Source organism: Mytilus trossulus, chromosome 8, assembly GCF_036588685.1.
Source record: "Mytilus trossulus isolate FHL-02 chromosome 8, PNRI_Mtr1.1.1.hap1, whole genome shotgun sequence".
NCBI classification, from domain to species: domain Eukaryota; kingdom Metazoa; phylum Mollusca; class Bivalvia; order Mytilida; family Mytilidae; genus Mytilus; species Mytilus trossulus.
The window spans coordinates 28,361,297-28,433,385 of NC_086380.1; the positions used below are offsets into that span (position 1 = coordinate 28,361,297).

The following is a 72,089-nucleotide window of genomic DNA, read 5'->3' on the forward strand; positions in this document are numbered from 1 at the left end:
TAACATTTATATGTGGTTGAAAATAATATGCAATTACTGTGTACAATTAAAACATAAGGTAAAATGCTGTTATATATTTCCTTTTTTTTTATTTTAATGAGTCAAGAACAGCTACTAAGAACGACTTCATTTTTATATACTCCAATTTTTGCACTTGAGAGAAGTTTTGTATTGTTATAGAGGAAACGATTTGAATATGAAACTTCTAAAATAGAAGAAAAATCGACAAATAACAGTCAGCAACGCCTTTTAACACACATTGGCGATAGACAGTTACAAATCATACCGATACAAACTTACCACTGACAGAAACTGATCATCGCCTTCCTTTGTCCATGTTATATTAGGTTTTGGGATGCCTGTGGCTATGCATTCGTATTGAAAATCGGTACCATTAACTAAGAACCCTAGATTCAAATTTCTATCATACTTATACTTTGTGATTTCTGGAGATGCTACAATAGTCACATAAAAATAGATTGCATTAAAACATATTTTTATATAAATGGTCTTTCTCGCCTATTATTTGTTTACTATCAATGTTGAGGTCCACGACGTTTGATACAGAGTGAATATTTGATCATTTGGAATTGGGCCACGCTTTCTTGTTATGACAAACACCTTAACAATGTTGCAATAACGCCGTTAAGTGTGATATCAGACAGTTGCATGATGTTAGATTTAAAATGAATCATATATAAGTATGTTCACGACAAAAGTCAGTGAAACAACATGTCTGTAAGAAATATTTTAAAAGTTATATACACAATTATAGTGGATTGACTTGACATATCAACGATATAAGGATGAGGCTTAGACGCGGGGAAATGCGAGGCTCTGTCGAGCTTTTTCCCCGTTTCAGGCTGAATCTTTGAAATGTTTTGTCTATACACTATTATTGTCTTTATACTGCAATCTTAAAAAAAAAAAAACATTTTCAATTGTTGTTCATTGTGTTAATGTTATCTTTATGATTTACATATTGGGAAAATCTCCCTTTAAAAAGGCCTGACATATGGCGAAGAAATATACAACACAATGACATATACATGTGTGCATTACCTCTTGAAACCAATCGATGGTGAACGAAACAAAACTTTTAACAAGTGAAATATGTTTTTCCAACAAATTGCAAAGGAAATAAGATTCGTTCCAAGCATAGTTGTATACATTGCAATGGAAACAAGGACAGGTTGAAGAGGTCGTCATGAATATTTAAATACAGTTCAAGCTCTACTATTTGAATATTTAAAGGGAAAAAGATATCATTTCAGTGACTGCCTATGACATAGAAATATACAGTCAACGCTTTTTAACTGCTCAAATAACACGAGTGCAGTGTAAGATATTAAGATCGTAATCTTTATGAAATGGATTCATCCTGGGAAATGTATAATGTTCCACTCTTGAACTCCAAATCCACGGTTCAGAAACGTGTAGCAAAGTGTATTTGTAAGCTTAGAATGAGTCACACTTTAAATATTGAATTTTCTAATTCACAGTCCAAGAATAAAAATTATTCACCTGTATACCATTTGAATTCTGTTCAGAAGGACAGTAGATGTGATACTTATAAAGATGTATGACTCATGATCATAAATGCATCAATTCCTTTTTATTGTTTATTGCTCTTTCTTCCTTCAATACATTATTTTTGTTATTTGGAACGAATTTAACTTTCATTTTTAGATATAATCTTATAATGTCACAAAGTCATTGCAAATATTTTTGAAGTGAGGAAGTGTCACTTTGCATGTTTTTATTAAGATTTCGATCCATCTTGTTCACATGCAAGACATTAATTTCTATTCTATGAAAGATTTCTTTGCTAAATGGAGTCAATTTTGTTAGGGCTTTGGCGTTTAATATCTGTTGTAAGGCCGCTATCGAAATATCAAAAACGTTCCCAGTATTAAAGGATAAAAAACATAGCCACAAAGAATCGTAGTAAGAAATTATTACCCAATCCTCATCGATTCATGTTCTATCTATACATTATCTTGGATCATCTCAACTAGATTAATTTTCTCGCATGAGTCGGCACGACGAAAATGAGAAAAACAATCAAGTTGAGAAGACCCAGTATAATCTGTTTACTGCTATTTACCTATGAAGACGTTTTTAATGTTATTGACAACGGCACGTGTGCTTATAGTTGCTAGCGATGATTTCTCATATCACTATACTGTGCTGAGAATGGAAATTATTAGTCATTAAGATCAAAAGAATTTTTTTGTAAAATAGCTATAAATGTTATTTCATTAGGTAATTAGTTTTGTACGATCATGATTTGCATCAAAATCATTGGCATCCCTTAAGCTATGTGTTCTTTGCACTTACATAGATTTTATCTGCAAAGTATTTTATTTTCATTTTACGTACTTGTATACTTTATATGTACAGGTTCTGTTGTCCATGTTGTAGGATCAGAAGTCTTCTCTCTCACTATACACATATATTCACCTTCCCATTGCAAGTAATTGGATGTTATCCAAACAGTAATATCTGATAGTCTCTCATCATGCAAACTATTATATTCATATTCAGGATGTCCTTCTGCAAAATCTAAAAAAGCAAAGTTAGTATTATAAAACCACAGACTTACACAAAATATAGAATCACAAAACAAACGTCATTCAGTGACAACATCTCTCTGTCTTGACATACGTTATCATTGATGTGGTCATAATTCATTTGTAATTTTAAATTAACTGTTTACAAACTTTGAATTTTCGAAATACTAAAGCTTTTCCACTCAGGAATAGATTACCTTAGGTTTATTTGGCAAAACTGTTAGTAGTTTTTGGTCCTCAATGCTCTTCTACGTCGTGGCTTTTTTTTACTTTTATTCATTCGAGCGTCACTGATGAGTCTTTTGTAGACGAAACTCGCGTTTGTCGCAAATAAAACAATTCCACCATGGTATCTATGATAAGTTCATTTAAACTGATATATACTCGATTCACATCAACATATTCAGTATCAGCGTTAAATACGAAATAACCCTTATTGAACTGGTGATGTAAACGTGCTTTGTTGTGATTAGTTGGTACTAAAAGTATATAATTATATAAGAATTCAGCTTTCGGTGGAAAATGTATAGTTGTCATACAGTACATGATCTATTAGGCATGAAGCTGGAATATATTGAAGCATTGCTAGATATATAGCATAAAGGACTGTTAGATACAGTCACAGAAATAAAGTACGTCTAAACGAGTGACAACTGTACGACAGATCCATCCAAATGATAACAATTGACGACAAAGCAAACAAAGCCTGTTTAGAATCGAAACTTCTTCCTATTTATTCATATATGAAGCAATCAACACACAATGTTAGCTCATTTACCAAAATGTGTGTGCTGAATAGCAACACAAAGTCGTTTTTGTCTCTGACTGTTCATGACGTCTTTATCATGTTTATAATAAATCCATTGGAAGTTGAATGTTCGCTAATTGATATTTAGTCTTAGATATTTAATTTCAGATCGGATTTATGTGCTTTGCTTTTAAAGAAGCTTTCAGTAACTGCAAGGTATTTCAGTACTTGCAACTGTTATGGTTAATATTTTAATTATAAATCAGCGGTCATTGACAAGTCATTGACCAGTCAAATTCGCGTCAAACTCACATCACCAACCCGTCAGACTAATTGTAAAAAAAAGTGACTGATCGGACGGATCGGACTGATTGTCCTTTCTAGTGAACGGAACTTTATCACGTCACAAATTGACTCATACAAATTACGGGACCGTAGTTTCGTTTCATTTCATTAAAACGGCACCATTAAAATACGAATGTTTCAAGTGCAGAAGCTGGATAGCTTATTATTTATCATTCAGCAAAGACTTTAATAGTAGAAAAGACGAGAAATGTGCAAATACAACTAACTCTAAATATTACAAGTATTAATAAAGAATTGTGATTGTTGTTTATATTCATGTTTTATTTTCAAACCCGAAGAGTGCTGGAATGTTTTTTTTTTCGCGACTGTTATTTTTTTTTCCCTGAAATAAAATGAACAATTTTAGCACATTTCGGTGTATCATTTTCAATACAAAAAAGATATATGTAAGTTTGAAACTTGAAAACAATGCAATCAAAACATTGAATATATATTACCTCATAATTCATCAAATTTTGTGGCAAATAATCCATCAAAAATAATTATATCCTATGTTTGTTCTGTGTAATGAAATCATACATGTAATTAAATGAAAAAATAGCACTCTTATTCAACACAAAGAAGAGATAACATATCTCAGTCCCTTAATTATTTAAATTTAATAAAAAGTAACTAATACAAAACAAAAATATAACTGAATGCTAAAACAGTGCAGTATTTTTTTTATAAAAAGAAATATTGGTATTTTTAGACGACGAAACCATCCAAATAGAAAATGAAAAAAAATAGTTGGTAATCCTTATATTATTCATATGTTGTAAAGATTACTTATTTCAAGGCATTGATAATGGCTACTTATAAATGACGTTGCATCATTTCTGTTATAAAAAAAATAATTTAAGAAATGCGAACAAAAACAAATTCTGACGTACAATAAGTACTCAATTAGTACTCAAATCAAATGGTGGTTCATATTTCTATCAAATTTCATTCTTATTCAAAATTAACAACAACAAAAATATCTTTATATTAATAAAATGTTATCTAAAACACAAACTTATCTTGAGATCTTTTAAATAACTAATTGTCAACAAAAGTGCATTATTTTAATGAAAAAAGGCATATTTAAATACTGATCACAATTGTCCTACCTTTCTTGTGATATATCAATACTTGTAAAAAAACATCTTGGTGTATAGACGATATTAAACTCCAAATGACTGTTCATGATTTGTATTCAAATTAAGATATCAATGCATTCTTATTCTACACAAACACAAATTTAAGTATTTTTATTCTCATATCACTCACTTCCTAAACAGACGTACTTATCTCAATATACAAAAAGTACATGATACGAATTTCAGTTCATGATTTCCAATAAAATTAGGAAATCGCTACATTCTTATTGAACACAAACAAAAGTTTAAGTATATATATCCATATTTTATTCAGATCTTATACAATTTTTTTTATCTAAAGGTATATTCAATGACTGATTGCAAATGATGTTGCATTATTTCAAATATAATGCAGGAAATATTTACTGTTTAAGCAATGCGAACAAAATTTTAGCATTTATCCTGAAATTCTGCATATTATATATTAATAACATTGCTCAATTTCGGATAAAAAAAAGATATATTTGCATATTTGAACGATACGAACACAATTTAAGTAGCTTTTTTTTTCTGTTATTCATCATAATTTATAAGAAACAACGTATTCTGATGTACAAAAAGTAAAAAAAATGAATGGAGAATCATGATTTTCATTTAAATAAAGACATAATTGCACTCTGCATCAACCCAACCAAATCTTAATTTTTATCATCTTGTGATAATAAAATGCATACTTTCTAAATAGGGTACACGTTTCAAATGATAACATTTTATCTCTGTTTGGTGATAAAAACATGACAACTAGATTACAAAGAGTTTTGATTATATACATATTCATCCAAGCCTCCCATATAACTAATTAACTGATCGATTTCAAAGCGTTGTGACGGCTACTCCCACATAAAAGACGGGCAAATGATACCAGAGGAACAGTCAAACTCATAAATCGAAAAAAAACTGACAACACCATGACTTAAAATGAAAAAGACAAACTAAAGACTGAGCAACACGAACTCCACCAAAACCTGGGGGTGATCTCCGGAGCTCCTGAAGGGTAAGCAGATCCTGCTCCACATGTGGCAACACGTCACATAAGCGTTGAGGTATCTGATGGAATCTATGTGTCATTGAGAAGTAAAACATGCGTCACCGATCACTCACCGAGCAGTCAAGTTCCGATCAAACAGTAACGTATACGTTTGCAAGTACTGTAGTAATTTATGGCTTTTGGATTAGCTGTCAGTGACTGATCATACTCTCAGATATGTACTTAGTGTCTTTTAAAATGATAGGGGTGAGGTAAGAATATAAAACATGCCACCTCATTTGAATTTTGGTGGATAGTTGTCCCAATGGTAATCGAACCATATCGCCTTATTGTCATATTCAAAATAGATTGAACTATATGTTTCCATTATTTTCTAAACCATATTTGAAGAAAAAGAGTGTATTTATTTTTAAACTTGTTAATTTAGTAGATAGCTATTATTTGTATTTCATATTCTTCAATCCAACCAATATCTAACTGAAAACAGTCATGCAATTTTGTAATATAAGTATCAAAGTAATATGTCTTACAATAAAGAGAGTTGTCTTCTGGCGAATTCTTCGATAAAAGTAGCTGAAAATAGTCAATGTTTAGTATTTATAAAACTCATGAAATTTAAAGTTATATTTAGTGATGCATAAATTAGATAAAATCAGAGAATCGAGATTTACTTTTCACATATATCATTATTAAATCTGGAAAATAATTTGGAATGACAAAGACAATAAGTGTCACAATTGAAGCAGTATCTATCCATTAGGAGCACTTGAGATCAACCTCGTATTTTTTTCTGTTTTCTTTATTTTTATGTAGTGATTTGTATTCTCATGATACTGTTGTTTGTCTGTCAGTTGATTTTTTATCAATGGATTATCACTTTGTTTTCAAATTCAGTTTGCTTTTTTTTTGGCCTTTCGTTTCTACTGTTCATTTTTCAGTTAGAGGATTGACTTTCCAAGATTTATCTGATACGTTTACGTTAGTGCTGTGTAACATTATATATAAAACTCATAGAAAAATACTAGGCTTATAACTTGAAGACGTACATTTCGTTAACGTATTACGACTCATCAGTGCGCTTTAAACAAAGCCATCGATAAGCCGAATCTGATATTGACTCAAGATGATATAAATTAGTGATTTAACTTCTAAACTTCTAAAATAGAAGAAAAATCGACAAATAACAGTCAGCAACGCCTTTTAACACACATTGGCGATAGACAGTTACAAATCATACCGATACAAACTTACCACTGACAGAAACTGATCATCGCCTTCCTTTGTCCATGTTATATTAGGTTTTGGGATGCCTGTGGCTATGCATTCGTATTGAAAATCGGTACCATTAACTAAGAACCCTAGATTCAAATTTCTATCATACTTATACTTTGTGATTTCTGGAGATGCTACAATAGTCACATAAAAATAGATTGCATTAAAACATATTTTTATATAAATGGTCTTTCTCGCCTATTATTTGTTTACTATCAATGTTGAGGTCCACGACGTTTGATACAGAGTGAATATTTGATCATTTGGAATTGGGCCACGCTTTCTTGTTATGACAAACACCTTAACAATGTTGCAATAACGCCGTTAAGTGTGATATCAGACAGTTGCATGATGTTAGATTTAAAATGAATCATATATAAGTATGTTCACGACAAAAGTCAGTGAAACAACATGTCTGTAAGAAATATTTTAAAAGTTATATACACAATTATAGTGGATTGACTTGACATATCAACGATATAAGGATGAGGCTTAGACGCGGGGAAATGCGAGGCTCTGTCGAGCTTTTTCCCCGTTTCAGGCTGAATCTTTGAAATGTTTTGTCTATACACTATTATTGTCTTTATACTGCAATCTTAAAAAAAAAAAAACATTTTCAATTGTTGTTCATTGTGTTAATGTTATCTTTATGATTTACATATTGGGAAAATCTCCCTTTAAAAAGGCCTGACATATGGCGAAGAAATATACAACACAATGACATATACATGTGTGCATTACCTCTTGAAACCAATCGATGGTGAACGAAACAAAACTTTTAACAAGTGAAATATGTTTTTCCAACAAATTGCAAAGGAAATAAGATTCGTTCCAAGCATAGTTGTATACATTGCAATGGAAACAAGGACAGGTTGAAGAGGTCGTCATGAATATTTAAATACAGTTCAAGCTCTACTATTTGAATATTTAAAGGGAAAAAGATATCATTTCAGTGACTGCCTATGACATAGAAATATACAGTCAACGCTTTTTAACTGCTCAAATAACACGAGTGCAGTGTAAGATATTAAGATCGTAATCTTTATGAAATGGATTCATCCTGGGAAATGTATAATGTTCCACTCTTGAACTCCAAATCCACGGTTCAGAAACGTGTAGCAAAGTGTATTTGTAAGCTTAGAATGAGTCACACTTTAAATATTGAATTTTCTAATTCACAGTCCAAGAATAAAAATTATTCACCTGTATACCATTTGAATTCTGTTCAGAAGGACAGTAGATGTGATACTTATAAAGATGTATGACTCATGATCATAAATGCATCAATTCCTTTTTATTGTTTATTGCTCTTTCTTCCTTCAATACATTATTTTTGTTATTTGGAACGAATTTAACTTTCATTTTTAGATATAATCTTATAATGTCACAAAGTCATTGCAAATATTTTTGAAGTGAGGAAGTGTCACTTTGCATGTTTTTATTAAGATTTCGATCCATCTTGTTCACATACAAGACATTAATTTCTATTCTATGAAAGATTTCTTTGCTAAATGGAGTCAATTTTGTTAGGGCTTTGGCGTTTAATATCTGTTGTAAGGCCGCTATCGAAATATCAAAAACGTTCCCAGTATTAAAGGATAAAAAACATAGCCACAAAGAATCGTAGTAAGAAATTATTACCCAATCCTCATCGATTCATGTTCTATCTATACATTATCTTGGATCATCTCAACTAGATTAATTTTCTCGCATGAGTCGGCACGACGAAAATGAGAAAAACAATCAAGTTGAGAAGACCCAGTATAATCTGTTTACTGCTATTTACCTATGAAGACGTTTTTAATGTTATTGACAACGGCACGTGTGCTTATAGTTGCTAGCGATGATTTCTCATATCACTATACTGTGCTGAGAATGGAAATTATTAGTCATTAAGATCAAAAGAATTTTTTTGTAAAATAGCTATAAATGTTATTTCATTAGGTAATTAGTTTTGTACGATCATGATTTGCATCAAAATCATTGGCATCCCTTAAGCTATGTGTTCTTTGCACTTACATAGATTTTATCTGCAAAGTATTTTATTTTCATTTTACGTACTTGTATACTTTATATGTACAGGTTCTGTTGTCCATGTTGTAGGATCAGAAGTCTTCTCTCTCACTATACACATATATTCACCTTCCCATTGCAAGTAATTGGATGTTATCCAAACAGTAATATCTGATAGTCTCTCATCATGCAAACTATTATATTCATATTCAGGATGTCCTTCTGCAAAATCTAAAAAAGCAAAGTTAGTATTATAAAACCACAGACTTACACAAAATATAGAATCACAAAACAAACGTCATTCAGTGACAACATCTCTCTGTCTTGACATACGTTATCATTGATGTGGTCATAATTCATTTGTAATTTTAAATTAACTGTTTACAAACTTTGAATTTTCGAAATACTAAAGCTTTTCCACTCAGGAATAGATTACCTTAGGTTTATTTGGCAAAACTGTTAGTAGTTTTTGGTCCTCAATGCTCTTCTACGTCGTGGCTTTTTTTTACTTTTATTCATTCGAGCGTCACTGATGAGTCTTTTGTAGACGAAACTCGCGTTTGTCGCAAATAAAACAATTCCACCATGGTATCTATGATAAGTTCATTTAAACTGATATATACTCGATTCACATCAACATATTCAGTATCAGCGTTAAATACGAAATAACCCTTATTGAACTGGTGATGTAAACGTGCTTTGTTGTGATTAGTTGGTACTAAAAGTATATAATTATATAAGAATTCAGCTTTCGGTGGAAAATGTATAGTTGTCATACAGTACATGATCTATTAGGCATGAAGCTGGAATATATTGAAGCATTGCTAGATATATAGCATAAAGGACTGTTAGATACAGTCACAGAAATAAAGTACGTCTAAACGAGTGACAACTGTACGACAGATCCATCCAAATGATAACAATTGACGACAAAGCAAACAAAGCCTGTTTAGAATCGAAACTTCTTCCTATTTATTCATATATGAAGCAATCAACACACAATGTTAGCTCATTTGCCAAAATGTGTGTGCTGAATAGCAACACAAAGTCGTTTTTGTCTCTGACTGTTCATGACGTCTTTATCATGTTTATAATAAATCCATTGGAAGTTGAATGTTCGCTAATTGATATTTAGTCTTAGATATTTAATTTCAGATCGGATTTATGTGCTTTGCTTTTAAAGAAGCTTTCAGTAACTGCAAGGTATTTCAGTACTTGCAACTGTTATGGTTAATATTTTAATTATAAATCAGCGGTCATTGACAAGTCATTGACCAGTCAAATTCGCGTCAAACTCACATCACCAACCCGTCAGACTAATTGTAAAAAAAAGTGACTGATCGGACGGATCGGACTGATTGTCCTTTCTAGTGAACGGAACTTTATCACGTCACAAATTGACTCATACAAATTACGGGACCGTAGTTTCGTTTCATTTCATTAAAACGGCACCATTAAAATACGAATGTTTCAAGTGCAGAAGCTGGATAGCTTATTATTTATCATTCAGCAAAGACTTTAATAGTAGAAAAGACGAGAAATGTGCAAATACAACTAACTCTAAATATTACAAGTATTAATAAAGAATTGTGATTGTTGTTTATATTCATGTTTTATTTTCAAACCCGAAGAGTGCTGGAATGTTTTTTTTTTCGCGACTGTTATTTTTTTTTCCCTGAAATAAAATGAACAATTTTAGCACATTTCGGTGTATCATTTTCAATACAAAAAAGATATATGTAAGTTTGAAACTTGAAAACAATGCAATCAAAACATTGAATATATATTACCTCATAATTCATCAAATTTTGTGGCAAATAATCCATCAAAAATAATTATATCCTATGTTTGTTCTGTGTAATGAAATCATACATGTAATTAAATGAAAAAATAGCACTCTTATTCAACACAAAGAAGAGATAACATATCTCAGTCCCTTAATTATTTAAATTTAATAAAAAGTAACTAATACAAAACAAAAATATAACTGAATGCTAAAACAGTGCAGTATTTTTTTTATAAAAAGAAATATTGGTATTTTTAGACGACGAAACCATCCAAATAGAAAATGAAAAAAAATAGTTGGTAATCCTTATATTATTCATATGTTGTAAAGATTACTTATTTCAAGGCATTGATAATGGCTACTTATAAATGACGTTGCATCATTTCTGTTATAAAAAAAATAATTTAAGAAATGCGAACAAAAACAAATTCTGACGTACAATAAGTACTCAATTAGTACTCAAATCAAATGGTGGTTCATATTTCTATCAAATTTCATTCTTATTCAAAATTAACAACAACAAAAATATCTTTATATTAATAAAATGTTATCTAAAACACAAACTTATCTTGAGATCTTTTAAATAACTAATTGTCAACAAAAGTGCATTATTTTAATGAAAAAAGGCATATTTAAATACTGATCACAATTGTCCTACCTTTCTTGTGATATATCAATACTTGTAAAAAAACATCTTGGTGTATAGACGATATTAAACTCCAAATGACTGTTCATGATTTGTATTCAAATTAAGATATCAATGCATTCTTATTCTACACAAACACAAATTTAAGTATTTTTATTCTCATATCACTCACTTCCTAAACAGACGTACTTATCTCAATATACAAAAAGTACATGATACGAATTTCAGTTCATGATTTCCAATAAAATTAGGAAATCGCTACATTCTTATTGAACACAAACAAAAGTTTAAGTATATATATCCATATTTTATTCAGATCTTATACAATTTTTTTTTATCTAAAGGTATATTCAATGACTGATTGCAAATGATGTTGCATTATTTCAAATATAATGCAGGAAATATTTACTGTTTAAGCAATGCGAACAAAATTTTAGCATTTATCCTGAAATTCTGCATATTATATATTAATAACATTGCTCAATTTCGGATAAAAAAAAGATATATTTGCATATTTGAACGATACGAACACAATTTAAGTAGCTTTTTTTTTCTGTTATTCATCATAATTTATAAGAAACAACGTATTCTGATGTACAAAAAGTAAAAAAAATGAATGGAGAATCATGATTTTCATTTAAATAAAGACATAATTGCACTCTGCATCAACCCAACCAAATCTTAATTTTTATCATCTTGTGATAATAAAATGCATACTTTCTAAATAGGGTACACGTTTCAAATGATAACATTTTATCTCTGTTTGGTGATAAAAACATGACAACTAGATTACAAAGAGTTTTGATTATATACATATTCATCCAAGCCTCCCATATAACTAATTAACTGATCGATTTCAAAGCGTTGTGACGGCTACTCCCACATAAAAGACGGGCAAATGATACCAGAGGAACAGTCAAACTCATAAATCGAAAAAAAACTGACAACACCATGACTTAAAATGAAAAAGACAAACTAAAGACTGAGCAACACGAACTCCACCAAAACCTGGGGGTGATCTCCGGAGCTCCTGAAGGGTAAGCAGATCCTGCTCCACATGTGGCAACACGTCACATAAGCGTTGAGGTATCTGATGGAATCTATGTGTCATTGAGAAGTAAAACATGCGTCACCGATCACTCACCGAGCAGTCAAGTTCCGATCAAACAGTAACGTATACGTTTGCAAGTACTGTAGTAATTTATGGCTTTTGGATTAGCTGTCAGTGACTGATCATACTCTCAGATATGTACTTAGTGTCTTTTAAAATGATAGGGGTGAGGTAAGAATATAAAACATGCCACCTCATTTGAATTTTGGTGGATAGTTGTCCCAATGGTAATCGAACCATATCGCCTTATTGTCATATTCAAAATAGATTGAACTATATGTTTCCATTATTTTCTAAACCATATTTGAAGAAAAAGAGTGTATTTATTTTTAAACTTGTTAATTTAGTAGATAGCTATTATTTGTATTTCATATTCTTCAATCCAACCAATATCTAACTGAAAACAGTCATGCAATTTTGTAATATAAGTATCAAAGTAATATGTCTTACAATAAAGAGAGTTGTCTTCTGGCGAATTCTTCGATAAAAGTAGCTGAAAATAGTCAATGTTTAGTATTTATAAAACTCATGAAATTTAAAGTTATATTTAGTGATGCATAAATTAGATAAAATCAGAGAATCGAGATTTACTTTTCACATATATCATTATTAAATCTGGAAAATAATTTGGAATGACAAAGACAATAAGTGTCACAATTGAAGCAGTATCTATCCATTAGGAGCACTTGAGATCAACCCCGTATTTTTTTCTGTTTTCTTTATTTTTATGTAGTGATTTGTATTCTCATGATACTGTTGTTTGTCTGTCAGTTGATTTTTTATCAATGGATTATCACTTTGTTTTCAAATTCAGTTTGCTTTTTTTTTGGCCTTTCGTTTCTACTGTTCATTTTTCAGTTAGAGGATTGACTTTCCAAGATTTATCTGATACGTTTACGTTAGTGCTGTGTAACATTATATATAAAACTCATAGAAAAATACTAGGCTTATAACTTGAAGACGTACATTTCGTTAACGTATTACGACTCATCAGTGCGCTTTAAACAAAGCCATCGATAAGCCGAATCTGATATTGACTCAAGATGATATAAATTAGTGATTTAAATCATATACCTCAGAATTGGCTGGCATATCTGTTGCACTACAGTCTATCTTGCACCATTCATCAGAAAACCTGTAGCTAATCTCAATGTCAGGCTTTGCTTCTACAAAAAGCATCAATAAAATCAATAAAATTCATAACCAAAATCAATAAAACTACTGCTGATAGTGATATTCATCCATGTACCTCATAAGAACAATCTATTGGCAACACTATAGCTAATTAAAGCGAATTTAAGTAATTGTTGTCAATCGCTCTTTCAAATATATTTTGTTTCTGGCGACATATTAAACCAGTAGGAGTGACGCAATTTCGTCAAAAATATAGGCGGTAAAGAGAACATTAAGCCGAAGCGCATTTGTATCCTCTTCCGACAAGACAGACTATACAACTCCTTAGACCAAACGGATTTTGATTAAGAAATATTTTTCATGTCATGCTCTATGCTCTTTTCAACATGGGTAGGCAGTATATTTGTCGATATTTTACATTGAGCGTTAGCGAGGTGTAAAATGTGGTCAAATATATTGCCTATCCATATAAAAATGAGAATAGAGCATGACATGAATGAATTATTTCGATTCTAATAGGACAAATACAGAATTTATATAGGTTGCAGCGTAGGAAAATACCGTAAAAATCTTTGGCTATTCCTGTTTCCTCCCCGAGGAGTCTGTACATTATATTTCAAATTTGATGAGTCTAAAAACTACGTGCAGGGAAAATATATGTTGTTTTATAAAAATATATAACAAAAGTTTATGTTAGCTGCTTGGATGTATATATTTTCGGATAACGATGGAAATAACGTTAATATAAACAGTAAGTTCGTGCGCATGTGTTTAACATATTTTGTGCACATTAGAACACGGCTTTGTTTACAAAGCGTAATAAGGACGTCATATTAGAATTGCTGTTTTAACATACTTAACGGGAACTAAAAAAGATTTCCCCGACATTTTTTATTCATATCTTATAATTTCAAATGATATATATATGATACCTAATTACCTATCAATTTATGTTCTTGTTGCTTTGAAATTACAAAATGACAGTTCACTTGCGTTACTCAGAGCAACGTGCTCATCAGTTTACCTTATGCACTCATAATGATTATAGAATAACTAATCAGAGAATATAATAGAGAAAAATATTCAACTAGTGACCGAACAACACATTAATTCACGAATGTGAGCAATGAGTTAATTATCAGTGTTGTTCGGTCACGAGTTGAATATTTTTCTTTGCATTCTTTGATTAATTATTCTTTTTATTAAATTTGCAAAAGTCTTTTTTAATGACATTAAAGAAGAAAATGTTAGGAACTAATCTTTTTGCTACACATTCTAAATTTGTTTTGATCCGACGTTATCAACAACGTCTTGACAAAACCTATTGTTGTATGACGTCAGAGAGTGAAATAACCTTGTTTATTTCACATTTGAAATTATCGGTTTTATTTCACTGGGATATCAATGTAATTTATTGCAGCCAATGTAATAATACATTTCAAATGAACCCTAATCGCTAATCCGAAAGCATCGAAAATAACGAGCTATGTGTAATGAAACGCTGTTTTGTTTAGACTTTTTATGAAGATAACTTGATTGAATTTTACCATTAATTCAAATGCTTAATAAAGATTGCACTTCTGTAAATATAGACAATACAGTTTCTCATAGGAACTCCGTCTACGTCTAAAACTTTATCACTTTTACTATGATGTTTGGTAAACAATTATATTTTAGAATGGAAGTTGCATATGAACTACACTGTTTCAAAGGATCAATCAATTTTCAGACTTATCGACCACGGTCAATTCTCTACGGTTCAGTAGTATTTTTAGACAATTCATTAGCTTGACGATGTAAACAGATTAATAGCAGCCATTCACCAAAGTCTAAACATATACTGGACATGTCTTGATTGACTGCAGGCAAAATGATTGAACAGTGGTAAAATTTGACTGAGAAACGGAAAATGAAGTATTAAATTAGTGTTCAGTTTTTTTAAAAGCTGTTTTAAGTTAAAAGTAAATTATCAGTTAAAAATGATTCAAAAATGCAGTCAAGACCTAAGTATTTTAAGAGTGTGCTAACATGTAGCGGATTCCTAGAAAATTAATGATGACAACTCCTCAATTTCATGTAACATAAGTATAATGAAAGACCTGGTGCTTGGTGGAGATAGTTTTGGGATAACAATATAGTGCGTTCACGATTTCGATTAGTCCATACTCCCTAGAGATACATGCTTACGACACTGAGAATCTTAAAAATTCAGAAGGAGCGTTCCTTTACTTTGAGCATGCAATATTATTGGGATTGGTTATTTTAAACGTTACTTGATTCAATTATTATTGTTTATCTCATGCATTGAAACACAGTTTCTATGTTATAACCGACATAACCAAAAAATGCTCATGTAATTTGTAAATCATAGCTTTCAGTGCTGCTCGAGTTTGTTGAGGATATATACGTTAATTGTACATGTTGTTGTTGAATTATTTACATCATGGTATCTTTGTAAAAACTTGATTGCCATTATACCATGTAATTGTTGTATTTGTTATGTCATGGTTTCTTTAATTAACTTGTTTAACATATGGAACAGAAGTCTTGTTCAATTTGATGTTATCTCAATATATGTTACTATAAAAAAAATCATATGAAAACTATGCATAATAAATTGAGGGCAAACATAATAAACCTCTGTTAAACAGAATAGAGATATGTGGGGGGAAAATAATGAATTTATTCCAAAATGCTAAAAACATAAATATCAAAGGAATGTCATAGAAATATTCAAAATATTGGATTACAATGATAAAAAAAAATAATTGAATGGAAATAAAACTCAATCTATTTGTATGTAGAACTTGGATATTTCTCTCTATTCTTCCTAACAATCGGTAAAAAAAAAATCCATAACAGAATCAATCTCCTAAATAAAGGCAACAGTAGTATACCACTGCCCTAAAAATAACTTTGTAAACCACAAACGAAATTAATCATACCTGAGTATTCAGCTATTACTGATAAAAGTAAAACTACATTCATCCACATCATTTTACTGGTGGCTACGACGACTAGACTTGATCAAAACAGATGATGGAATCCAAGTGCATGTTGTACAAGAGGCATTTTATACGGTGCAAACTAACCTTTTGATCAGTTATGATGGTTCTATTAAATACCATAAATGATATATGACAATTATTTATATATTATGTATATTTGATAAGCTCAATTTTGAAAAAAAGTAAAGTAAAAAAAATAATAATTTCATATAAATACTATAATAGTCAATTTTAACTTATATTAAACTACGAATCAGCCAAACATACTTAGCTCTATTTTGTTAATTGTATAGAATTAAAAATATGTTCAAGGTTACATTTTGAAAATAATTCATAGTTATCCATTTCTTTTTTACAAAAACATGTGAGTATTAAAAATGTTTATAAACCATAAGTCTTAGATGTATGCCTTATTTTACCAAACTAGGTATCGTAATGTTTGTTTAACATACTTAAATTTAAATTACCCCCTGCAAATTGGTAGAGGACACAAAAATTTAAGTTTTATTCCTATTTCATCCGCATTAGGCGCATGTTGTCATATCTGACAATCTTGATGTAGGGTATCAAAATATCAAGTGTTCCAAAAAAACAGAAATGTGGTTCTCCAAAATAAAATACATTTTTTAAATTTAATGACAAAAAGTATAAAAATCCTCGATACAAATACTGGTACTAGTCTCAATCTGTCATTTTGACCTTACCATCATTTAAAGAATCTGCATCTAAAAAAACGGAACACTTGTTATGTGATAAAGATAAAAAAATCTCTTTCGGGTGTATTGGTGCTGTAAATTCAGTGCTGTGTTGACAATTAGCTTGCAGTTAATTCAGATCTATTCAGTAGGTTTTCGGATATTTCAGTATTTTTTTGCAATGTACATATATACAAAAATTGAACAATCTTAACATAAACTGGAAGATTTCAATTGACTACAAACAATTTTACAGCAGTGGATTAGTGACAAAATTGGATAATTCATTTTGTTTGTCAAACTGACCGTTTCAGCTTAATTTTTTTCAGGGTGTCGACTTGTACAGTACATGATGAATAAAGTTGTTAACTTAATGTTTTCCTATTTTCTTTTTAAGGATACTTAGATCTCATATACCGAGGCAAAACACCGGAGGACATCGACCCATCCGATGATAATACTCTGGTTAAATGTCATTTCAGTTTGAATAAGGCCTTTTGACATTTAATTAATTCTGAATTGAAATTGGTTTCATCGCAATTTAATTTTTTGTTCATTTTAAACTCATTATGTCGTTTATTGTATTTGCTGACTCAACATAAATAACAAATAATCTGTGACGTCGAAGGTCACGTCGAAGGTAATTGACCACTGAGTTATCCCAAAAAAGTCAAGGATAAAGCAAGAAATCAGGTACACTCAAACTTTAATTAGGTTGTTTTTTCTACAATTATTATATTTTATATATATCAGATGTTTGGTAACTTTCATAGTATAGGAAAGCATTTGCAGAAAGCATACATTTTAATTGTCGCTTAGAAGTATCATTTGAGTTGAATGAAAGATGCAAGATACTGATATAAGCTATAAAGTGTTGGCTTAATTGTTCTGGTCGGGGAGAACTAAAAAATTAGTATAAAATAAGATGTTATAGGATTACCTTTAAGTTATTTATATTGCCGACTCATCTGCCTGTTCCACCTAAGAACTGTCTATTAGATTTACTTAAATACTGTACGCAGTGAAAAGGGGTCTTCAGACATACTGTGAAAGAGTTTACTCGCGTAGTGGTATAAACCATATGTTGATATTTAAAAATTCTAACCAAAGGACTTCTGGATAAATTTAAAACTCGGTCTTTTTTCTAAAATTAGTTCTATTAAATAAAGGCAACAGTAGTATACCGCTGTTAAAAACTCATAAATCCATGGACAAAAAACAAAATCGGAGTAACAAACTAAACCCGAGAGAAACGCATTAAATATAAGAGGAAAACAACGACACAACACTGAAATGTAACACACACAAAAACGGACCAAGAATCAGACAAAGTCCAACGAGAATAACAAATATTCAAACTTTTGATTTTTCAACCCTGTATACCATCATTTCCAATGTGAAATTGAAAAATCGCCTAAAAGAAATAATCCACAATGCCTATCAACATAACAATGGTAGCATACGCTATAAATTTATTACTTTGGGATACCATCAGGTATGATTTGTGAATAGCGAACAAAAGAGTTTTACTCTTGACATGAATATGATATTGCTTTCATCTATGGTCCAACCAAGAAAAAATAGACAAATGATGCCAGAGGAACATCCAAACTTTAAAATCGAAAATAAACCGACAACGTCATGGTTAAAAAGGAAAAAGACCAACAAACAAACATAAGAACACAATACACGACATACAAACCCAAAGACTGAGGAGAAAACACGAACCCCTTCAAACACTGGCGTTGATATCAAGCGATCCAAAAGGGTGTGCTGATCATGTACGAAATTATGGTTTGAAGTTGAGACTTTCATCCACACACATCCTCTTTGATAAATAAATCATGTGGCGTGTTGGGGAAACGGCTGATTTTTTTGGCGGAATAGCTTCAATGGACCTGCAGATTTGAAGTATAAAGAAGTTTTTGTGCCTCATTTACCTTCGTTGATATATTTGTTCAATCATACATCAGAATAAAGAATTATTCCATATAGGCATAAAAGTTTTAATACTCAAATTCCTGATAAGGAGAAGTGGTATGATTGACAATGAGACAACTGTACATCATTGTAGATAGGAAGAAAAGATGACCTGATCAAACACATCCGAGCAGCTGTAATGATTGGGATGTCACTACAATGGGTTCTTGAAGAAACAACACTATCGCGAGTTTAGAGAAATCTTGGAACCGAGTTCTATAAACAGTTTGGCTGGACAACTAGTTGCACCAAGACGTTTGTCGCTGAGATAAATGTTCACTGCTTTGTAAATCTAAATGCAAATTGTAGTTGGAGTCAAAGTCATCACCACTTGCTCTCTGCAGGTACAACATTATCTTTCAAAACAACGGAAACTGTCTCTTTACTGTTTGTATCTCTTATAAAAATAAGAAAGCAGTAGAGTATTGTATCGTGTACTATGAACTGTGTGGAAAGCCAACAGGGTCAACATTCCTAATTCGTAACTTGTAACTGTGTAATTTTTAAATTTCAAATGCGTAAATTGTCAATTTGTAACTTGAATATTTGTAATTTGAAAATTCTTATTTTGTAAATTGTCAAGTTTTAACTGGTAACTGTGTGATTTCAAAATTGTTGATTGGTAAATTGTCAATTTGTATATTAATGTTTTGTAACTTTGTCGATGTGTGAAAAGTCAAAGTGTTAAATGTTGTCGTTGTATTATGCTATAACGGTCATTATGACGACAGATGGCGCCCGGTTTCTTCTTCGGCGTATAAGCCATCTACAAGTAGGAGCACCTTGATATGGAGTATATACCTATTTATTTAAATCAATTATGTACATCAAATCCCACTAAAAGAAAGCAAAACCAAATTGCATGTTTACAGGATCCATTTTTGTTTTTGTTTACTGAGGACGTTCAAGCGGAAACTATATGAAAATATATCCTGAATAGTTCAGTCCCTCCACGTAATCGATCTCTCCTTATTGCGAGGCTTATGAAATGGTCGTTTGTCAGCGGAATAAAACGGATAAATAATTGGGCAAATACAAGAAGGGGATGTGTGGATAAACCGTATGATTGCCAATGAGACAACAATCAACCAAAGTTCAATAAAGTCGATGTAAGCAAGTATAGGCAACTTACGGCCTTCAACAATGAGAATACCCAATACCATATAATCGTGTATAAATGGTTGCATCATTACTTGAAAACCCAGGTACTAATAATAAACGATTTCTATTAATCCTTTAATGCTACTATCGGACCATTCTATTCTGACAAGAGAGATAGGATTAACAGAGACAAAGTGCGGGGATTCCATTTTAATTAGATTGATACAATATGACCCTGTTGTCATTCTCACAAACACCTCGTTTTTATGAGATAATTCAGATTCCGTAAAATGCTTTTTTTGCATCAAAAACAAAACATTTACAACCAATAATTCAGTAGAGAGCCCATTCATACCAAGGAACTTGATCATATTTCGAACATGAATGATAATCAGAACGTTTCTTCAATTTAACCAGGACTGAAACCTATATAAACTTGTTTACATTAGGAACGGCTTACATCTCCGTGGTCATATATCCAACATTAAGATGGGGACTTGAAAAATCATAATATCCGCTTCTTTAGTATTTTAAAGTATAATAGTTAGTTCATTTTTCTAAGGATTATGCATCAATTAACAAGACTGGTCGAATAATTGTTAGTTGTTCAAGTTGATTTAAAGGCATGGCAAGTTCGATAACATTCTTTACTTTTTGAACGATATAATCAAATGTTTTCTTCATTGATATGACATTTAAACATGTTAAATGTTTTTTCAGAAGATTCTTGCATAAAATATGTGGAAATCATTGAATCAGGAACAATTACAAACTTAATCAAATATAAATTAAGGTGTCTTTTTTACATGATAATATATACATTAGAAGACCGTGCTTATTGTGCTGTTAAAGTGTACATATTTGTAAATCAATCATATAGCTTGCAATTTCAATTATCACTTACGTATGCCACCTAAACATAATACATGATAATATGTGCGTGAAAAAAAATTATTACTTTCACACTACAAATGATTTGTTACAAATAAAAATATATATATATAGTAATATGTACTTTACGAAATTTCCTATTCTATAATCACAGTATGTTATAAACCTGTTTATTTGTAATTTGGTTCAACGTGTTAAATAATATTTTTTGATGTGGTACCTAACACTACAGGGAGATAACTCTGTAAAGTTAGCTCAACGTTTTAATTACATTAATTGTGTTGTGAAGGGAATATCAAGCTTCTCAATGATCAAAATTGGCGTTTGTTAAACTGCTATATAACCAGTGTAATTTTTCTGACAAAACGGTTGGTTCAAACTTTTTGAAATTTTTATATTTTTGTTAAAGGGTCAAAGTGAATACATTGTCAAAATTTTATGAAAATTATAAGGAGCCAAATTATTTTAAGTGAAAGTGTAGGGTACCATCTTAATAACAATTTCAAATTTTTGATTCAAATTGATACTTTTCACATCTGTAATATGTCTTTATATAATTATGTACAACCAAATAGTTTGTTTAAATGTCCCTAACATCATGTTTGTTTAGCTGAGGTCATGAAGCATCAATCTTAACTATTTTACGATTTAACCGTAGTCGATAATCTTCAATAAATGATGGAAATGTATAACCAACGGTTGTGCATTTGAAAAATAAACTGTTTGTATGTTAGATCTACTGCACTATGTAAAATAAAATATCAGACATCTTCTGAATCCGTTTAACCATGTTCACGTTCTTTATCTATGAATTTCGAAATCAATACATGTATCTTTCCTTTTTAGCGTTATGTATGGTATACAGCTAACATTTATTATTATGGAACCAAACACATGTTCGTCCTTGTTTTTTGCACACTGCATACTTTGACAGGCAGGTTGCTAGTTCATTTCCTATTTTGTCAAGTGTACATCCTTCTAAATTATTGTCCATTTTCTGAAACAAAATGTGTATGAATAAAAGACAGCTATAGTTCATTTTGAACAGCTTGTAGGCATATCCTTTCTCTTTTTCAACATTATAAACCAGTTGAATATAAATTGGAATATGTGTTTTCATCTTTGTTATTATATGTATTAATTAATATAACGATATCTGTCCTTTGTCATACCATCTAAGATGTGTTCCACCTTTCAACGCACTTACTACAAATCATCAATGTTTTGATGTATGTATTATTTTGCTAAGTCTTTTTCAAGAATACTATTAAAGTGTTAATTAACCGAACAGGCACCATTCAAAAAGTGATGTTGGTGGTTTTCTAAATAGTGTACTTTGCATTTATCTCGAGAATGACAACAATAACATTAGAAGTCGAATTTTGCAGGTACTTTTATTGTTCTGTGAACTTTTCCAACCGATGTTAATAAGAAAGGACTTTTTAGAATAAGAAAACTACGGACACGAACTCACTTGAAGCTTTTACATGCATACCGTATGTTTATGTTTTTTTTTTTAAAACGAAGTCAGGAGAAACATACAAATGTCGACGGCAACATTGTTATTTGACTATTTTTAACAAAATATTAACTGTTTTATGATGCTATAATTGTAGAAAAAAAGAGATTAGAGAATATTGGTTGAGCTATAATCATGTCATGTATACGTGAATAAGTCTGAACTGAATAAAGAACTAAAACGTTCAAATATATGATTCAATTGCTACCATGCGTTAAACAGATATGACACAATATGTCAATAACGTTACACCAGTTATTACATGTATAACTGTGAAATCCAAATTGGTGCAAAATTACTAACAAAATAATCGTTTGCGTGCCGAGATTTCTTCGATTACTTGCTCGAAGAAATATTTCTATAAATGATAATTACTTACATTGCACCCTCGTTTACAGTTTAACTTGTACGAAAGGGGCCCACTTGTAAACATATAAAAGGCTTGGTAAGGGGAAAGACTGCTCAGTTGAGTTGGAAAATCGCAGGAATAAACTATTTTCGTTCCATCCTCTCGTTTGTGTCCTTTAAGTAAACAAAATGTGATATTGATCGAACGTTAGTAGTCTCAACAACAGCGACATGTGCATGCATCTAGAGTAAACCAGGGCTGATGAATATACTAAATATATATGCCCTTTTCCAAAGAAAAAAATGTTCACTGATGTTGTGAAGAATTTATAATTGTTTGCAAATTTTAATGCCTTAGTCGTCGTACATGAATTCTCTCTGTTTTCATTTAAGCGCCCCCGATGTGTCTGATGGAGACGACATGTGCGTTTGGTTGTTCTATGTTGAAGGAAGGGTATTTGTTCATAGATTTTCCAAACGCTGGAAACACGTAGCTATATATTGCAGGTTACAAATTTGTCAAGTTTTTTTGTTTAATTACAAACGAAATTTAAGTACAGTATGTATTCCGAAATAAGCCATTGCTAAATATGACTGCAATCAGAACATCAATAACGTCATCATAACGAACATGCCAACGTGACATCTACCTAACAGTAAACAAAAAGTCAGAAGCTTACAAAAGAAAAACATATAAATGATTCTCTTTTAGACATACAAGGATCATTTTATTTTCAATCACGCTATTTTCTCACAAAATACGATAAGAATTTACGGATCATAATAAAGTATTGCATACACGAAATAAATATGTTCATTGCAAATTTCAAAATCTTTAACTTATGCAAAATACCAGGTAGAGTTAATTAATATTTCTGTTGTGCAAACAGTTAAATCCCGAGTAAAATTCAAAACGGAAAGTCCCTTATCAACTGGCGAAATGAAAAGTTCAAACGCACAAAATTAAGCAAATGGAATATATATACAAATGGTGAAAGTTCGACTAAACAACTTTCGTTTATTTTCCTAACATCTATTGTATGATGCATGATTCTATATTATTTTATCTTTCTTCTTTCCACATGTTTTGGCGGTGATAAATTCTTAAATTTTGAAGACATCATATAAATGGTATATTAGAAGTCAATATGTATTTCATTTTACAGTATTACCCATTAAGATATATGAACTTCCGACTTCGAATTTAACGCCACAACTTGTCGAATGGTTTGGTGTGTCAATATCTACCTCTGAGCCAACAAGTTCGCTGAATCCCTGCATTACAAAAGTATCTCTCTTAATATTTTACAAACTTGAAAAATGTTTTAAATCCACTCCTTCAGATTTCAAAATATTTTGCATCTTTTTTTGTTTTCTATATAATATTTGTAGTTCAATATGTATTTCATTTTACAGTATTACCCATTAAGATATATGAACTTCCGACTTCGAATTTAACGCCACAACTTGTCGAATGGTTTGGTGTGTCAATATCTACCTCTGAGCCAACAAGTTCGCTGAATCCCTGCATTACAAAAGTATCTCTCTTAATATTTTACAAACTTGAAAAATGTTTTAAATCCACTCCTTCAGATTTCAAAATATTTTGCATCTTTTTTTGTTTTCTATATAATATTTGTAGTTCAATATGTATTTCATTTTACAGTATTACCCATTAAGATATATGAACTTCCGACTTCCAATTTAACGCCACAACTTGTCGAATGGTTTGGTGTGTCAATATCTACCTCTGAGCCAACAAGTTCGCTGACTCCCTGCAATACAAAAGTATCTCTCTTAAAAATTTACAAACTTGAAAAATGTTTTAAATCCACTCCTTCAGATTTCAAAATATTTTGCATCTTGTTTTGTTTTTTCTGTATAATATTTGTAGATGAATGCTTCTGTTTATTATCCAAAACATAGTTGTGTCTGTCTCTCCTGTTTCTATCGATTTCTTGTTGCCTTATTAATACTTTACCCAAAACTGTTGCATTTTATTTTATGACTTAATTTTGAAATCAAATTATCATAATATTTTATGAGTAAAATGTTTTAGATATAATTGCGAATATAGCCATTCATTGCATGTTGTATTAAATGTATCCAAGATATGCTAACTCTTTTTAAGTAGTTGCTGTATGGTACGAATAATGTTGTTAACTCTTTTGTTTCTTTGCGATTGTAGTTAGTGTTGTCAGTTTTCGTATCTTGTCTTAATTCTTTCGTAATTGAACAGCGAACAACTAAAGAGTATGTCCTCTGTCTTATTAAACATGTCATCTACCCTATCAACTTTACAAGTATGTCAATGTATTGAGCATTCAATGTTGTAGTGGTTTCTCCGTTATTTTGTTCACATTTTTTTCAAATCAATTCTGCGACAAAAATACATTTTGCAGTTCTAATTGATACGTATTCATACCTTCATTTTATACAATATGCGAAGTGTATATCTCCTAAAATCTCTTTTACTATCAGACCCGAGTTCTACACGTTGTACTGACTTTTCTGTTATAACTTTGCCATATAAAACTGAAAAGAACATTCAATATTGTGTAAAATGTGATGTAGTACAATACACTTGTTTATGGACTGTCTGTCACAGAGAATATCTATGTAGTCAGCGCTTTTGCACTGACATGATATAAAACCACTATTATAAAAACAAACTTGGCTTGGTAAATTTAAAAAAAACAAGAATGTGACATTAAAACAGGGATGCTCCACTCGCACTATAATTTTCTATGTTCAATGGACCGTTGAACATGTGTACTAAGTTTCAAGTTGGTTGGACCTCAACTTCATTAAAACCTACCTCGGCCAAAAAAGTTTACCTGTAGCGGAATAGACGGACGGACAAACGAACGGATGAACAAACGGACGGACAAACAGACGAACGAACAGACGGATTACGAACGGACGAACGGTACGACGAACGAACGAATAGACCAGAAAACAGAATGCCCCTTTACTATAGGTGGGGCATAAAAATTATCAAAGATGACTGCCTAACTCTGATATTTTCTTAAGTGCTAATGTTCGTATACATCCCTGACTTTCAACTGTTAAGGTTTGACTGTGTCTGATAAAGGTAAATTCATGCATGAAAAGGTTGTTAAGAACACGAAATTTCAAGATTATTATTTTCGATTATTTTCATCATTTCATAATCGTTTCATGCTAGTAACTTTAAAGTAATGACTGTAGATCTGTAGATAATTGAATTATTTAAACAATTTTTCTAAAGAAGTATATATAATGCAGTCTCGTGTTTCCTGTCGTGAAAAGCAAGTAACTGAACGTCAATTGAAATAACCAAATGTCAGAACTATGCTTATTGTACGAAGGGATGAATTTTCTAACATAAGGAAATATACGAAAAAGCTATACGGAAAAGGCTTCAGCAAGTATTATCATTAAATTGTGTAAGGAGCATCAGAGAGTTGTAGGAATTTCCTCCGCTTACATTTCACGTTGATGTTTTTTGTTTGAATGTAATAAACTGAATTCGTGTTCATTTTCCAAAACTGATAATCGCATTTAAAAAGAGATGCATTGCTTGTTTGATTGTTCGCAATAGTATAGCATTATGTTGTGGCGGCTAGTTTTTGTGGATGAAGCCAGAATGTCCGGAGTAAACTTCCGTGCTTCGGTTCGAAAGTTTGCAATCCCAGTCAATCGATATTAATGTCGCGGGATTTGAACTCACAACCTTATTGCTGATATTTTAGTGATCTAGTATTGCTTAGACAAATCGGCCACCGAGGCCTCTTTTGGAAAAAAAAAGTACTCAAGACCAACCACTGGCCATCATTTCGAAATGATTATATGACTTGTTAATATCGTATTGTTTAAAATGTTAAATTATGTTGTAATCAAATATTATAGGTTGAACTAAGTTTCCTATACCACAGAAAGCAAAGTGTTTAATTCCGGTATATAAATGTAATGCTACATAACTTTTGTTTTGTCATGTAAGAACAAAATAGTATCAACACTTTTGAGAATGTGACTACAATTCAATTTGAATACGTGAAATAATCAGAATTTAAAGATAAAAGGTAAAATGTAAAGAAAAGAAAGTTAATTGGCGCATACATTCGTTATAACACTTACCATATTTGGATGAGCAGAAATGTCTTTGATAATGTTGAAAACCCCTACATTTACACCCATGTACATCCCTGATCATGTAAGCTAACACAATGAAAAGTGAAACCAGTTTTATGTTCATCTTGGCTGACTCTTTATTTACTTACTAAATGCCTGCGTTGGTTATTCAAAAGAATGTGGTTTGTAACTTATACTGCCGACGTGGTAATGGTGATCGCTGATGCTGTAATTCATCATAACAACTGGATATTCAAGCATGATGTTTATTTGAAATCGTGATTTTAATTTCCAGTTTCACGTTATAAGCATTCAACGGACATATCCAGGAAGTGAATACCGTTTTACACGAAAATACTACAAACTTCCCCGTTTTACTTAATCGCATCAATGCAACAACTTTGTACATGAGTGTTTAACGTTCGGAGAATGGGTATATACATAAATTAATAATCCAAATCTGAAGATTAGTTATGTAAATAGTCTAATGAAGCGTGTAATGTATTAATGTAAGAATAATTCAAGTATACTGCAGATGTTCACACAAAACATCAAAGATCAGTTAGGTATTTGTAAATCGGTTTAAAACAGTAATCCCTTTATAGCATTTTCAGCATGTTCAATTTGCAGATCTTGTTAATTTCGATTAAATTGCATTTTGTAGGTATATGTTTGCATGTATTATGGATCAATTTTGATAACATCGGACTGCTGAGTCTGTTAAGTTGTTTATGTTGTAGATTTTTAGATTTTTCTTTTGTCGTATGACACACCCAACAACGGATGTGTGAATTGATGAAATGTAAGATTGACTGTAGAGAGGGGAAATAAAACTCACTTCTGTTGATATATACATTATAAGCACTATCCAGTTTTATTTTCATTGTTTGTGACATGTGGATGTGCATGACCCGAGAAACAAATTGGTACACGGTATGAACGTTACAAGTCACAGAATAATAGCGAAAAACAGTAATGTAAGCTACAGTATCCTTCAATAATGTATATTGGAATATATTGGTATATAGAATTGGGAACTGTGAACCCTAGAATAAAAAGAAATAATCTGTTTTTAATTTAAATTCAAATGATAAAAAGAAATTAAGGAAACTTAAAAATTGGTTGTAGGTTTTTACGATTTGTTACTTTGTCATTTTGGGAAAATAGATAAACCCATCACAGACACCAGGAATAAAATATTGTCTTTGCTCTAGACGCACTTTTCGTCGAAGACACATCAGTGACGTTCGAATAAAAAAATGTTGATAGGGCAAAAATGTTTGGTGCAGATGTTTCCATGTAAATCATATTGCGGAATCTCTAATGATGGCACTATATGTCGTTTGATTCAAATTACATCAGGAATTGTTCACATCATATATCGTGCTTATGGATTAAAATCGTATCTCTCGTTATCAGATACCGTAGTGTGTACCAGTTCAGTTCTGAGGAATATGAATGAGCTAAGATCAACATCACCTGTCGTGTTTGTTTAAACTAATTAACAGTCATAGCAAGTTCGATAATATCCCTCACTTTTATTCCTAAATTGTTTTGCAGAGTGCTAAAAGTAGCGAATCTGCCTGGATGGTACAACAAAGTGTTGTTTTTAAATATAAGGTTTTATTTTTAAAAACGTATCTTCGTGCCTTTTTGAGGTAAGAATACTACCAAAAAAATACTAGTAGTCGTTCTTCGTATATCAAGATCAGCATTAATGATAAAAGTAATGTGAACAATAACATGCTTGATTGATTGATTGATTCCTCCATTATACTGAAGATTTACATTTTTAAACACAAGACTTAGTATACTAATTACAACATGTACAAGAAATGAACAATATATAAATACAAACTACGATTAAAGCACACATACATTGAAAGTTGAAAGAAGTGAATAGTTTACATAGCATTTGACGTCCATGTCTTTATCAAGGTCAGCGACTGTAGAACGATGTCTTTCAGATGTCCAAACGCGGCATTATATCGCGATGGGAATATTTTCAAAGACTTAACAAGATATTTTGCTGCTATCTTAGTATAACCAGCTTTACTGTTGCAATACACTAGAATGTTGTAAAACAAAACCTGGTTGTTCTCAACAGTCATTTCATCAGCACTCAAATTATTGATCTTTGTCAATATATCATTACGCTGTTCTTTTCTGTCCAAAGCGTCATAGCTAAGATACATTAATAGATAACAATTAAGCAAAGGATGTATTCTTATACATGGGACCTGATCATATTTTGGACATGGGAATTTGTCTGTATTAAACTTCTTCAGTCTCGTTGGGACAGATAAAAGTTCTAGTTGTATAACATCCGGAACCGCCCATAATTCCGCTGTCATGTATGTTACTTTGAAATATGGATTCACAAACATTCCGTTTTCGAATTCATCAAGAATATAATTGGCATCAGCTGACAGGAACCGTCTGTACATGAATGCCATGGGTAAAGAGTACGACGTGGCTAAAATTGCGTCTTTGAGTAGACGTTGCTGATCAAAATCTAGTTGCAGTAACAATATGCACAGTTTTCCGTTACTTTTATTAATTTGGTTCAATATTTGTTTTGGCGGAGTAATTTTAATTTCCTTCCGAATAATACATACGCATATTTCGAGAACGCAATTAAACTGTTTTTCCATAAAATACAATGTAGCTAAACGTAAGAGTATGCAAGGTCTAGACGTTTCACTTGTCGTCTTCATTAACAACTTGCCCTTCGTTTCAAAAGTATCTTTATAAGCATAGTTGCGCCTGTACAAAGAATAAGATAATAGTCCAATAATACTTTTTACCATCATACTATAGTCCTTCTTAAAAGTTGAAACGAATTCATAGCTTTCTATTTCACACAGAACATCTTCATATTTGTCTACGCTTTTAAGTGATGGTTCTCTGTCATAAAGTAACCAAAATAATTCAAAAGTAGTAAAATCATGAAATAATCGATTAATTTTATGAGACCAACAGTGCCATATTATTGACCGTTCACTCATACTGACAAGGAATTCAGGTTTAAAATCTTTTGACGTAAAGCAAACCCATTCAAAAGACTTGAGATGCAAAATGTCCATAACATTTTGGTTTATGCGAAAAAGAACGGTTTGTAAAAGCTTTGAAATATCCGGTTTCAATTTCGAGTTGAATAAATTTCTACCCTTAATAATGTAATGCGGTAAACCACATTCCTTTAAATGACATATAAGCTTTCCAATGCAGACTTGTAAGCAACGCACAAGATTAGAAACCGTCCAATTGACAGATTCCTTTTCTACGCACCAAAATATCACGTTTTTCATGCAATAAGATGACAATATTTTCTTATTTTCACTATTAAGCATCGGTCTGAGTTTATCCTTCAGAATTATTTTTAATAATATATAACAGTAGACTTGTACTTGATTGAGATGTTGGAAGAGAATATTTTCACCTGTCACAGAGAGACGAAATTGAACATCCTTGTTACTGCTATCATGGTGACCAACAGGAGCCAGCATACATTTTTGTGATACAATTTGGTTAATTATTTCGTCTTTTGGCCAGCCGTTTGGTTTAAAACGAGTTGTCCAATCTAAAGCACAAGGCGGCCAATAATCGAAGTAAAGACAAGGTATATTGTCACTTACCAAGGATTCTTGTTTTGAGGAAAACAAAAAAGAGCTGCTAAAACACCTTTCAGTTACAGCTGGGCCATTGTTCTGAAATTTATTCGTTGTTTCAGTAGTAATGTTAAGGTCTTTTGCATCAGTTTTCCTTACCAGGTTTTGAAAAGACTTGGTTTCCATATACATGTTCTGCTCTTGCAGGTACCTTTCTAGAAGAGAAATGAGTATTTGGAAGACAATATATCTTCATATAACCTGGAAATTCTTCATCGTAAAAAGCAAACAACGTTTGTCTTGAACATAACAATGTATGATAGGCAGTTATATATATCCATGGGTCCTCGTTTATATCTGGTTTTTCTATTCCTTCGTCAAGATAGGACTGGCCATCGTTAACATCGTATTCTTCAAAGAACGGCAAAATGGCGTCGATATCGCTTTCTTCCCCTGAGTAATACAATCCGCCTGATATTCCTTCTGTTCTACTTCCAACATAAATGGTATCTGCAGAAACACAGAGCATTTTGTTAAAACGTGTGAAAAAAAATTCAGAATGCTTTTTGAATTCTATTTCTGCAAAGGAAAATCCAGCAGCATCTAAGGTACTTTTCAGCAACTGAGATAGGGTATATTCAGCTCGACCATTGCTAAACCCTACAAAATAAAAAAGGGTGACACAATTAACTTTCTACCTGTTACCAGTTTGGATAATATTTGAACAGAATACATATAAATGTATACCTCTTTTTAATACGACATTTCATCCGGAAAAGGGAAATTTTAAATTTTAGTCTGTCGAAACAGTGTACGTGAATAAAACTTACAGCTAACTGAAATGTCCATAAATAAAACTTGCATCACAGAGAAAAATATATAGAAATTTAAAAAAAAAATAGAATTTAGTATGTACACTAAAATAGAATTCTTCTGCAGAAATTTGAATAAAGCTAACACTAACAACGAACATAGCATGCATAGTCCGTTCAAGGATCGTGATATATATATTTAACAAGAAGCTATTCTAACATTTAAAACAACAGACATGAAATAAGTTCCCTATTGTTAATTACTAATTTTTGAATGATGTTCTTAATTTATGTTCATCATTTTCATTTTTCTAAGTTCCTTCTATTGCGTAATCTAACATCGGACTTGGACTTATTTTAAACTAAAACTTATTGTGCGTTTTTTTTTTGTACCTTTTTATTCATGGCTAGAGGTATAAGGGAATGGTTGACATTTCACAAACCATGTTAAACCCTGCCGCAAGTCAGAAACCTCTATTCGTTGTTAATCATACTTTTTTTTTTCTTTTTTTTTCTTTTTCGGTTCATTTACAAGATTTTGAACGTAGCGTTACACTCATCCTTTCTAAACAAGTATACATTTTTCAATGAGCCAGCTGCCGCTCTTTTCAGGGTGTAGAACTGTCTCGGTGTGTTGAAGACCCAATAGTGGGTTTCGGCTATTTCCTGCCCTTTTGTCGGGTAGTTGTCTCTTTGACACATTCCCTGTTTCCATTTTCAATTTGATTCATCATTGATACAAGAATTTAAAGTGTGTACGCCAAATGCGCGTTTCATTTACAAAAAGAGTTTTATGTCGCTATAATAAAAACTTAAGAAGATCAAATAAAGTACCCTGTTCAAGAGTATGGAGTACCCAGAACTCAGAATAGTTCTGCCAAGTAAAGTTCAGGTAATCTATTAACGATATAAAAAAATTAAGTTACGGTAATCTATTGTCGATGCAGAAAAACTACTTTAAGTTACGAAATAATTCAAGGTAAATGAATTTATAATTATTGATAGAAATTTGATATGTTTCCAAGGTTACTATAGATAGAAACCATAATTAGGCTTATACAGGCTTATTTATAGCATCATGTGAGTTTTATATGGTATTGGGCACATGTATTTCATTGGATTCTTATACATTTAAGAGAAGAATGCAAGAATAGTAAAAAGAATATAGGATCGGACATTCAGATATTATAACAGATAAGTTGACAATTCTTTTTGTAAAATATTTCTTATAAAATTGTATAATAAATCTTGTTAAATTTATCATTGATTATTTCTCTTTTGTTGGCTATGATTTAAAGGTGATTTCTAGCCGTACAAATGTCCGATGAAACTTTTAAAAAATACATTTGATAATTATTTTTGTCCATTGTTTTATTTCAAACATAAGATAAAATAAACGTTTATTAACAGCTATATTGAAAGACGTTGCCAGTTAACATTTTTTATACTTATTAAATTGTCTCCAAGTTCAATAAGTCACTGCAAATCATATGCTGGCAGACGTTATGATATTCTGACGGTATAATTTAAAGAAATTTAACACTTAAAATCGACAAATGAAACACAAAAATGAGGTGAAGGACAGATGAAACCCTTCCAGACTGTCATGTATCCTTTACAATCATTCCATACGTCACTTAGAGATGATCAACTGATTATAGTAGCTGCAAAACGTATATAGTCGGAGTAACTTTTGCCTTAATCAACAATTCAGAGAATGAGGTCAAGGTCCGATAAATCCTGACTAACGGATATGTAGACGATATGAAGACGATGCATTGAACCCAAATAACCAAATATGTTTAGTTAATTACTCCAAATAATTGAGAAATTCATCAATAATGCTCTTCAACTTCGTACTGTATTTGGCCTTTTTAACTTTTTTGGATTCGAGCGTCACTGATGTGTCTTTTGTAGACGAAACGCGCGTCTGGCGTATATACTAAATTTAGTCCTGGTATCTATTATGAGTTTATTCACATGATTTTAAGCACATTGAAATAATATATCATATTCATGTGCAGTTGAATATATACTTGGAAGGACAAATATATGCGTCAAGTTATCTTTTTTTGTAAGTGATGACTTACCGTTTGACATCATGCAGCGTATAGCCTTGATTATAAGTATCTAGAAAAACGCAATTTTGTTTTACAAATCTGTCCAGAAGCTGGTAAAGTACAAAATAACCTGGTATGATTAGAGCTATAAAGAAGGTTTACTTAGTACATTACTTATTTGAAATCAATAAACATTTGTGTTTTAAATTACTGCGTTGCTAGATACAGTATGTAGTCAATTCAATAAATAGAGATAAGAAAAAGTTATAGTTTTAAAATTGTCACATTGAAAAGTACAATAAACAAAGTATTTTTCGCAATAAAGTTTAAACAAAAGATTAAATGTCACATCGGTTTCTGCCAAGTACCAGAAATATCCACCATATCGTTTGTAATTATGATACTTTTAACTGTGCACATTTTTAGTTAATATTTAAAACAATTTGAATGTTTTTAAATTATGTCAGCATTTAGTTCATCGATGTTCAAATGTAAAACAATCATAACATGGAAACGAAACTAGAGAATGGATTATAAAATCAATTTCGTTTTCACTCTTACTTATTGTTCCTGTCAAAATGTAGGCTTATGTGGATAATTTCTATTATGTTAAACTCCAGACATTCACTTAGATAATGAAACTAACTATGTTTTTCCTTTGTGAAGCAATATATTTGTATACATAAGGAATCTTAAGTATTCAGTTTTTACAAATTAACATCCCTACATTCTTGAAATTGTGTGAGTTTCACAACAAGCTTCTTTATCAAGTTAAACAATATGCAATATTGAATTTGTATATGCTGTTATAGGTAACCTTACAATAACAAATTGATTTCAATCTAAATGTGTAAAACATTAATTACAATTTTGATGCAGGATTTTATTTCGCATTGGTTAACATTCAATATCAAATCTACAATTGACATTGCTTGGGACGATATATTGAATAACTGATATCCACATAATACAAAAAAAATAAATCAAACCCTGTCGTCACGTATAATATTAAAAATATTCGATAATATCCATAACTGATAATGTTTAAGTCCATGACTAATAGTGTTGATGTCCTTGACTAATATTACGTTCTGATTTCCGTGATATTTTTATATCCATGGATGGAGAACAATGTGTGATGCTCTTGGCTAGTTTTGTTGGTTTTCTTAATAATGTTCGTGACTAACAATTTTGATGTCCTTGACTGATAGTGGCGATGCCCTTGACTAATTCAATGGAAGTCCATGATTTGTATTCAATTTGGTGATTACCTTTGCTGATATAGTTGATGTCAGTGACTTATATTATTGATGTCAGTGACTTATATTATTGATGTCAGTGACTTCTATTGTTGATGTCAGTGACTTCTTTTGTTGAAGTATGTGACTTCTATTGTTAATGTCAGTGACTTCTTTTGTCGAAGTATGTGACTTCTTTTGTTTAAGTATGTGTCTTCTTTTGTTGATGTCGGTGACTTCTATTGTTGATGTCAGTGACTTCTATTGTTGATGTCATTGACTTCTTTTGTTGAAGTATGTGACTTCTATTGTTTAAGTATGTGTCTTCTTTTGTTGATATGTGTAACTGATATCATTGATGTATGTAACTAATATAGTTGAAGTTCGTGACTGATATTTTAATGTATGTAACTGATCTTGCTGATGAACGTAACTGATATTATGGAGATATGTGATTGATGTAGTTGATGTGTGTGATTTTTATAGCTAATATCTGTTCCTCATATCGTTGATATCCATGGCTGAGGATATTTCATAAATCTCACATAATAAATCCTTGTCCAGTGTATTGTATTATGTATATTGTAGGAAGAGTGTGCTTTCCATGCACTCTTACGAACCTTTGCAACAACTCTGCAAGGGTAATTATATAGAGGTGGCCTGTTGCAAGGTACTAAGTTTGTGCCTCTTTAATAAAGGTTTGACAAGGGAATAGCAATATGGTCTCCTAGACATATTTCGACAGTAAAACAAGTCGTCGTCTCTGTACGTTTGGGATGATTAAATACACTGCTACGTCTGGTCAGAAGGGATACATTTAATATGATGCCTTGAGTAGACAGAATGTCACGCTCTCTGCACGTTTAACAAAACTTGCAAAAATACCAATAAAAACTGACTGTCACAAAAAGAAAAGGGATAGCGTTGAAAGTGAAGTTAAACACTAATGAATCAATCAATACATAGAGATTAATGCATGGCCTTTTCCATATCCAGGCTGATATGGAAAATGCCATGTATAAATCGCTTTATCATATACTTCCGACAATAGTTTTATTTACGACAAATACACAAATGTAATAACTAAAACAGTCACAAATTTAATAATGAGGCTAAATTATGAATCAAATATACTATTATTGTCCAACAACAGCATCACTACCTCCATATATATGTATGGTAAGTAAATATTTCCTATAGAAGCATTTTGAAACCTTGAAAATTTGGAAGTATTTTATGATCATTATTCCTCCATGTTTGTTGTACTATAAAATGATTCATAATTGTCAATGGCATTTGTAAGCAAGTACTAAACTATCCCCACAAAAGTTCCCATAAATTTTACCAAACTCCGGACAGTGATCGTTTCCGTTCCGGAACTATTTTCCTTTACTCCATCAATTAGTGTAGAGTAGTATTCGGGCCTGTATGCGGATCGAAACTGGAACTGCCAGGGAGTTTGAAATTTTACGTCGTCATAAAAAATAGCTGACGTCACAATGGAAAAGTAAACAACCGATGCCGGAAATACCGGAAGTAACTTGCACGAGAGGCACTATTATGGGTTTTGTGCACGAAATGCACCTGATATGGGTTATCAGCCCGGGTGGGAAATTATGGCATGTGTACTTCCGCTCGTTACACATATGCAAGTCTATCATATCAATGCTAAGTATATGATAAAATAGTTTATTTTACACAAGGCTATATATCAAAAGTCACAACCATCGACGGTTCGAACTTCCTGCCCTCCGTTCATGTCTACCTACCTTCTGTTATGTTATAATAATTAACTTGTGTGTTTATAGCTGTTTTGTCTTGAATATGCATGCAATATTTGCTGCTGGACATGATGCAAAACTATTGTTTATGAACGAGGAACAGTATTCATGTTCTGACCTTATCTAGGATGACCCTCATTGCATAAACTAAACATTAAGGATTTGTTGAAATTGTGCTATTGTCCTGAATATGCATGAGCTATTTGATAATGCTCGTCTAGAAATTAAAACACAATAAACAATCACCTGTTGTAGGAAAGTGATTCATTTCTGACGTTGGTTTTTTTTTAACAGTTAGTGTCTACGTTATCTTTTTTGTTATTTGATTTGTGTCAATATAAAATGGTGGTTTTGTGGTGATATTTTCTGTAAATTTAACACATATCTTTAAAAAAAAAAACATGTGCCAATCGTTCTACTATTGATCATAAATATTTCAGATTAAATAAGGTACGACGTAAGACTATTCTAGTGCTGCTGTTCAGAAATATTTTCATTTAATTGTCAGATATTAATACACAAATAAACATTATTTTTTTTTTTACATAAATAAGGCCGTTAGTTTTCTCGTTTGAGTTGTATTACATTGTCTTATCGGGGCCTTTTATAGCTGTCTATGCGGTATGGGCTATGATCATTGTTGAAGGCCGTATGGTGACCTATAGTTGTTATATTTGTGTAATTTTGGTCTTTTGTGGATAGTTGTCTCATTGGCAATCATACCACATCTTCTTTTTATATATGTCCTTTGTATTTTATATGGCTTATCTATTCATTCCAATGTTTGGAAGATGATTTTGTCTAGTGGCGAATATATAACACTTTTGTTAAAAACGATGTCGATTTAGAATGGAAAATTTATCGTTTAATGTTAATAGTAGTTTAATCAATATAGCAAGAAAACATAAAGAACATTTATGTTGTGTGAAATAGATCGACAATTACATTACTTAATAAAGAAAATAAACCTGAATATACAGTTAACTACTGCAACTAATCTGTTTGTTGTTGGATGCAGATCTTTTTAGTTTGTAACCCGGATTTTTTTATGAGTTTCGAACAGCGGTATACTACAACTTCATATGCCTTTATTTGACAATTTTCGTTAAATATTGACACGTAAGACCTTTAATCATCATAATAGTCAAATTTAAGATCAAAAGTAACTGGTAAAAATGGTAAAAAATGGGCTTTCAAATCTCCAAAATCAAGGAGGAACCATTGTTACGGCCAGAAATCGCCTTTAAATTGTAGCCAACAAAAGACACAAATCAATAGTAAAATTTAACAATATTTATTATACAAAAGTTTACAAGAAGTATTTTACAAATATAACTGTTAACTTAACTGTCAAAATATGAGTCCACTCTTTTATCTGTATCCGGAAATCTTTTGGAATCCAATCTGAATATTATGTTCACTACTAAGGTCACAATCTAGTATGATGTTGTTTGTAGAATAAAAGTGTCAATCCAAATGCTGTGAATACTAATGTCTATCAATGTCTATATCCAAGTTTAATTATGAGAGTTTAACTTTAGTGTCTGTATATATAGTGTTGTCATGGAAAGTTCTAGAACACTCTATAATGGAACATTGTGGAAAATCCTGGAAAGTTACAACGGAAGTTTCTGGAATAACGTAGAAGTTTAAATTACGCATCTTTTATAAGGATCATTCTAGAAAGTTCTAATCATTCTGTGATTGTTCCAGTGATTCCTAAACTGCACAGTTACAAGATTATTTGGTAAACAACTATCAGGCCATACAACATAAATTAGGCCAACATAAATAAACATAATAATTACAATATCATAACACCTCCCCCCTTAAAAGAAGTTTTTGTGTAACAAAAACTTATCAGGAATAATATGAATAAAAATACATAATATATACAAAGTGATTTAATAAGCTCTAGATAAAGCATCAGCTATTACATTATCTTTACCCTTAATATGTTTTACAATTACATCATATTCCTGTAACAATAAACCCCACCTAGTCAACCTCTGATTCTTGTTTCTCATTTTATGCATGAAGGTGAGAGGATTATGATCAGTATAAACCAGAATAGGATATACAGTGGGATTCAAATATACATCAAAATGTTGAAGTGCTGACAACATTGCAAAACACTCTTTTTCAATAGTTGAATAATTTTTCTGATGTTTATCTAATTTCTTAGAAAAATATGATATAGGTTTTTCAACATTATCATCTGTCTCTTGATATAAAACAGCTCCTATTCCTACATCGCTTGCATCAACGGCAAGTTTAAATTGTTTTTCAAAGTCTGGAGTAATCAGAACTGGACTATTAATTAAAAGTGATTTGCTATTTTCAAAAGCGTTTTGGCAATTTTCACTCCAGATAAATTTAGAGTCTTTTCGTAAAAGATGAGTCAATGGTTGAACAACAGTAGCAAAATTTGAACAAAATTTCCTGTAAAATCCAATCATGCCTAAATATCTCATAAGTTGTTTTCTATTTGTAGGAGGAGGAAATTTGGAAATAGCTTCCACTTTAGCCATTATAGGTTTTACTTGACCTTGGCCAACTGTATGCCCTAAATAATCAACAGTGGCCTGACAAAATTCACTTTTACCAAGATTAACAGTCAAATTTTATTTTGACAATCTATCAAAAGTATCATACAAATGTGTTAAATGCTGTTCCCAGCTATCACTACATACAATAAGATCATCAATATAAGCATAACAACAGTCTAAATCTTTTATAACATTATTGATCATTCTTTGAAATGTAGCTGGAGCACTTTTCATGCCAAATGGCATTACAGTATATTGAAATAAGCCATCTGGTGTAACAAAAGCTGATATTTCACGAGCTCTCTGTGTCAATGGAACTTGCCAATAACCTTTCAATAAATCAAATTTACTCACAAATTTTGCTTGACCAATATTGTCAATACAATCGTCTATCCTTGGAATCGGATATGAATCAGATTTTGAGACTAAATTTACTTTTCTGAAATCAGTCACGAAACGAAAGGTTTTATCTGGTTTTGGCACAAGGAGACAAGGAGAGCTCCATTCACTGTTACTCGGCTCAATAATATCATTGTCAAGCATATATTTAATTTCTTTTCTCATAACTTCAAGTTTGAGTGGATTGAGCCGGTAAGGATGTTGCTTAATTGGAGAAGCATCTCCTACATCAACATCATGACAAACAGAAGTGGTTTTGTTTGGCACATCTGGAAAAAGATTTTTAAAAGAAAATACCAAAGTTTTTATTTCTTCTCTACGATCAAAAGACAGATGTGCAACTTTTGAGTCTAAATTTGACAAAATTTCTGAATTTTTCAATCTAACTGTCTCTTCCATAGATTTAGAACTAAAAGGTTGTTCAATTACATCTGGTTTGTCATGATTGTTCTCAAATTGAACCATGCCTAAAGTGGCAACTGGTTTACTATCACATACATTAGTACGCTCAAAATATGGTTTTAACATATTAATATGACACACTCTATTTTGTTTGCGCCGACCTGGAGTTTTTACAATATAATTCAAATCATTAATTTTACTCTCTATTGTATCGACCACAATATTTAGCCTGTAAAGGATGTCCAGGGACAGGCAGAAATACAAGTACCTTATCACCAGGCTCAAAAACTCTGTCCCTGGCATCTTTATCATACCATATTTTCATCTTGTTCTGTACATTTTTTAAGTTTTTCTGAGCAATTTGACAAGCAGTATACAATTTTTCTTTAAATCTAGATACATAGTCTAAAAGATTCAAGTCAGTATGTTCAGTAAGCCACTTTTCCTTAATCAATTTTAACGGTCCCCTTACAGTATGACCAAATACCAACTCAAAGGGACTAAATCCAAGGGATTCTTGAACAGCCTCTCGAACCGCAAAAAGTAGAAAGTGAACTCCATCATCCCAGTCTCTGTCAAATTGAAGACAAAAAGTTCTAATCATGTTCTTCAATGTTCGATGAAAACGTTCTAAGGCACCTTGAGATTCTGGATGATAAGCACTTGATCTGTACTGAGCAATCCCTAACTGGTATACGACTTGCTGAAATAAACCTGACATGAAATTTGATCCCTGGTCGGACTGTATAGACTTAGGAAGTCCTACTAATGTGAAAAATTTGATCAAAGCTTTGACGATAGTAGGTGTCTTGATATTTCTGAGCGGAATAGCTTCAGGAAAGCGGGTAGATGTACACATGATTGTCAATAAATATGCATTTCCAGTCTTAGTATTTGGTAAAGGTCCAACACAGTCAATTAGAACTCTGCTGAAAGGTTCGTCAAAGGCTGGAATAGGCAGAAGTGGTGCTGGTGGTATTTTCTGGTTAGGTTTACCAACAACCTGGCATATATGACATGATTTGCAGTATTCTGCAACATCATTTCTAAGTTTAGGCCAGTAAAAATGCTGCAAGATCTTAAGGCAAGTCTTCCTTATACCTAAGTGTCCAGCCAAGGGGGTGTCATGGGCAAGACCAATAATTTCTTGTCTATAAACTTTAGGCACCACCACTTGGTAAAGCACTCTCCATTCCTCCTCTGGGGTAGCATCAGGAGGCCTCCACTTTCTCATTAAAATACTGTCCTGATGGTAATAGCATTCGGCCACTTTGTCTGCTTCCTCCTGTGGTTGAGCCCTCTGGCTGAGCTGAAGAACCTCAGGGTCTTTATGTTGTTCTTCGAGTAAATTCTTTCGGTCTAATGAATGGCTGTTTACATCTGGCCATGGCATAATAACATTTTTGTTAACACTAGATGGTTTTATAATGGCCTTTTTTGAGTTACCAGCATCTTCAATATCAGCTATAAAAGTGTCAGAAAGGTCCATGTAATCAAACTTGTCTTCTTGCAAATTCTCATTTTGTTGTTTTCTAGCCATCGCCCTAGTAACAACACAAGCTGGATACAATTCAGCATCATCTTCAGGTGATTTAACATCCACCACCGGTTCACTGGTAACAATTGGTTCAGCAACCACTTTGTTCCTTGCTAGATCATTTCCTAGCAATAAGGTAACACCCTCAACAGGGAGATTAGGACGAACACCTACAACAACTGGTCCAGTTATTAAATCTGACTTCAGATAAATACGATGGAGAGGAACATCTATACAACCCAACTCTACACCTTGTAACAAAACGGAGGCACCAACAGAAGTCTTCTCGGACAAAGGCAACACACCTTCTAACAATAAAGACTGAGAAGCTCCTGTGTCCCGTAAAATCTTAATAGGCTGAAGAGTGGTATCATCAACAATAGAAACAAACCCATCAGACATAAAGGGTTTGTATTCCTCCATGTAATCACAAAAACTGGACTTAAAAGCCTGACGCGCAGGGCATTCCAATGTACTGGTAATATAAGGTGCCGTACAAGCACTGGTCTTCGGCTTATTATCTCGTTCATTCTTCTTCTGGAGTCTAAAACAATCAGCCATCAGGTGACCAATCTTCTTACAATAAGCACAAGTCAGTGACTTCTTTTCAAAAGTATCAAATTTTGGACTAGACATATTATAACTGGACTGACTCTTATTCTCTGGAACAGGCTTACTATCAGTACGCTCAGTGCTTTGATTTTTGTAATTTCCACTGGAAGTATTAACATTTTGACCCTTGAAACTTCTTTTATGTGAAAGAGTATAATTATCTGAAATAACAGCTGCATCATGTATTGACTCAACAGTTTTGTCGTCTAAATGTGTTTTTAAGTCTAAATGAACAAATTGTTTGAACTTTTCTAATAACATCAATTGTCTTAGGTTATCAAAATTGTTATCTGTTTTCTTTGACGTAAGCCATTTATCAAATAGATCTTCTTTTTCCCGAGCAAATTCCACATATGTTTGTGAATCAAACTTTTTATAAGATCTAAATTTCTGTCTATATGCTTCTGGTACTAGTTCATAAGCTTTCAAAACTTCCTGTTTTACCATATCATAATCAGAACTTTTTTCTGATGGAAGTGCAGAATAAATTTCAGCGGCCTTACCCTCAAAAACACTTTGCAGCATCGTAGTCCAATATGGCTTCGGCCATTTCAAATTATTTGCAATTTTCTCAAACTGTGGAAAATATTTATCAACTGTTTTTTCACAAAATTTTGGAACCAAACGTATATTTTTTGCTGCATCAAAATAATCTGATTTCGAGTTAACTTTAGTGTTGCTTTCTTCTTTGACCATTTCAATTTTCAGTTTTTCCATCTCTAACCTTTCCTTCATTTCAAGTTCTTTTAACTTCATTTCAAGTTCTTTTAATTTAAATTCATCTTCTTTTTCTTTTTTATCCATTTCCAATCTTTCCTTCATTTCAAGTTCTTTTATTTTCTCCGTCTCCTTCATTTCCAGTTCTTTTAATTTAAGTTTATGTTCTAATTCAAGCTGTTTTAATTTAAAGGCGTCAACATTTTCGACCTTAAGATCAAGAGCCTCTTCACCTAAAATTTCTGATTCAACTAATTTGTCTATAACCAAATTTTTTATAATTTGTTTTCTCATAGATACTTTAAAAACTAATTTCAGATGTTTAGCAAGCAACACTAATTCCTCTTTCTTTAAATTATCAAAACTCTCCAGGTCTGGCGTTTTCAAAAATTTACCGGCATGAAATGCCATTTTGTAGAATTTTGTTGGCTAGTTATAATAAAAATATTAAACAAATTTTGATTAAAATATTTTTAAGATATCCCGGACGAGCCCCCAATTTCTGTTACGGCCAGAAATCGCCTTTAAATTGTAGCCAAAAGACACAAATCAATATTTAACAATATTTATTATACAAAAGTTTACAAGAAGTATTTTACAAATATAACTGTTAACTTAACTGTCAAAATATGAGTCCACTCTTTTATCTGTATCCGGAAATCTTTTGGAATCCAATCTGAATATTATGTTCACTACTAAGGTCACAATCTAGTATGATGTTGTTTGTAGAATAAAAGTGTCAATCCAAATGCTGTGAATACTAATGTCTATCAATGTCTATATCCAAGTTTAATTATGAGAGTTTAACTTTAGTGTCTGTATATATAGTGTTGTCATGGAAAGTTCTAGAACACTCTATAATGGAACATTGTGGAAAATCCTGGAAAGTTACAACGGAAGTTTCTGGAATAATGTAGAAGTTTAAATTACGCATCTTTTATAAGGATCATTCTAGAAAGTTCTAATCATTCTGTGATTGTTCCAGTGATTCCTAAACTTTACAGTTACAAGATTATTTGGTAAACAACTATCAGGCCATACAACATAAATTAGGCCAACATAAATAAACATAATAATTACAATATCATAACACCATAACGACATGACAAAATAGATATGCTATCTAAACGAAAATATTACGAAAAGTCATAAAAATTACAAAATACTTGTAGAACTCCTAAGACTGAGAAACTGAAACCTTACAAAAAGCGGATGTTTTTCCAAAAGTGAAAGTAGATTCATAGCCATGTATATGCACTCGTCTTTTCCCTCGTGATAAGCACATCTATGGTAATTATAAAAAAAGGTATAATTGCCAATACGACAACTCTCCACAATATACCAAATGACACAGAAATCAACTACTACAGGTCAACGTACGGTCTTCATCAATGAGGAAAGCCCATACCGCATAGTCAGCTATAAAAAGCCCCGAAATGACAAATTTAAAACAATTCAAACGAGAAAACTAACGGCCTTATTAATGTACAAAAAATGAACGAAAAACAAATATGTAACACATCAACAAACGACAACCACTGAATGACAGAATTCTGACTTGGGACAGGTACATACATACATAATTTGGCGGTGTTAAACATGTTAGCGGCATATCAACTCTCCCCTTAACCTAGTAGCACAGTGGTGTAACAGAACATAAGAACGAACTATAAAAATCAGTTGAAAAAGTGTTAACTCATCACCTGGATATAAATAGAAATACTAAACAGAGTGGACATGGCCGGGTACTTATATATTCAAACAACAAAAGACACTTAGTACAGATAAATGTATGAGGGTACTCACAGTTACTGACAGCTAGTTCAAAGCCACTAACAAATAATAAAAAACATGTATTTATGTAAATGCCAGTTAATCCCATGAATAAAACAAAATTATAAAAAAAAAACCATGCATTTAAGGTGGTACCTAACACTACAGGGAGATAACTCTGTAAAATCAGCAGAATGTTTTAATGACATTATGTTGTTAAGGGATTATTAAGCTTCTCAATGATCAAAATAAGTTTTTGTCAAACTGCTATATAACCAGTCTAATTTTTCTGATTAAACGGTTGGTTCAAATTATTTGAAATTTTTATATTTTTGTTAAAGGGTAAAAGTAAATACTTTGTCAAAATTTAAAGAAAATTAAACGAGCCAAATTTATTTTAGTGAAAGTGTTGGGTACCACCTTAAGTCTAAAGTAATGAATGTTTTTAAGTTTAAATCGGTGGTGTCATCTTTGTGAGAAAAAAGGCGAGATTGTGACAGTCAACGACAAATGTAATTTTACATATGACGTGGCTCTGTACTTAAACATCCCGTCATTCTGTTAGTGTTCTATGATACTTTTCATATTCTTGTTTTTCGTGTTCGGTGAGGTTTTTTGTCTATATGCCTTTTTCTGTTTCTTTGTAAATGTTTGATTACATATTTGTTTGTTACATAGTGATTAAGATAATAACACAATGTTGACTGCTATACCCCTATTTTTAACATTTTCCCTAGTATGTCTTTTTGTTTTGTTCATACATTGGTGTCATTACAATACAATGGAATGTTATGAGACTGTCAAACAAATGGGAGGTTAAACCAGGATTATTCACCATTTTCCACCTATAAATATGCCTGTACCAAGTCAGGAATATGACATTTTCTGTCCATTCTTTTGATGTATTTGAGCTTTTGATGTTGCCATTTGATTAGGGATTCCGTTTTGAATTTTTTTCGGAGTTTAGTATTTTTGTAATTTTATTTTTTTGTGACAAAACAATATTTCATAATAGGCGGTGCTGATATTCGATATATTAAAATAATGAAAAAGAGTTTCTTTACGCATATTTGTGTCGTTTCGTTTATACCAGTGAATGATTTTATTCTAGTTCCGTGTGTATTACCATCATCAACGAGTATTCAGAGCTTCGGTCCTTTCATAGTGTTGCAGTACTCTTCTTAAATTCTCAAATTGATAAATGAAGAAATGATTAAGTTACTATTAGGTTCCAACTCTCTTAAGCAAAGTTGACTTCCTATGGATTTTGTGATTTTTTAAGGTGCATTTTGGTGATATAGAACCACGGGGGGGGGTCTCTTCCTATATAAAGGTATATACATATGTGCCGCTGGAATGTGTCCCTTTTTTGATCCGTCAAATATATCAATGGGGTGCAATTTTACCGAGGAAATATATCAATAGGTAGTAATTGACCGATTGTGATATATCAATGGGTCATAAATATATGAATGGGTTATGATTTCGCTGTGAAATATATGTATAGGTAGGGATTTCACAATTATTCAATATATGAATGGGGGGTGTTTTTAAAATCCCAGCTGCACACCTGTACCCAAAATCCCATGTTGAGACTCTTTCAATCAAATTGATTGTTTTTCGACTCTATCAACCAAATTAATTGTTTTTCGAAGTTCATCACGATAAAGTATAGGAGAAATCTGATTCAGAATTAAAAAAAAAATATCTGCTTATCCTTAATTTTGTTTCCGTCAAATTGGGGATCAGATTTTTTTTTTATAGAAAACCACCATTTTCCACATACGAAATAAATAAAAATAAAAATGACGTTACCCAGTGATATGGCAGATGTTATTCATTCGTAGGATGTGTTCGAGATTTCGATTTTGCCATTTATTTAGGAACTCTCCGTTCAGAATTTTCGTCGAAATCCTGTATTTTTGTTATTTTACTTTTGTATAGCTATTTAAGAATGTGAGCACTAAGTTTTGTTAAACTCATCAGCATGGTTGGCAGGTATATAAGCAGCCATAAAAAAATTGAAAGCATAAGAATTTGTTCGGTCTTGGAATCACTAGTTTGTATAAAGTTATACCTGCAATGGTGTAAATGTTTAAAAACAAAAGACAACTTATATTAAAACTCTAATCTAGACATTTTATTCAATATTTGTTTTCCAAAGTCGCGATGATGACAGCATAACTTACAAAATCAATATGACTATCAATTATAATCCTGTTGATTGACATAAAAAGCATATGAAATCATTGTTTTATCAAGGTCAAATTAGTGACTGGTTGACAGTAGAAAGACGTGAACAATTACAATTACAAAGCATTTGCCATGTCCTTATCAAGGTCAGTGACTGCAGAATTATATCTTTGAGATATCCAAACGCAGCATTATATCGCGATGGGAATATTTTTAAAGATCTTAGTAGATATTTTGCTGCTCTCTTATTGTAACCGGATTTACTGTTGCAATACACTAAAATGTTGTAAAACAAAACTTGATTGTTCTCAACAACAATATCATCAGCTTTCAAATAGTTGATTTTTGCCAATATTTCATTACGTTCCGTTTTCTCTCCAAGTGCATCGTAGCTAAGATACATTAAAAGATAACAATTAAGCAAAGGATGTATTCTTATACATGGAACCTGGTCGTATTTTGGGCAAGGATATCTGTCTGCATTAAATTTCTTTAGTCTTTTTGGGACCGATAAAAGTTCTAGTTGTATAACATCCGGAACCGCCCATAACTCCGCTGTCATGTATGTAACTTTGGAATAGGGATCAACGAACATACCGTTTTTGAATTCCTCAAGAATGTCATTGTCTTCGGGTGTCAGTAGGTTCGGTACTTGCTGAGAATACGACTCGGCTAAAATGGCTTCTTTAAGTTGACATAGTTGGTTCAACTTCTTGCTTCGCAACACCACATCAAGTTTACATCCACTTCTTATTGTTTGGTTCCAAATTTGTTTAGGTGCAATTAATTTTATTTCCTTTCGAATAATATCTGAACACATGCAAAGAACGAATTCAAACTGTTCTTCGATCAGAAAAAATGTAGCTAAACGTAAAAGTATACACGGTCTGGATGATTCATATGTCTCAAACAAATGTTCCATGGCTTTATTCCTCATAAGTTCATCATCGCAGTTTCGTCTGTAAGAGGAATATGAAAGCAAACCAATAATACTTTTAATCATTAAACTATAATCATTCTGGAATACTGTTACGTCTTCGTAGTTTTCTATTTCAGACAGTACATCTTCAAATATGTATATGCTTTCTCGTGATGCATGCCGGTCATAATTTAGCCAAAAAAACTCAATAGTGGTAAAGTCAATACATAACCGTCGAATCTTATCATGCCAGCAGTGGTGAATGATAGACCTTTCAATTAAACTGTCCAATAGCTCAGGTCGAAAACCATCAGTCTCAAAACGAACCATATGAAAGGATCTTAGATATAAAACTGCAATAATATTTTCGTTCAAGCGAAGAAGAGCATTCTGTAAAATTTTTGAAATATCCGGTTTTAGTTTCGAGTTGAACAAGTTTCTACCGTCAACAATATAATGTGGTAAACAGTTTTCCTGTAAATAAAATACAAGCTTTCTTATGCAAACTTTTAAGCAACATACAAGGTTTGAAACTTTCCAGTCAACTGTTTCTCCTTCTGCGCACCAAAATATCAAATTTTTCATGCAGTAAGACGATAAGATATCTTTATTATCGGTACTAAGTAAAGGCCTGAGATATTCCTTTAGAATTATTTTTAAGAGTATGTAACAGTGAAGTTGTACTTCATTTAGGTGTGCGAAAAGAATATTTTCGCCGCGCATAGATAGACGAAACTGAATATCCTTATCACTGCTATCGCAATGACCAACTGGAGCCAACAAACATGTTTTTAAAACAACTTTTTGAACAATTTCGTCGGTAGGCCATCCATTTGGTTTATGGCGAGAAACCCAAAAATTTGCGCAAGGTGGCCATACGTCAAATCCTAGACAGGGTACATTGTCGCTTGTCATGAATGACTCTTGTTTAGTAGAAAAAAAGTTACTAGTCGTAAAGCACTTTTCGGTAACAGCCGGACCATTCGATTCGAATTGATTTGTTGTTTCAGTTCTTGTGCATCAGTTTTCCTTACAAGGTTGTGAAAAGATTTATTTTCAAGATACCCATTTCTTTTTCTTAAGGGTGTCTTGTCACATGAAAAGGGGATATCTGGTGCGCAATATATTTTCATATAACCCGGAAAATCTTCATCATGTAATGCGAAAAGTGATATTTTTCGATAAATAAGTGAAAAAATGTAAACCATATACCACCACTTGTCTGGGCACACTTCTGGTTTAGGATATCCTTCGTCAAGTAAAAGCTGTCCATCGTGAACATAAATTTCTTCGAAAAATGGCAAGAGGGCGTCGATGTCACTTTTTTCACCTGAGTAATATAGTCCACCATCTATACCTTCTGTTATACTTCCAACGTAAATAGTATTATAAGCCAGTGCCGAACAAAGCTGTTCGTCCAAATGAATGAAAAACTTAGAAATACGTCTTTTGAGTTCGATTTCTACAGGAGAAAAGCCGGCAGCATGTAAAACACTAGTCAACAGACGAGATTGGTAGGAGTCGGTACCATTATCGAAAGACTCTGAAAAAAAGTGAAAAGAATATTTCTATAGAATCATTTACATTATTCTTTTTCATCAGATAATAGATAAACAATAATACATTTTTCTTGTTAAAGTGTTACCTCTGCTGAAAAGGAACTTGAAGTGGCAGTTTTGGCACAAACTGTCCAAAGTCTGGATCCTGAGGTTTTCGTTGGTTGCTGTTTGTCATATTTGGTTTTCGTTTGTTGTTTTCTATGTCCGTTTGTTTATTTTTTGTTGCAATTATTTGGTTTCAAGTTTGTTTTTGTGTGGTATTAAGCATTATGTAAACGTTTCATTACATTTGGAAAAGGCAAATTTAAGTTAACGAAAAGAAACAAAATATTCAGCAAACTGATCCGTTGTGAAGAGGCAAAACTCAATACGATAAAAATGACCTCACCAACATCCAAACTTGATCTATGTTGTATGGCGATAAGCATTGTTTAAAAGTTTCATAATATTTGGTTAAACAAATTATTGTAAGAGAATGGAAACCAATTTCGAGACGTACATGTATGTACGGACGTACTACGGGGCGCCGAATGGGACTCTTGAGGTTTTGTACACAAAATTCAATTTTGTACGGACAAAAGTGACTTTTGTTCACAAAAATGAGTTCAGTTTAACAAAATTTGTAACAAACTACAAATTTAAAATGTTGTCATACAAAATTACCTTTCAGTGAAACAAAGTCACTTTCGTCATGACAAAATTAATTTTTGTTACACAGACTTGATTTGTTATATATAATACCTTATTTGAAATTGGAAGACAAAAGTCAATTTTGTATGCAAATAAGTTTAGTTTGGATTCTGTGAACTAATTTGCATACAAAATCGACTTTTGTGATAAAAAATTGACTTTTGTGAGACAAAATTGACTTTTGTGAGACAAAATTGACTTTTGTGAGACAAAATTGACTTTTGTGAAACAAAATTGACAAAATTCATTTTTGTCTCAAAAAATTGAGACAAAATTCAATTTTGTCTAACAAAAGTAACAAAATTTAATTTTGTGAAACAAAATTAAATTTTGTCACACAAAGTTCTCACAAAAGGAACAAAATTGATTTTTGTGAGACAAAATTGAATTTTGTCTAACAAAAGTAACAAAATTGAATTTTGTGAGACAAAATTGAATTTTGTCACACAAAGTTCTCACAAAATTGAGACAAAATTGAATTTCGTCACACAAAGTTCTCACAAAATGAGACAAAATTGAATTTTGTCAATTTTGTCTTACAAAAGTCAATTTTGTCTCACAAAAGTCAATTTTGTCGTCACAAAAATGAATTTTGTCCTCACAAAAATGAATTTTGTCCTCACAAAATTGATTTTTGTCGTCACAAATTTGACAAAATTGAGTTTTGTCTCACAAAACTGAGACAAAATTCAATTTTGTCAATTTTGTCTCACAAAAGTGAATTTTGTTGTCACAAAAATGAATTTTGTTGTCACAAAAATGAATGTTGTCTCACTTAAGTCAATTTTGTGACAATAAAAGTCAATTTTGTGACAATAAAAGTCAATTTTGTGAGACAAAAGTCAATTTTGTCTCACTAAAGTCAATTTTGTCTCACAAAAGTCAATTTTGTCTCACAAAAGTCAATTTTGTCTCACAAAAGTCAATTTTGTCTCACAGAATTGACTTTTGTGTTTTTATTTCCATATCAGGTAACAAAAGTCAATTTTGTATGCAAATAAGTTTATATTTGCATACCTTTTTGACAAAGTTGACTTTGTCATGACAAAAATGAATTTTGTCTACAAAAATGAATTTTGTCATCACAAAATTGAAGTTCTGATAAAAGAAGTCTGTATCACATAGTTTTGTAAGACAAAAATGATTTGTTGTAACAGAATTGAATTTTGTACAAAACCACAAGAGTCCCATTCGGCGCCCCGTACGTACTGACAGGAAACAATAACACTTAATGCCTCCTCAGCTGCTACAATTTCATCTTGCAGTCAACAGACGAAAGACGATCGAAAACAGACAATGGCCGCCAAGTTATGCTCCATATGTCTTCCTTTTGGCTTCAATATCATCTTGCAGTCAACAGACGAAAGACGATGGAAAACAAACAACTGACGCCAAGTTATGCTCGATATGTCTTCCTGGTTGCTTCAATCTCACCTTGCAGTCAACAGACGAATTGCGATGGAAAACAGACAATGGACGCCAAGTTATGCTCGATATGTCTTCCTGGTTCCTTCAATCTCACCTTGCAGTCAACAGACAAAAGACGATGGAAAACAGACAATGGACGCTAAGTTATGCTCCATATGTCTTCCTGGTTGCTTCAATCTCATCTTGCAGTCAACAGACGAAAGACGATGGGAAACAGACAATGGACGCCAAGTTATGCTCCATGTGTCTTCCTGGTTGCTTCAATCTAATCTTGCAGTCAACAGACAAAAGACGATGGGAAACAGACAATGGACGCCAAGTTATGCTCCATATGTCTTCCTGGTTGCTTCAATCTAATCTTGCAGTCAACAGACGAAAGACGATGGGAAACAGACAATGGACGCCAAGTTATACTCAATATGTCTTCCTGGTTGCTTCAATCTAATCTTGCAGTCAACAGACAAAAGACGATGGGAAACAGACAATGGACGCCAAGTTATGCTCCATATGTCTTCCTGGTTGCTTCAATCTAATCTTGCAGTCAACAGACGAAAGACGATGGGAAACAGACAATGGACGCCAAGTTATGCTCCATATGTCTTCCTGGTTACTTCAATATCATCTTGCAGTCAACAGACGAACGACGATGGAAAACAGACAATAAACGCCAAGTTATGCTCGATATGTCTTCCTGGTTGCTTCAATCTCATGTTGCATTGCACATTATTAATAAAGACGAAATGACCGACGATAGAAAAGGAGAGACAGTTTAATGATCATTGTTCCAATCTTAATTTAGAAACAATATAAGAATGCGTAATTTTTAAAGAGTAATATTTAATGCTTAAATATACTGATAGTATTTTACTTTTTGTTAATTAATAATTGTTATAACAACACCTATTATATTTTGGATGTAGGCATAGGTTGAATATATTTTTATCAAATGTTTGCATAGGTTGCATAAAGCTAAATGTATACCACATTTAAATAGGAAAACACTGTCATTCAAAGGCTGCACGTATTAGTGATAAATAGCGGTATTTTCAACTAAAACCCTAATGTTTTAGAAAAAAACATCATTTTCCGTCATCTGACCACAGACGAACTGAAATAACAACAAATTGAATGGACTTAACCCCTCTCCTATAGAATAAAGGGGTAATAAGACTGATGTCTTGACATTTTACATGAATTTAATATAATAGACCTATTCTATCCTGTAAGGAAGAGAAATATTACACTTGTAACATTTGTAACCAATTTGACGCAGCAAGTTTTACTTTTTGGTTCTTTTTTATGTGTAACTGATTTTTACCACATTGTTACCTAGTATGGTTTTCAAGATAGATATATGAAAATTGTTAAAAATTTACTTTAAAGGGCAATAACTACCTAAAGGGTCAATTGACCGTAGTGATCATGTTGACTTATTTGTAAGTCTTACTTTTCTGTACATTATTGCTGTTTACAGTTTATCTCTATCTATAATAATATTCAAGACAATAACCAAAAGCTGCAAAAATTTTCATAAAATTGCCAATTCAGGGGAGCAACCCAACAACAAGTGCATGATTGGTCTGAAACTTTTAGGGCAGATAGATGTTGACCAATTGAACAATTGTATCCAAGCCAGGGTTGCCCTATCTTTTATTTTCAGCCATGGCTGCCATCTTGGTTCGTGGGCGGGGTACGTCATCGGACACATTTTGTTCAACAAGATACCCTCATGATGAGTAATGTGGACAAATTTGGTTCAATTTGTCCCAGTAGTTTTAGAAGAGAAGATATTTGTAAAAGTTAACGAACAATGGACGCCGGACGGCGATGCTCCAAATATAGTTAATCCTAACGATGCGTCACTTTATATGCAATGATACAAAGATTAAACATAAAACTTTCAATGCGAGACATTTGGAAAAATATTGAAATTCGAACATTAAATATTGTAAAAATACATCGTTGATCTTTTCAGGAATGACATTAATATAAAGAAAAAACTCCAATGTTTAGAAGTATGTCCGCTGTAGGTATTATGTAATAGATCATGCTTCGATCTAGTTACTTTCTAGTGAACATTTTATGTTCAAATATTATTATATCTCGGAAATAAGATTGACGGATTGATTGTTTATACTCAATGTCCAGTGACAAATATTTCATGAATTTTCGGAACAATAACAATCAAGAGAACTTTTTCGGTATTATTTAAATTGTCATTCTTTAGCCAGGGCAAGGAAATATAAATATATATAACCATATATATATTAAAACATAAAAAAAAGAAGATGTGGTATTATTGCCAATGAGACAACTATCCACAAAAGACCAGAATGACACAAACTTTAACAACAATAGGTAACCGAACGGCCTTCAACAATGAGCAAAGCCCATACCGCATAGTCAGCTATAAAAGCCCCGATAAGACAATGTAAAACAATTCAAACGAGAAAACTAACTGCCTTATTTACATTTAAAAAATGAACGTTAAACAAATATGTAACACATAAACAAACGACAACCACCGAATTACAGGCTCCTGACAGGCACATACATAAATAATGTGGCGGGGTTTAAAAGTTATATATCAAAAGACTGTTTGTTGCCGTTTATATGTCTTTGTGTAACGTTTGTTGCTATCCACACATCTGTTTTACTGTATTACCATGTGACTGATACACATACATGTAATCCATGTTTATTTTGACCTGTTTTTTAATTTTACAAATTTAAACATGGACATACATGTAGGTCAAAAAAGTATAAAATAAAGGACACAATGTTTAGTCTAAGAAGGAGGCCTTATCACTGTTAAACACATTGATTGATAAAACATTTAGGCAATACCATTTGATATTGGGGGGGGGGGGGGGGGGGCGGGGCTATGCTGCAACAATATGTAATGCTAAAATTGAAAGACCCCCCCCCCCCTGAAAATCAAATGGTTGCTGCCTTACACAAAATTGAAGTAGTCTCATTGGAATTATATATATATCGCTTGCTTGCTTTTTGCTTGCATGATTAATTGTTGTTTTAATAATGTGCAGTGGAAAATATTTCATGCATATTTAAGACGAAAACAAATGATATTGCATTATATAGGTTCTGTTGGTAGACTGAAATAGACAAAAAAAAATACTACCTGTAAATGAGGGTATTTGGGGGTAGAGACCGTTATTTGTCTTTTAAACAGGCCAACAAAGTATCCCTGACAAAAACATTTTGCATTGGTTCGTTAACTACAGAAAGCATGTTATTTCTTCTTTGCCAAGTTTTCTCTATTTCTATTTTCATTTGCGGCCAATATAGAATCATATTCAAAACAGTGTGGTCCTGGTCATTGATTGACGACCTAAATTATCCCATTGACTGGGACAGATTAGGTGAACGTTTGTCGGTAACAATCACTGCTCACTATGTACTTGTTACAGACACTGAATCTGTGGGGTCACCAAAGGTTTTCAACACCTAAAAAAAGCTATTCGAAAGACGAATCCGGAATAATACGATGTGTTGATTTATATCAACCCCACAGTTTAAATTCTATAATAAGTAAGAAGTGAGCAATGGTCGTTACAGACAAACGTTCACCTAATCTGTCCAAGTCAATGGGATAATTTAGGTCGTCAATCAATGGCCAGGACCACACTGTTTTGAATATGATTCTAATATTCTGTATTCTGTAAACCAATCTAATTAAAATATTGATCTCTGATTACGTTATACTAGCTCATATGTAGTATAAGGTAACACGATACCGAATGACGTTACGCCACGAGTTATCGTTCCTGACGTTATTGAATAACGTTCACACATGCTGTATGTATACAAGCCAATGTAGCACGTTCTGCAATCACAAGGTGATTTTGAATAAAAAAAATAATATTATTTGATCAGAATCCCGATATAGCCTCTATTATATCAACCTACCTATTGTATTTATTGTAAACTTGTTCTCGCCCTTAACATGCATGATATATTTGCCACTGGACGTAAAGCAAACACTGAAACAGCAATCCACCCGACAATTTACAACCGTCACTTGAAACTTTAGTCGTTAAAATTCAAATCATTGCCTCTAATTTCTCTAAGAAATCGACAAAGTTTACGAACATTTACACAAAAAGAAATATCTACGGTACCGCTTGCTCATTATGGAAGAGGGTAACATGAGACTAGTAAAAGTAAAAGGATAAATAAAGCAAACAATTATATTGTACATTTTATTTGTACAACAGTTGGCTGCTATAATGATAAATGGAGATATGGGACATGCAATTTATAAGAAAGCAATATCTGGAGCCAAGGCTCCGTGTTGAAGGCCGTACATTGACCTATAATAGTTTACTTTTTTAAATTGTTATTTGGATGGAGAGTTGTCTCATTGGCACTCACACCACACCTTCCTATATCTACCTAACCACATCAAAACCTAAGAAATCAAGCAAATTGTGACTGAAGCTTATAGATGTGGTATGATTGCCAATGAGACAACACTCCACAAGAGGCGACAATGACACAGAAATTAACAACTATAGGTCACCATACGGCCTTTAATAAAAAGAAAAGACTTTACCGCATAGTCAGCTATAACAGGCCCCGAAATGACAATATAAAACAATTTAAACGAGAAAACTAACGGCCTTATTAACACAAAACAATGAACGAAAAACAAATATGTAACACATAAACAAACAACAACCACTGTATTACAATATGCTCGTTTGGTGTGAAAATTAGACAAAACTAATGTTAATTCATTTGAGTGAAATTTCCATGTGCAGGACGAAATATTTCATATTGCATTAATACTAGGAAATTTACGACACCCGACATGGGAAATGAAAATAAAATAAACACCATTCAGATTCCGATACATATTTTGTTTTCTATTTCTCTGAGTAGGAATAACGTTACATTCTGTATTCAATAACGTCAAACGTTTTCTGCCAAATTCTAAGGGTATCAATCAACTTCGAAGCCATTTATCTCAAAAACAAGGATGGTGACAAAAGTTTCTATACGTGTATGGATTCAGAATGCAATCCTGGATATTATGTTAGTTTTTTGTTTTTCTCCGTATATGCGAACATAGCCATCCATTGGAAAATATAAAAAGGCAGGCCGAAATATAGGCATTTCGTCTATATACGTAAGTAAATCTGTCGCCAAAATTGACGTTTTCTTATGAAAATACAGAGAAAACAAAAATGGTGACCCCCATTTTTTATTGCATATTCCGATGTAACTTGATTCAAAGAACACGTGTGCCAAAAATTTTGGAAATCGGGAGATATGCCATTCGGTATCGTGTTACCATAACGTAATCAGAGATCAATATTTTAATTAGATTGTCTGTAAACAAAATAGCATCCAAATGATTTTGGAGAAATTAGCCGTTACTGCTATAGAAATGAAAAGAATACATGTTTACAAGATGAACATGAAGCATTGATCGTATGAATAAGTGGGATTCCAACCCGCGGACTCCCTTTTTTTTCTCCCTGGATCTGCCACTGGTACGTAGAGATACACAGCATTGAACAGCGTGCAATAATATGAAACTTAAAAACAAGTGAAACTTATTAAACTTACCCATGGATGCTTCTTTCTATTTACATCATAGAAGATTGAAAATAAACTGTGTGAACATCACTCAGTAGAGTGAAATTTGTTTCAACATTCAGGGTACTCCGCTGACTACTAATATAGTTTAATTTCAATCTTCAGTACTCCGTTTGACTTCTGGTGGACTCTTTTTCATTTAATAGATATAGGAAGATGTGGTGTGAGTGCCAATGACACAACTTTTAAGTTTATATAATATAGATGTACTTAATAAGCCAATTTCAATATTATCAGTTACAAAGGCTCTGTCAGCAGTATCCCCAACACATACTTAAACATGTTTAACTGCAAAATTAGTCATGATAGCTGTCGTTGATTATAATCATAACTAGTTTCTTTTTCTTATGTAAGATTTAAATGCTACAATTTTTTTTTCTAGATGATAATACATTAATTTTTTGAAAAGGCTTATAATAGTTGTTAATTTCTGTGTCATTTGGTCTCTTGTAAAGAGTTGAGACAATCACTACACATCTTTTTTTATTTATATATATTTGAAGAAAAGTTTATTTTAACCTTTTTGGTTATGGTACAACATATGAATATAACATATATTCGGGCAGACGATCGATTTGATATTTGAATATCACAAGAACCATAACTTCTGAACGGTGAAAGTGAAAAAGGTCAATATCAAACTTGGCCAAATTTTACCAGTTACTTTAACAATATATTAAAATTTGAAAAGCTGCAATTGAACGGTTCATGAATTAAAGCACGGACATGACTGGAAATATCATTTTTTAAGAACCGTTACTCCTGAATTGTGAAAGTGAAAATGGTCAATATCAAATTTAACCTCCTTTTTGTCATCAGTAACAAAATATTAAAATTTTGAAAAGCTTTAGTTGAATGGTTCATGAGTAAATGCAACGTCATGACTGGAAACACCAATTTTTAATATTTCAAGAACCATAACTCCTGACTGGTAAAAGTCAAAATCGAATTATTGAACATAATTTACCTCCGTTTTGTCATCAGTAACAACATATTTGCATTTGAAAAGCTTTGGTTAAAAGGTTCATGAGTAAAAGCACGGACAACATTTGGCTGCCACCCTCCCGGCCGTCCGACCGACAGATTGCCCGCCGTACATCCCCAAATCAATTACCGACATTTTTGTCGAAAATCTTGTCAAAAACGTATCCCTACAGATCTTTTTAGTTATATATGTACGGCCCCATTTAAGCATCCGATTTGATATCAAATGTAATGTCCGTTACGTAGCAGGAGTACTCCGTTGTGCTTCAAAAACGTTCACCCAAATTAAAATAAACCGTGCCAATTGCATTACGTAACTGTTTTTTCTACTAATGAACATATTATATAATTGATAGCTATTTACTACTTGTCTACATGTTTTACAGGTGCAATCTTATATAATTCTTATCTTGCATTTAAAAGATGATGAGTGCACAAAATATATATCTAGATAAAACTCCGAAAAATAGCAACAAGTACAAAAAATAAATGTATGTGTATTGATCTGTGTGCACTGGTAAATAGATTGTATAGTTATATAATGAATATACTGCGAGTATGAAGACTTGTGACTACGGGGCGCCGAATGGGACTCTTGTGGTTTTGTACTCAAAATTCAATTCTGTACGGACAAAAGTGGCTTCTGTTCAACAAAATTAGTTCAGTTTAACAAAATTTGTATCATACTACAAATTTAAAATGTTGTCATACAAAATTATCTATCAGCGGACAAAAGTCACTTTTGTCATGACAAAATTCATTTTTGTTACACAGACTTGACTTTTGTTACCTAATTTGAAAATTGGGCGACAAAAGTCAATTTTGTATTCAAATTAGTTTAGTTTGGTTTCTATGAACTAATTTGCATACAAAATCGACTTTTGTTAGACAATATTGACTTTTGTGAGATAAAATTGACAAAATTGACAAAATTGAATTTTGTCTCAACAAAATTGACAAAATTGACTTTTGTCTCAACAAAATTGACAAAATTGACTTTTGTCTCAACAAAATTAACAAAATTGACAAAATTGACTTTTGTCTCAACAAAATTAACAAAATTGACAAAATTGACTTTTGTCTCAACAAAATTAACAAAATTGACTTTTGTCATAACAAAATTGACAAAATTGAATTTTGTCTCACAAAATTGAATTTTGTCTCACAAAATTGAATTTTGTCTCACAAAATTGACTTTGGTGATTTAATTTCCATATCAGGTAACAAAAGTCAATTTTGTATGCAAATATGTTTATATTTGCATACCTTTTAAACAAAATTTACTTTTGTCATGACAAATATGAATTTTGTCTACAAAAATGAATTTTGTCATGACAAAAATGAATTTTGTCTACAAAAATGAATTTTGTCATGACAAAAATGAATTTTGTCTACACAAATGAATTTTGTCTTCACAAAATTGAAGTTCTCACAAAACAAGTCTGTAGCACATAGTTTTGTAAGACAAAAATGATTTTGTTATGACAGAATTGAATTTTGTACAAAACCACAAATAAATTATATATCAATATACTAAATAAATAAATGATTGGGAATATGTTAAAGTAATAAAAAGTCAAGAGAATTTCAGAACGCAATTTGGTTCCGAACAATATCTATCACGCTTTGTGCATGCAGACTCCACGCGGCCTTCACGTGATTTTACTATTTTTAGAATAATTGCATAGTAACCAAATGCACTTGATTCAACCTTTACTAATTATGCAACATTTTTGACCTGGTCGTTATTAATGTCCTATAATAAGAACCCATGCAGCTTTCACCTGATTCTCTATTTATAGAAAAATGTCCGAGTAACCTGTCCATATGAACTTGATTGATTCTTATCATGTTATTTATATGGAGCGCTTAAATAAATATCTTATTAACAGAATTTATAGTGTCAGAAATTATATTAATTTATTTATGGCATCTTAAACTGTAAATGCATACTATACGCTTTTATACCCTAATATAAAAAATAAAGGCTAATAGGGTGGTAAAGTATAAAGAAACTTTAACAAAATAATTAAACAAAAATAAAGAATATAGACCAATGACATCATAATGGGAAGAATACAGAAATTCGCGACTTCCATTGAAACACTCTTTAGGCAACAGTTGCTATTAGCTAATTGGTGAAGGTCGAAAATGCTTCATTTTACATATTTTTTAAAGCAACTTCTAAATATAATGCATTTGGTTTCGCTCATTGTTGAAGCCCGTAAATGCTTCACTTTTCATATTTTTTTCAACAAATTCTAACTAAATGTAATGCATTTGATTTTCTCATTGTTGAAGGCCGTAAATGGTTCACTTTTCAAATTTTGCTGTGTCCATATCAACGGCAGCCATTTTGACCTTTTTCAAAAGGGATGTCAAAAACATTTCACTTAAGTCTAATATTCTGTCAGAACATGCTACTTTTACGTTGTTCCCCTAAAGGTTTCACTTTTTTTGCTGCATGCAAACTCGATCAAAGCAGCCTTCACTTGATTTTCAGAATTTAGAGATTGAAAAATCCCGATGTATCCGAGTATTTAAGAACAATCCCGAAACAACAGAATGAACTTTCGTCAGGCTTTATTATATATCAATATACTAAATAAATAAATGATTGGGAATATGTTAAAGTAATAAAAAGTCAAGAGAATTTCAGAACGCAATTTGGTTCCGAACAATATCTATCACGCTTTGTGCATGCAGACTCCACGCGGCCTTCACGTGATTTTACTATTTTTAGAATAATTGCATAGTAACCAAATGCACTTGATTCAACCTTTACTAATTATGCAACATTTTCGAATAATTCACTAGAAAATATTTCAATAGATTCTCAAATTTATATTGTAAATATACACACTGCAGTTATTAAAAAGTAAAATCACAAAAATACTGAACTCAAGATAAATAAAAAAACAACTTGTACCCTTTAATACATCCAATCACAGCGTTCTTAAGTTGACTTCCTTCGCCCTGTCTTGGGTACACAAGGGTACACAAAAGGCCAACCTAATGCTGGGAAAATGTAATACTTCCGTTTTCCCTATACATCAAGCATCATGAATATTATGTCCAGAACTATACGAATGAAAATTATAATAGATCCAAATTTTATTCAAATTGTACTATAAAGAAACCGAAGTTTTTTTTTCGATTTATTTACATAAACTTATTAAATCGGCTGCAGCATTACTATTATATGTAGACCTTCATTGCATAAACAATGGAAATAACATTGTATATTGATATAAACGATCAAACTTGTAAATAAATAAATAAATAATCTTTATTTCAAGAGGATGATCCCATTAGTTAAAACTAATCTTCCTGAGAGTCCTCAAAATAATAATAACATAGTTATAAGTACAAACAGTATTATAAAGTTATATTATACACAATATACAATTGTATTGAAATAATAATGAAAATGCATATTAATTTGCACAATTGATGAAAAATTTGTAACATTTTGTTTTAAAAGATACAAGTGTATCACTCATTTTGATTTCATTTGGTAAACTGTTCCATATTTGAGAACCTGAATATGTAAATGTTTTCTTTAAAAAATTTGTTTTTGGTTTTGGAAGATTTAATAGTTTTTCATCAGCTGAACGTAAGTTATAGTTTTGATTATTAGTAAAATGAAAATTTTCTTCTCAAGAGTCCCATTCGGCGCCCCGTAGTGACAGCTTTTATTTTTTTCTATGAAATATTTACCAAGTAGAACGTTTTTATATCATTACACTACATACACACTTAAGGACAAGGTACGATAAAATCCGTTTTTGGCCCCCCTATTTTCTCATTTTCTAAATTTTGCTTTGGAAGCTACTTATCACGTTAGAATATTCCATAAGTTTGAAGTTTGTTTGGATGAACGTCAAAACCATTAATTTAAAAAAATTGGTGAGATTAGGGGGGGTTACAGAGCACCAAAAACGCCAAAAGAAGGAAAACTAACGACTTTTGGCCATAGTTTCCTAAAATTTAATAATGTGCGCCTACGTGACCCGGGACACATTTTGGAGATTTAGACAGCAAAAACAATTCTCATGAAATTGGAATAAAAAAAAATTCCGCGGTTACTTTGGCGCAGGCACTAAAAAATAGTACCAATTTGTTGTAAAATCAGCAGAAAAATGAATAATAATTACAATATTTGATTATTAACAGAAAGTTAATCCCCCTTACCTCACCCCGTTGCAAAAATAAGAGGTTTTGAAGTTCATCTAAACAAAATTCAGACATTAGGGAACGTTTAATACAATAAGTAGCTTTCAAAAACAGAATTTGAAAAATGAGAATACAGGGGGCCAAAAACAAAAATTTATTCGTTCATTGTGTAATCATACGTTTTTTGATTGAGTTAAGTCTGCCAATTGATATTTTATCGTATGTTTTTCTATGTTGTGATGTTATGCTATTGTTTCAGAAAAAGGGAGAAGGTTTGGATCCATTAAAACGTTTAATCCCGCTGCAAATGTTTGCACCTGTCCTAAGTCAGGAATCTGATGTACAGTAGTTGTCGTTTGTTTATGTAATATATACGTGTTTCTCGTTTCTCGTTTTGTTTATATAGATTAGACCGTTGGTGTTCCCGTTTGAATGGTTTTACACTAGTAATTTTGGGGCCCTTGATAGCTTGTTGTTCGGTGTGAGCCAAGGCTCCGTGTTGAAGGACGTACTTTAACCTATAATGGTTTACTTTTTAAATTGTTATTTGGATGGAGAGTTGTCTCATTGGTACTCACACCACATCTTCCTATATCTACTTATAATACCCTGTCCTTTATCTTCAAAGCGCGAGGATGTGTTCGAAGCCCGATTTATTTGCAGTGCGAAACATATCACTGAATATTCTATATCAAATTAATATCACAGATATAAGGCACAACCATTTTAAAATAACTCCAAGGGGAAGGGGGAGTTATGTTCTTTTTAAACAATTATATTCTAGTCAAGCAAATGACCGGAAAATCCAAATTTTCCCCATACCAATTAGTGTTAATTTGAAGAAAAAAAACATATTAACCTCCCCCCCCCACTCGAAGATTAACGATTGCTCGATTAAGAAAATCGGAAAATCAGATATAAGATTCTGAAAAAAATTAGTCTGATTCCAAAATAGAATTTGAAAAAAAGAATTTGATTGAAATCGTTGAAAAACTGAATAGAATTTATCGCGCTCGACCGAAAAAAAATATTTTTACGTAAAACCATAACCCTATTTACCCCAACCCCCTTCTGGACGTTAAAAGGTTGCTCTGTTAGTATATTTGTTTTCGAATATAAGATAGCCACCGTGAATTCTTATGGTCCAGATCGTCTGATAATCATTTTATGATCAATCATAAGAATGATAGACAAGAAAGTCAGTTGACAGGGTTATTAAGTTGCAGGACGACAATATGACAGGGTTTAGAAGGTGTCTGTCATCATGTTGACAAGGTGGATTGGTTGACAGTTTGACAGGAGAGATAAGCCGTTGGTAGCTCTATAATATAATGTTGACAAGGTTGATGTACTAATTGTATGAACTATATAGATTTAGGAAGATGTGGTGTGAGTGCCAATAAGACAACTATATACCCTTTTTAAACTTATTTACACTCTCTAAAGCTTTGAAATATAGCCGTGAACTTTATTTTTACGACAGTACACAACCTTGTTGGCCATGCCAACATTTCTTCTGTGTTATTAGCTCGTCAGTCATGTCAACTGATAACCGGTTGTTATTACCTCGTCGATGGGGTCAACCAGTCAAAGGTGTTTTAACTTGACGACCATGTCAGCCTGTCGCTTGTGCTACTGGTATAACCTTGTCGGCCATGTTAATCTGTCAACTGTGTCATAACCTTGTCGGCCATGTCAACCAGTCAACTGTGACATAACCTTGTCGAATATGTCAACCTGTCAACTGTGTCATAACCTTGTCGACCATGTTAATCTGTCAACCTGTCAACTGGTGAACTGTGTCAAACCCTTGTCAATATGCCAAACAAATGTTTCATAATCTTGTCGGCCATGTCAACCAGTCAATTGTGTCATCACCTTGTCGAATATGTCAACCATTCAACTGTGCCATAACCTTGTCGACCATGTCAACCTGTAGACTTTGGTTAACATTGTCGGAGATGTCGGTTGGCAGGTGTCATAACCTTATCGATCATGACAACCTGTCAACTGTGTTATAATCTTGTCGTCCATGACAACCTAACGACCGTCTTACCTTGTCATTATTTCGAAAGTGTCAACAAATATGATAAACAGCAACAAACGCAAACAACTGAGTTACAGGTTCCTAACTTAGAACAGGAATATACAGAATGTTGCGGTGTTTGCGGACGTCGCTTTCTAATTCTTGGATAGTGGATTCACAGCACAAAAGGATATATGAACAAATCAGGAATTTCAGTTGAAGCAGGCTCATCAAATCGATACAAAGTACACGGAAAACAACTAACAAAACAACTTGCACACAAAGTACCAATCTAATAGTACTATCAGTTACTAACGAAATTGGATCTATAAGTTTACAAGGATCGTATCTTAATTTATAGATTCTTTAGACAACATGTAGATGTAGAGATTTGTTTACATTGAATGTTTCGGAAGAAATTGTTTTTTTTTCTTTAACAAGACTATATATAGCCTGTACACGATATTGTTTAGCGAGTTCAAACAATCGTGAGGACAGGATAAGATTTTTTATAAGCAAAACAAAACAAACCCCATAAAAGAGTTTAAAAGTCATTTATAGCCATATGCTGCCTTGGTCAAAGCCGTCTATATATGCAGGAGAATCAATAACACAGTAATATATGGATTTCAATTTCATTTTTAAATAATGATCGAAAATATATTGTATATCGAGTCATCGATTAAAATTTATTTACTGAGTTTCTCCCAAACCAATATTAGATAAGATTAAAGATTCTTTATTTTTTTTTATAATATTTCTTCTTATATATTTCAAACACTAGTATAGTGCATGCCAGAGGTAATTCAAAAGAAATAATTTATTTAAGCTTCAATGTCTAAAATCATTGCAGATAAAGAAAGGGTAATTCATTTAATGAATGGCTATTATTTATTTTGAATTTATTGAACCATAAAACTAATTTTTGACTCTTCACATTGAATAATCCGCGAAGCGGATTATGTAAAATGTGAAGAGTCAAAAATTAGTTTTATGGTTCAATAAAATCAAAATAAATTATTGCCATTCATTATAAATTAATTTCTATCAAAAATAAGTCTCAAAGAACTTTTTATATTATTCATCTTGACAATAACAACGTACCCACATGTTGGCGTATGGATACACAATGTCAGAGTGGGCGTGTCGCCATCAAAATTGACAACATTGAAAATAAAACTAATAATTTTAACCAATCAGAAGACAGTGAATACACAAAATTTATTTAATTGTTTTTAAAATCAATGTTTTACAATTTTTTACAATTATTAATCAAACATTTGCTACATGAGATTGACGATCTAGGTTAAATATCTAGGTCAAAAATGAAAATTATAAAGTTAACAAAGTTTTATTTCAAGTATCTGCATATGTTGTAATCTTGTAACCGTAAGGTCAATACGTCTCCAGAAATCGAAATTTAAAGTATTTTAGTGCTGCTGGAAAAAATGCACCAAAATGTAACATTTAATGTAAATGTATGGTCAGTGCGTCTTATGTATCAGAAATTGAAATTCATAATATGATTATCTTCGGACTATCAAAAAAAAAAAAAAAGATGTTACATGAATTGTGAATCTTATATTCATTACGTCTCCAGTATCACAAATAGAAATTCAAAGTAGATTTTTCTTAGTGCCGTGGGAGGGGACAAACTATTAGTACATTTAATGTAAATGTATGGTCATTGCGTCGGTTCCGGTATCACAAATCGATATACACATTAGGCTTTTCTCAGTGTGGTTGGAGAAAGCTTCCGTGCACCAAAATGTTAAATCTAATACTACGGTCATTGCGTCTTTAGCGTCAGAAATAAAAATTATCGTCTGCAGTAGGTTTTTCTTAGTGGGATCGAAAAAAGCACACCAAGATGTTACATTTATTGTACAAATTAATGAATTATCAAGAACATATTTTTTGTATTGTTCAAGCAATGCTACTTCTTAAAACTGTCAATTCAACCCTCTGAGATTCACCCTTTTCAAATAATGATGTATGAAATACGGGTATTACTATCTGATATACCGAGGAGTGGAAGCAGGAGAATTTTTAAAATTAACATTCTGGCTGGTTAAAAACTAGAGAAAAAAAAACCAATCCCATGACTCTTATACTCTTATACTACTCTGGTAGAAAAATGAGCAAACAAAAGATTACAGCCTGTACACAAGTCTTGGAAATACCGTACCAAGCTCAATAAAGAACACATAAACAAAACAATGTAAAGCCAAGTTTTGTTAACGTAGGGTTCACCAAACATTACTTGCTTCTAATACAGAGATAAAGATGGTCATGTTCCAAGGAGCTGTAGCGTTGCGCACGGTATTGGTGTCTCTTTCGAAATATGCGGTAGATGTTGTGTTATTCATATGCAAGCTATTTTCCTTTATGTATCTTGTAACTGTTATGTGACCGTCGTTTGCTTTCGATGTCATCAGTCCAGAAAGTTTATTAGATAACGTCTAGACTAAAATACACACGAAACGAAGCTATATTTGATCGAGCCAATTCCCTGTAAATTGTTTATTTTAGAGTTTTTATAATTTGGCTAAATGTTTTACATTGTTATAAATCTAATATGAGAATTTGAGTCAAATCGGACCGGTGAACATTAATTTGACAGCTATAGCGGCCCTTTAAGAAAATAGTAATACGTTTTACTAAATATGTCAAGTTAGAATTTAAAGATATATTATATAGACGTCACTTTTACCTACATGGAATATTTACCCTCCAATCCTGCTAGTAAAACAATCCGGTATCACATGCTTTCTGTCGCATTGCTCTAAAAAGGTTGAGTATAACATGTACATTAATATCGATTAAACTAATGTTTAATTCATTGTAACATATATATGGTTTCATTCAAACTTTAGCAAATACTTGTAGTGCATATATTTGTTTTTTACGATTGTAAGGTAAGTGTGACACCAATTCAAAGATATTGCACTCTTTGGCTTCATTGCTAACATGTTAAAATATGTAAGGTTGATTACTCGTCTACACTCGGTCGATTCCGTCACTGTACATACGAGAGTACCGGATTCACCCAAGGCTTGTCGATTGAGAGGCGAGTATGACTCCAAAATCAAGATGTTGCATTCATTGTATATGCAAGGTTAGTGTGTCTCTAGTACAAAAAAAATTAATTCAGTTCATTTTCGTGTATGTGTTATACATGTACAAGAAGGCGTGACATTTTTGTGAATGTAAGGTGATATGGTAATATTTAGTTTTTAAACTTAGTAAACCGTCGAAAAACAAGTACGCGGTATGTTGCAGCAGAAATGTAGTCCATGTATAAAGAAACACTTTTCTAAGCTCATTGTCAATTATACAATAGTTTGAGACTTTTAAGCATTCTTTACCATCGATATCCAACTATTGGAACGCCATGAAAATATTTGCAGTCTTGTTGATATTAGTCGTATTTTCTTGTTTCACTCAACAAGTCTTTGGACGGCCGAGTAAGTAATAACTTTATCATTATATTCAGTGACTTTTACGACGTTTTCCATAATTGCAAAACTTGTGAAAGGAAAAGTTTCTCGAAAGTTTTTTTTTTTCAAATCCAGCCTTTCAACACGGAGACTTGGCTAACACTGAACAACAAGCTATAAAAAGCCATTAAAATTACAAGTGTAAAACCATTCAAACGAGAATATCGTGATGTGTAAACGCATCGGCTGTATATGATAACTGGAAAGATTAACAAGAACGGCTAGCTTGGTTTTAACCATATCATGCCTATTTTTCAAATATGTATACAGTGTAGCCTGCCTAATCTGACACCTGAGTATTCCAACATCCTGTTTTAACCGATACATTTTCATGGTCCCAAAATATGCCTGTCCTTGAAAAGTATGACACCCTGCTTAGATCAGCTCAATTTGACAACTCAAGGACATAGAAATTGTTTGATTATACAGTCATGTAATTGTAATTGGTATCTTAATATTATTCGAATTTCCTGTGCAGAAGAAATATATCGACCATAACAGTTCAAAACACAAATACAGTGAGCGATATAGACAGCTGGGCTTTTAATTTACAAAATCTACATATACATACTGAGACAAAAAATGAAACGGAAAAAATGAAAAAAATGATTAGAAAATACGCCCATGTTTTGAAATATAAATGCTTTGAATCGTTTTATAAAATAAAAAAAAAAATACCGGTCAGTAGATGTGTACAGTGAGGACATCGACGGGGTTCACAGTCAGAAAAATGAAATCATTGCCAAATATACAGAAAATGGGACACACAAAAAACACAGGTAAAAAAAATAAAGATAGAAAATAGAAAATTAAAAGTCAATTGTTCATGAACAATTGATAGGTCTTTCCTTTTTTCTTTTATTAATTGCCTTCTTAGTTAAAAAATATATGGTTTCTAAGGACTTTTATGTTCATAACAAGTGGTTGCTAAGGACAAAAATCATTCATAAGGATAAAAATATTACTGTTAGTATTAAAAATGTCATATGTACTATTCATAGTATTTAAAGTTAAAAAAATAAGTGATTGTTAAGGACTTATATGTCGTTGCTAGGGACAAAAATGTCATTTCCAGTATTAAAAATTTCATATTTATATTATCCATAGCCTTCTAAGTTCAAAAATATGTGGTTGCTAAGGTGTTTCATGTCGTTGCTAGGGACTTGACCTCTGACCTTGACCTTACTTGGTAGATCTTATTATGCTGATCATTATTGCAATTCAAAGTTTCTGTCTTTCCCTTTAGTAAAAGGAAAGACCTTAATAAACAAACGAAATACAGTAAGGTCTTTCCATTTAAGAAAGGAAAGACCTTAATTAAAGTTCAATTCTTCTTGAATAATTGATAGGTCTTTCCTTCCATTTTCTTTAAATTATACTGTCATAAATAAATATATTGATTGATTAATTTATTGATTAGTTGGTTGTTTGGTTGATTGGTTTATTAATTAAACACTTGATAAAGGGTCTCTTGAAACAAGCGGAAAAAAAGAGACCTTGGATTCCGTATTAAACACATGAAACGGAAACATGCATTAATTAATGAAATAGATTGATTGATTGGTTGGTTAAACACGTTGCTTAAACACGTTGGTTAAACATGTTGGTTAAACACGTTGATTGGTTAAACACGTTGGAAAGGGTCAATTAAATTAGAAAAAAATAGACCTTGGATCCCGTATTAAACACATGAAACGGAAACATGCATTGATTGATTAGTTGGTTGGTTAGTTAAACACGTTGGTTAAACATGTTGGTTTAACACGTTGGTTAAACACGTTGGTTGGATAGGCTCAATTAAAACAAGCGAAAAACAAACCTTGGATCCCGTACGAAACACATGAAACGGAAACATGCATTGATTGATTGGTTTGTTGGTTGGTTAAACACGTTGGTTGGTTAGTTAAACAAGTTGGTTAAACATGTTAGTTTAACACGTTGGTTAAACACGTTGGTTAAACACGTTGGTTGGATAGTCTCAATTAAAACAAGCGAAAAAAAAACCTTGGATCCCGTATGAAACACATGAAACGGAAACATGCATTGATTGATTGGTTAGTTAAACACGTTGGTTGGTTAGTTAAACACGTTGGTTAAACATGTTGGTTTAACACGTTGGTTAAACACATTGGTTAAACACGTTGGTTAAACACGTTGGTTGGATAGGCTGAATTAAAACAAGCGAAAAAAAAAACCTTGGATCCCGTATGAAACACATGAAACGGAGAAACATGCATTGATTGATTGGTTGGTTGGTTGGTTAAACACATTGGTTAAACATGTTGGTTGAACACGTTGGTTAAACACGTTGGAAAGGGTCAATTAAAACAAGCGAAAAAAGAGACCTTGGATCCCGTATTAAACACATGAAACGGAAACTTGCTTTGATTGATTGATTGATTGATTGATTGATTGATTGATTGATTGATTGATTGATTGATTGATTGATTGATTGATTGATTGATTGATTGGAATTCAAACACACATAAAACTGTTTAAATAGTGCCAAAAAACACATAATTTGATGACCTTGACCTTTGACCTTGTGACCTTCGTCAAGGTCATTGCTCCACAAGGTCATTGCAAAAGACCGTATGGGTCAAGGACCTTTTGTTAAAAAGTATTGCCTAAAAATGGCTTTTTAAAAACCATCAATGGGAGTTATGTCCCTTACATGATGGTAAAATCAGTATAGTCATATGTAAAAAAAAGTTGCCCCTTGAAGTACCAATCATTTTTCACTGCTTAATTTTTCTGTATCTATAACCGTTCAATAGTTATAGGGAAATGAAAAACTTTTGAAAATCTAAAATTTGACCTTGACCTTTGACCTTGTCCTATATTTTCTAGTTTTGGTCCAATGAACTCAAATCTGAAGACCCGCAGTCTTTATGACTTACGGTTCATGAGATTTATATGCATATCGAAAATTTAAATATTCAAGGGGAAATAACTCCTATAATAGGTCACTGGATCGCTTCGGTTAAAGTTATTTGAAGTTGTAACTTTTGGCAAGGAACATTTTAAAAAAAACCATTTCCCGCTAAGTCTTATAGTTTATGAGTTATAGCGATAACAGTGTTTTTTGTAATTGGGGAGATAACTCCTATAAAGTAATTAGTACACTTCGGTGCCCCTAATACAAGATAGCTTTTATTAACCCGATACTTGGTACCAAAGATCATTTTGATATCTTGCGTACTTTTATCACCGATTAACTTTGAAAAACGGCGGAAGAAAAAGAATAATAATAAACAAACGAAATACAGTAAGGTCTTTCCATTTAAGAAAGGAAAGACCTTAATAATTAAACTGTCAATTGTTCTTGAACAATTGAGAGGTCTTTCCTTTTTTAATGTAAAATACATGTTCCAACAGATGTAGAATGTATTGAAAAGGTCAAGGTCAACCTTAAAAAGCTCGAAAACACACTAAAAATCCTTTAAATAAGGTTAAAAACACTAAATTCGCTATCTGGGACATGACCTTGACCTTTGACCTTTTGACCTTTGTCAAGGTCATTGGTCCCCAATGCCATTACTGAAGACCCCAAGGGTCTAGGACCTTTGGTTATATAGTAAAAGCTGATTTTGTCTTTTCAAAAACCTAAAACAGGGGTTATGCCCCTTATAGAAAGGTCAAATCTCTTTGGTCAAAATGTAACAAAGTTGCGCCATAATGACCCAAACATTTTCCACCATTTAAAACTTCTGTAAGTATAATGGTTTCTGAGATTATCCCATAACAAGGTGTTAGGTCAAAGGTCAAGTTCAACATACAAATTTGACTTTGAGGTATTTTTCAAAGATACATGAAATGATGATGATTGGTGAAGATCCTATGTGTCTACGACTTACGGTTTCTGAGTTTTGGTGGCCAACCGACACCGGTTAATTTTCATAGGGGCATAACCCTACCAATGAGTCGTTGAATCTTTTCGATCCAAATGTAACGAAGAACCGGGGTCTGGTCCTGAACAAATTTCACCCATCATTTTTTTTCTACCTATTACGGTTACGGTGTTGGAACGATAACAAGGTTTTTGGGTTTCGGAGGGATTACTCCGAACCGACTAAATATTTCGA

General features: G+C 32.2%; 1 protein-coding gene and 1 long non-coding RNA gene across 2 annotated transcripts; both read right to left on the reverse strand.

Moving 5' to 3' along the window:
* Positions 1-13,074: 13,074 nt before the first annotated feature.
* On the reverse strand, positions 13,075-16,833 carry LOC134681805 (uncharacterized). The gene is made up of 3 exons (XR_010100699.1): positions 16,704-16,833; positions 13,699-13,790; positions 13,075-13,117 (listed from the first exon to the last, which is right to left on the reverse strand). It is a non-coding gene; the product is annotated as an uncharacterized LOC134681805 (long non-coding RNA).
* A 14,148-nt stretch (positions 16,834-30,981) lies between these two features.
* On the reverse strand, positions 30,982-57,358 carry LOC134681806 (uncharacterized). Its single transcript, XM_063541446.1, has 2 exons — positions 57,289-57,358; positions 30,982-31,684 (listed from the first exon to the last, which is right to left on the reverse strand). The coding sequence occupies exons 1-2, from the start codon at positions 57,290-57,292 to the stop codon at positions 31,170-31,172; spliced, it is 519 nt and encodes a 172-aa protein (XP_063397516.1). The 5' UTR covers positions 57,293-57,358; the 3' UTR covers positions 30,982-31,169.
* Between the last annotated feature and the right edge of the window lie 14,731 nt (positions 57,359-72,089).